General features: G+C 42.2%; 7 protein-coding genes across 21 annotated transcripts in view; 3 read left to right on the forward strand and 4 right to left on the reverse strand.

Annotated features, from left to right (window-relative positions):
- Positions 1-9,299: 9,299 nt before the first annotated feature.
- Positions 9,300-27,258, forward strand: LOC134102638 (uncharacterized). Its single transcript, XM_062556812.1, has 18 exons — positions 9,300-9,347; positions 9,684-9,718; positions 11,250-11,342; positions 12,239-12,313; positions 12,795-12,886; positions 12,993-13,051; positions 14,721-14,846; positions 18,390-18,448; positions 18,633-18,727; positions 19,167-19,228; positions 19,759-19,796; positions 20,115-20,207; positions 20,404-20,478; positions 21,192-21,283; positions 21,399-21,457; positions 22,017-22,142; positions 26,542-26,581; positions 27,018-27,258. Exons 4-18 carry the CDS (start codon positions 12,248-12,250, stop codon positions 27,052-27,054), a joined length of 1,119 nt encoding a protein of 372 aa, XP_062412796.1. The 5' UTR covers positions 9,300-9,347; positions 9,684-9,718; positions 11,250-11,342; positions 12,239-12,247; the 3' UTR covers positions 27,055-27,258.
- Positions 27,259-30,021: 2,763 nt separating this feature from the next.
- Positions 30,022-35,485, reverse strand: LOC134101908 (torsin-1A-interacting protein 2-like). 2 transcript variants are annotated; one of them, XM_062555789.1, is made up of 9 exons: positions 35,321-35,485; positions 34,589-34,714; positions 34,262-34,417; positions 33,546-33,698; positions 33,216-33,356; positions 33,007-33,102; positions 32,827-32,883; positions 32,258-32,676; positions 30,022-31,431 (listed from the first exon to the last, which is right to left on the reverse strand). In XM_062555789.1, exons 1-9 carry the CDS (start codon positions 35,391-35,393, stop codon positions 31,042-31,044), a joined length of 1,611 nt encoding a protein of 536 aa, XP_062411773.1. In that variant the 5' UTR covers positions 35,394-35,485; the 3' UTR covers positions 30,022-31,041. The 2 variants fall into 2 exon arrangements, with proteins under 2 accessions (XP_062411773.1, XP_062411772.1); XM_062555788.1 differs by having other exon boundaries at positions 33,210-33,356.
- Positions 35,486-35,721: 236 nt separating this feature from the next.
- LOC134101909 (torsin-1A-interacting protein 2-like) lies at positions 35,722-41,616 on the reverse strand. Of its 12 annotated transcripts, none has more exons than XM_062555792.1 (14): positions 41,412-41,546; positions 40,870-40,938; positions 39,550-39,636; positions 39,276-39,431; positions 39,051-39,182; positions 38,680-38,802; positions 38,413-38,553; positions 38,188-38,319; positions 37,817-37,939; positions 37,550-37,693; positions 37,328-37,426; positions 37,102-37,224; positions 36,598-36,974; positions 35,722-36,495 (listed from the first exon to the last, which is right to left on the reverse strand). In XM_062555792.1, exons 2-14 carry the CDS (start codon positions 40,892-40,894, stop codon positions 36,106-36,108), a joined length of 2,052 nt encoding a protein of 683 aa, XP_062411776.1. In that variant the 5' UTR covers positions 40,895-40,938; positions 41,412-41,546; the 3' UTR covers positions 35,722-36,105. The 12 variants fall into 12 exon arrangements, with proteins under 12 accessions (XP_062411776.1, XP_062411777.1, XP_062411778.1 ...); XM_062555793.1 differs by having other exon boundaries at positions 37,550-37,690; positions 38,413-38,556; XM_062555794.1 differs by having other exon boundaries at positions 37,328-37,423; positions 38,413-38,556.
- A 1,126-nt stretch (positions 41,617-42,742) lies between these two features.
- tab3 (TGF-beta activated kinase 1 (MAP3K7) binding protein 3) lies at positions 42,743-50,694 on the forward strand. 3 transcript variants are annotated; one of them, XM_062555860.1, is made up of 8 exons: positions 42,743-42,906; positions 44,447-44,618; positions 44,826-45,999; positions 46,443-46,603; positions 47,110-47,203; positions 47,605-47,688; positions 49,544-49,731; positions 49,773-50,694. In XM_062555860.1, the coding sequence occupies exons 2-7, from the start codon at positions 44,517-44,519 to the stop codon at positions 49,687-49,689; spliced, it is 1,761 nt and encodes a 586-aa protein (XP_062411844.1). In that variant the 5' UTR covers positions 42,743-42,906; positions 44,447-44,516; the 3' UTR covers positions 49,690-49,731; positions 49,773-50,694. The 3 variants fall into 3 exon arrangements, with proteins under 3 accessions (XP_062411844.1, XP_062411842.1, XP_062411843.1); XM_062555858.1 differs by having other exon boundaries at positions 49,544-50,694; XM_062555859.1 differs by lacking the exon at positions 42,743-42,906 and adding an exon at positions 42,921-43,062 and having other exon boundaries at positions 49,544-50,694.
- A 225-nt stretch (positions 50,695-50,919) lies between these two features.
- On the reverse strand, positions 50,920-57,562 carry tmem47 (transmembrane protein 47). Its single transcript, XM_062556256.1, has 3 exons — positions 57,076-57,562; positions 53,175-53,315; positions 50,920-52,827 (listed from the first exon to the last, which is right to left on the reverse strand). Exons 1-3 carry the CDS (start codon positions 57,299-57,301, stop codon positions 52,649-52,651), a joined length of 546 nt encoding a protein of 181 aa, XP_062412240.1. The 5' UTR covers positions 57,302-57,562; the 3' UTR covers positions 50,920-52,648.
- Positions 57,563-60,444: 2,882 nt separating this feature from the next.
- On the forward strand, positions 60,445-65,614 carry prrg1 (proline rich Gla (G-carboxyglutamic acid) 1). Its single transcript, XM_062555943.1, has 4 exons — positions 60,445-60,520; positions 61,216-61,250; positions 61,802-61,962; positions 62,327-65,614. The coding sequence occupies exons 2-4, from the start codon at positions 61,241-61,243 to the stop codon at positions 62,777-62,779; spliced, it is 624 nt and encodes a 207-aa protein (XP_062411927.1). The 5' UTR covers positions 60,445-60,520; positions 61,216-61,240; the 3' UTR covers positions 62,780-65,614.
- Positions 65,615-65,911: 297 nt separating this feature from the next.
- The window catches only part of cpox (coproporphyrinogen oxidase), a 3,870-nt gene continuing 804 nt past the window's right edge, over positions 65,912-68,977 (reverse strand). The window contains exons 2-7 of the mRNA XM_062556510.1: positions 68,673-68,816; positions 68,471-68,581; positions 68,239-68,380; positions 67,224-67,442; positions 67,000-67,104; positions 65,912-66,688 (exon numbers count right to left, since the gene is read on the reverse strand). Coding sequence (XP_062412494.1) covers positions 66,604-66,688; positions 67,000-67,104; positions 67,224-67,442; positions 68,239-68,380; positions 68,471-68,581; positions 68,673-68,816 — 806 coding nt within the window. The 3' untranslated portion in view covers positions 65,912-66,603. The remainder of the gene's footprint in view (positions 66,689-66,999; positions 67,105-67,223; positions 67,443-68,238; positions 68,381-68,470; positions 68,582-68,672; positions 68,817-68,977) is intronic.

Consider the following 68,977-nt stretch of genomic DNA (forward strand, 5'->3'; position numbering starts at 1 on the left):
TGATCTGATTGGAGGTGTATCTGTGGGTGCGCACAGGCTCGTTACGGCCTTTCTTAGAGGTGCTTTTCGTCTTCGTCCGCCTAGCCATCTGAAGTGTCCACAATGGGATCTGCTCCTTGTCTTGAATGCCCTATGCGAAGCTCCCTTTGAGCCGCTGGAAACATGTGACATTAAATGGCTATCGTATAAAACTGCCTTTTTGTTGCCCATAACCACTGCAAAACGGGTCGGTGAAATTCATGCCCTGTCGGTTAGCCCTCAGTGCATGCACTGGGGCCCTGAGGGCAGTTCTGTGACCTTGTGGCCTAATCCTGCCTTCCTTCCTAAAGTTATGTCGCCTGTTTGTGAATAGGCCTTTTTCTTCATTCGTGCCTTGCAGCGATATGTATCTGTTACTTCGCCCTGGCGGTTCTCTGATCAACTGTTTATTTGCTTTGATGGGAGAAGCCGTGGTGCAGCTGTTTCCAAGCAAAGGCTCTCCCATTGGATCACGGAGACCATTTCTGTTGCGCATCAGCGTCGGGGACAGGCTGCTCCTGCGCCCCTTAAAGGGCGCTCTACTCGTGCTGTGGCTACATCCTGGGCAGCGTTGGGTGGTGCTCCCTTGTCTGACACCTGTTCAGCTGCTACATGGTCTTCTTCTAGTACGTTTACTAGGTTCTATTGTCTGAATGTGGCGTCACCCCCACTGACGAATATGGCTGTGCTTCGTGCTGCTTTTCCTCATTGTGTATTTTGTACATTTGCGATTTGTTAGCACACGATTGTTTTATCTGTGTTACTGTACTGTTCTCTCTGTGGATTATTGTATGTTGTGTACTTCCACACTGGTAGCTACAGTAATTTCCCGCATATAAGCCGCAGGACAGCGTTTTATGCAAGTTAAACGAAACAAAACCATATTAACACCATATTAACTGCCCCCCCTGTATTAAACCTCATAGCTGAAGAAATTTTGCTAAATCAATGTGTAAGCCGCGGCTAATAGTCGGGAAATTACGGTACTGTTTTAGCTCTAAGCTAACAGGCTAGCGAACGTTAACGTTCGGTTAACTTCAGCCTGCAGTCTCTCAGGGGTATTGTTTTCCTCTCTCGATTCGCTTCCTTTTGAAGCTTTAGATATTCACTTTAGATATTCACTTTTATTAGTCAATAAATACTGTCTTGTTTGTTTACTATAATGCTGGGTGTATTTGGCAATTTATTTATGCAACCACCATAATGAACACCTGTTTTGCCATTTCATATATTTTATTCTGTAAGTTACATTCATACACAAGCTTTAAGGTATATACAGTATATATATATATATATATATATATACTGTATATATATATATATACTGTATATATATATATATACACACACACACAATATATAATGTATACACACACACACACACACACCATATGAATTACACTTAAAACCTACTTTAACGTATTGGTTAAAATAAGTCTCCTCTCTTTCTTGTTTCCTCAGGCATACAAGATTTGGTCACTTTTCTCCCTGTGTACAGTCATCATTGCCTTAGTTTTCTTCCTGCTGCATAACCTTGTATGTATACTTTTCATCATAACAGCCTTGATTTTGCTTTCTAACTCTAGATTTTGGGTGATAGAGACTTAAAACTTCATTATAATATTCTATCCTTCGGAGACAAGAAATATCATTAATTCTCTTTCGGGACACCTATGAGATAGATTTGGTAGTTTCATCACCTCTACACTGTAAAAAAGAAAAAGTCAGGGCAGTCCAATGTATCAATTCATATTACGTTACCATCTCAGTAATCAACTTTTTCTAATTGAATCAAGTAAGATAAAGGAAAAGATTTTTTGTCACGTTTGCTAAACCACGAAGCATTACATTAAACAAACTCAAGCTTTTCTTTCACAAGAATGTTATTACGTTGAACTGACATATTTTGCCACAACAATGAATTCATCCAACAAAATCATGTTAGTTCAATGTGAAGCACCCAAGTACTGAACCAGTAAGGCAAATGAACACATGAGATGCCTTGGTGTCACCATTACATTGTGTTCCCATGAGCCTTTGCCAGAACACTGAGATAATCATGCAGCTAACAGTGTTGGCACATTTTATCACATGAGTTTCTTCAGGAGGACTAAAGAGACCAGTAGAATTTGGAGTCGAGTTTTATCTTAAATTATGGTTTGAGATAAACCATGCTACATGTATGTTCCCACCACGAATGTGTTAACATTGATGTTGCAATACTAAGTACATCTGAATGCCAAATTTCCATGCTGTCTGTATGACACAGTGACACTGAAATTTCATAAAGACTTCATATTAGCTTTACTTGACCAATTCCATAGAAATTACTTGATCAAATTGGGTTGTCACAGCATGAATCAGTCATTCATGTGCAACCGCTGTACATGATAAAATCAAGTAAATCCAGCTATTCATTTTTTTTTTTGAAAACTGACAACCATACACTGAAAAAAAATAATGGCTTAATTTACTTAATTTCATCAGTTGCACATGAATGAAATGTAGGTCTGAAACCGATTCATGCTGTGATAACCCAATGTGATCAAGTGATTTCAGTGAAATTGATAAAGTGAAGTAGCCTATTTATGTAATTTCAGCATCATTTTGTTATACAAGCATACAATGGAAAGTAGACATTCAGATGTACGTATTGTAACATCAATGTTAAAAGGCCACTTTGAATATGGTGGGTCACAGAGTATTCGTTGAATTTGGAAACATACTTAGCATAGTCCTCTTTAAGAAACTCATGTGAATACTTTCGGTATAAAAACAGGAGTTTGTTTAATTTCATGTTTTGTGGTTTAGTAAATGTGACAAACCGTCTTTCCCTTACCCCCTAGTATACACTTACCTCACTTGATTCAATTAGAAAAATGGATTACTCAATCAGAATGACTATTTGAACATGTTGAGGTTGTGTTTCATTCAAAACTAGACTGTTTTAAGTAATTGTAACCTGATATGGTTTGATAAATTGGACGCCCCTGACTTTTCTTTTTTGCAATGCAATAGAATGACAATTGAACTAGCATGCAGGATTTTTCTTCTTTCTGATTGAAGGACTGATCTGATTCATATTACATTTGGCTATGGTTTAAACAAAGGTGCAGTCAATACAAGATTATGTGTTTTATAATTAAAAGCAGGGGGGTAAACAGTGGTAATGCGGGTGTCTGCCACCCTGGAGATAGCATAACAATGTTATGTTGAACATAACTTTTCTCATCTCCTCAGGACACGTCCAAATTTGAAAGAAAGGTTATTGACTCCAAGAGCTAAAAAAGAGTATATAAATACAGTAGAGTATGTATACTATGTTTTAAACGACAGCCAAAAACAATTATCCAATTAACTTTTTCAATTGGATCTGAACTTCGCGGTTGTAAATACTTGGACAAAGCATCAGAAGAGGGGGTTGAGTACAGTAATTTCCCACATATGAGCACCATTGTGAATAAGCCGCAGGACAGTGTTTTATGCAAGTTAAAAGAAACAAAACCATATTAACACCATATTAACTGCCCCCCTGTATTAACCTCATAGCGGAAGAAATTTTGCAAAATCAATGTATAAGTAGGAAGGTTTACCAGTCTGGTGTATCTGATGTGGAATGACTCATTAAAAAGTACTGGTATCTATGGTGTGTGTGTATGTGTGTGTGTGTGTGTGTGTGTGTGTGTGTGTGTGTGTGTGTGTGTGTGTGTGTGTGTGTGTGTGTGTGTGTGTGTGTGTGTGTGTGTGTGTGTGTGTGTGTGTGTGTGTGTGTGTGTGTGTGTGTGTGTGTGTCTGTGTGTGTGTGTGTCTGTGTAGACCACCGTATCTGCTCTTACAGGTGTTGCAATGATTTTGAGTCTCATTCAAGCAATCATTGCATTTCTCCTTTGTGGTCCGAGCCATGAACTGTGAGTATCAGTGAACTGATTCGAGTTTCAGCTCATCAGCAGTAACACTTACAAACTCAAGTATGTGAGAGAGGTGGAAGTTGAATGTTGTGCTCTTGCGGTTTTCAGGAGGAACATCATGATGTGGGTCCTCAGGACTCTGGCCGCCTTACGGGTCATTTTCACAGGTAAACAGTATCCTGACAGAGGTTGTTTAACATTACTGTGGTCATAGTGACCCGTTCTAGGGTGAGCCAAAAAGATCAAGTGAGTGACCTGTTGTAGAATTTAAGGTAAAAAAGAACAACTCATCAAACAGAGTAAGAAGTTCAAGCTGCTGCTCAGTGCAGTCTAAATAGACTGGCCTTAGAGAGAGAGAGAGACAGAGACAGAGAGAGAGACAGAGACAGAGAGAGAGAGAGAGAGAGAGAGAGAGAGGTTAGTCGGAATCCCTTACGAAAATTCATTATGATTTCCTATGGTTTTTAAACAGTAACCATGGATTTACTATAGTAAATCATGGTGATTCTTTACCTGTAGCTGATTAGTTAAAGTGTGCATCTGTTCTCACCTCGGGGCTCAATTAGCTTGGCAGGCTCAGCAGGAGATGGATCATGTTGCCAATATGACTTTTGGTTTTGGATTATGCTTTGTTTTTGGATTAACCATTGCCAAATTTAATAAAACTGAACTGCCGAGAAACCAAGGCTTTGATGCTCCTGCCTCTCTAAAGCTCCTGCCATGCTGAAATGCACACACGTCACAGTTAGGGCCTACTTCTAATTATTGTATTGCATTGTAGCTGTTCTTTTCTGTGTGTTTTGGTTTACGTTATGTGTTGAGGAAAGCTGTAGTTAGCACAATTGAAAGCACTAGACAAGTTGAAAGCATAAGTATTCTGTGGCACCGTAAGAGACAGTAGGGAGAACATGTATTTGATACCATGCTGAAGTTGCCTAAAAAGAGGAATATAAATCATCATTTGACAATTGATCTTAATGCCTTAATTAAAAAACATTGTAAAAATGAAACCGCTAAGGACACCAATTTTCTTTGTGATTGAAAAATGTTTGGTAAATAAATAAATGTTCTTCCTTAAATGCTAGGGGGAAGGAAGTTTTTAGCCTGTTAGCCTGTTTGATGCTCATTGAGTCCCCTTTTATAAGTCCTATAGGACAAAAAAATATTTTACCCCCAGTGCAATTCGCTTGCTCAATTTGCACAACTTGCTCTGTTGCACATAATGTTTGATAGGCGTTTGTGACTTGTGTTCTTTGTGTATTTTTGTTTCTTGTGTCCTTTTGTGTATTTTTGTGTTATTTATGCATACCTGTCTGCAAGACAAGTTTCCCTGAGGGGACAATAAAGTAAACCTGAACCTGAACCCTGAGCTCAATGCAAATCAAACCGGCTAATAGGCCTACTGGAAAAAGCACCATGCCAATCTATGGTCAAGGGTGTGTGATGATGATATGGGGCTATTTTAATTCCAAAGGCCAAGGGAACTTTATCAGGATGCATAATATCCTGGATCCATAAAATAGCTGGCCTTTACAAATAAAAAGATATAGAAAATCCTCCTGCTCCTATGGGAATTTAACATAGGGGTCAAAAACTTCCTTCCCCCTAGCATTTAAGGAAGAACATTTATTTATTTACAATGCATTCTACAATCACAAAGAAAATTGGTGTTCTTAGCGGTTTGATTGTATTAATTTATTTAATTAAGGCATTAAGATCAATTGTGAAATGATGATTTTATATTGAGATCCAGATTTAGATTTAATTTAGATTTAGATGTTCATTACCAAGGTAAAAAAAACACAACGAAAAAGTGTTTCCCTGGGATGTTGTCCGGGCCAGCCGCTTTCCGTGGGTTAACCCTGGTCAGGGCTCTCCTGGTATCGGCTGAGCTGATGACCACAGCTGGCTGACTGGAGGGAGGGAGGGAGGGTCCAGTCTCTCTTGTTGTCGCCTCCCCTGGTGCTTCAAACCGGGCAAAGAACTCATGGAGCCTGTCTGGAAGAGAAGCCTCACTGTCCTCGATCCCCTGCCTAGTCTTGTACTGAGTCAGTTGTTGAATCCCCTTCCACATTTGCCTGGTGTAGCCCGTGCTACAGAGGTTTTCCTGGATTTTTCCTGCATAGCTCCTTTTTGCTGCTTCCCCCCTGGTGAGCACTGATCTAGCTGAACAGAGGGCAGCCTTGTCCCCTGCTCTAAACGCTGCATCCCGGGCCTTTAGCAGCTGGCGCACCTCAGCAGTCATCCAAGGTTTTTGGTTGTTGCGTACTAGAGGTCTTTAATGCAGTAACATCCTCACCGTATCTGCATACTCCTCAATGTTTATATTTGTCTTCCAGTTCGTACGACTAAATCAGTCCTGAAGTACTAAGGCAGCTCCGTCTGGCCACACCCTGGTCTGGGACTTAGTTGCCTTGGCCCTAATCAGCATGGGCTTGTATGCTGGGACCAGCAGTATGTATTTATAGTCTGACAGACCAAGATGGGGCTGAGGGATGGCCTTATATGCCTTAGCTGCGACTGCGTTTGAATAGGCTAAGTCCAGAATATTTTCTCCTCTTGTCTTAAAGTCCACGTATTGCTTGAAACTTTGGAACATTGTCTTCAAACTAGTGTAATTGAAGTTCCCCGCTACCAAAACGAAGCTGTCTGGGTGTTTTGTCAACAGCCCACTGATGGCATCATGTAGGGGGCGGAGTGCTTCATTTGTATTTGCGTTGGGGTTAGGAGCTACATAGACATCGGCCGGCTACTATTACATTACTAAATTCCCTCGGCAAGTGAAAGGGACGGCAGGACACAATTAAAAATTCCACCAGCTCAGAGCTGGACCCTAACACAGCATTCACACACCAGTCTTTGTTAACGTAAATACATAGCCCCCCGCCTCTGCTTTTGCTGGAACCCACTGCGTATCTGTCCGCTCTGGAGAGTGTTGCTCCTTTATATTCCTCTGTTTTAGGCAACGATTATTTGAAAAAACATGGTTATTTACCATGGTTAATTTTCGTAAGGGATAGTGTTGATAAGAAAGTCTGAGTAGTACCTATACATATTTTGTTTCATTTTGTTCATCAAGTTGAGAACAATATTGGCTGGATATACTGTAGTTTATCATTAGCAGGCTCTATTTGCAGGTATTTTTAAAGCATGGCCTTCCTTATTGTGATAAAGGTTTGTGTCTAACTCTCAGGTCTAGCTGATCATGATGAGCAAGTGTGTTTCCTCTTGTCTTAATACTTTACCCCTATAAAGGTTTCCTGTGTGTGAAGACATGTTTTAGAAATGAATTCGATTTGACATTAAAATGGCTTTCACCATTCATATTATAATATTTTCCAACAAATTCTGTCTGTTTAAAATCCTCTTCTTCTCTGTCCCCATTTGAATTTGCAGTTGCAGGCATATTTCTATTCCAGGTGTCTGAGCAGGGTGCTTCCAAATATATTCAGTATATGATGGCAGGCTCTGTGGTGTGGACCTGTTTGGTGTTCATATATATTAGTAAGTATCATAAGTCTGTGCAGGTAAAGCATTGTATCAACATAATATAAACAAACTCAAAAATAATATTCCATAATAGTCCATGCCCTGACCACACTGAGAGCCCTATTGTACATCCAACGCCAAGTGCGACGCAAGACTTACCTTCTTATCTTACATCCAATTCAGTGATTATTTTTCTTTGCCATGCACTCCACGTTAGTTGAACATTGAGCCCACAGGTGTGTCAATTAAGAAAATAGGTGTGGTCAGGCACATGATTCAAAAAGCACTATCCTACACCAGAGATGTTTGATAAAGAGATAAACATTTTGTTTGAGCAGGAGAGTGAATATGCACACAGGCACGCAACTAGGCTAATTGTTGTTTTCTGTTACTCGGCTATCTATCAAGACTCATCATCATGGATATAACCCGTTTTTTTAAACAACGAAAACAGAAGGGATGGAGGCAGAAAAGTTAGAGGAGTTATTTCAGATTGGCAAGAACAAGGAATGCAATTGGTGTCCTTGTCAGAACGTTAGGCTAGCATTACAGCTGTTAAAAGCCATATGTGAACGGTGCACTACTGTAGAACAAAACTAAAGGTAACTTTAGCCTTTTATAGGGCTGTATAAAGTTGTCCAAATGAGTAGGTCCATGTTAGGTGTTGTTGTTGTTGTTGTTGTTGGGGGAGGGGAGTTAGGCGTGCAGGTTTCCAGCCTGAGCTGCAGGGCAAAATCCAAATCGCTGGCAGATCAGGCAGGGTTCACCCAACCACCATAGCATTTATTCCTGCAGGTGCCCCTGGGTCCTAACTTCAAACTTGATTTATTTGTCCAGTGTCCGAAAGAGTGTTTCATTGGTATCACACACAATGATAATAGAATAGTATGCATCATATTTACAAATTATATTTTATTCAGATTAAAGTTTATGTTTGACGTGATGGACACGCCTGTTTTGGAGTCTGAAACTACGAGCCATTTTGTTCCATTGGCAAATGCCTTTATGAGTCATCTTGGTAACTAGACAATCTTTGCCTCTAAAAATCATTACGTCACCAAGAAAAACTTAAGTGAAAGGTGCGTACAGTATCAAGCACAGCTGAAAATGCACGAGATGTAAGGCCTTAACAACAAGTCCCAAATAATTTGTCTGCAGGATAAATGTCCTTGCCATTTTTATTCAGTCATTTGAACATTATTGGGGTAAGTGTTGCTTTTTTCAGGGTATGTTTTCAATTGTAACCCCTTATCAGTCAATAGTGTTATTGCCTATAACACGATGAGGTTAGCTACATTTTGCCTTTGACTTCAAATAATAGGCGAATGCAGATGCATGCAAATATTTTAGGCATAAAAACATTGCATCTACTTATTGTGGACACACATGTGACAAAACGAGTTGTTATGTTCATTTTTCAAGTCTGAGTCCATTTTTTGTGTTTGTGTGTTCAGACTGGAAAGATTGGAGTGACAAAATCTACCGTTTTCTCCCAGTGATTTGCCATACGCTGATCAACATAATCATGATCGCTGGGCTTATTTCAAAATTTTTCAGGTGAGTTGATTGGTTGGTGTTGGGAGTTTCCACACTCTGGCTGTCTGCTTCACCACTGTCCTCGTTTTAATCATTTATTGTGAGTTTCTTGTTCCCACAAACATGTATTTCGAGAATGTTTAGAGAATGCTATCTCAATAATCCTCAGTTCTTCAAGTTGATCAATACCACCACAATTTTCGTCTGATTTCATTACAAGGGAAAACTTCATAGATGGTGTAACATCACAATTCTACTTTTTCATAATATTCACCTTTAAAATGCTATTTATCCCTTTAAATCATTTCAGTGTATTCTACACTATGTATTCTAGGCTTTGTAGCAGACCCCAAAACCCCACAGCACAACCCTCAATTTCATCGACATCTGCAAATGGTACGATTAATCAAATACAATTTTCAGTGACACATCATATCCATCATAGTGAGGATGGTTTGAACTTCCTTATAATTTTATGATAGGTTGTGAAATAACATTAAAGGAATTGAATTATATCTGAAAAGGATGTCTCGTTTAGGAGAAGCGCATATAACTTATGAAATGTGTGTGCTCAGTTTAATTAATTAGTTAAGTAATTAGTTATTAATGAATTAGTTGGCATAGTTGATTTCTATACCAAAATAACAAATGCCCACTCATGTGAATAATTAATCTGTTTTCCATTGCACCACAATGTCCATCAGTGAACTAATCTCCATATTTCCTCTCTAGATTCAACCACATCCAAGTTACCTCAATTCCAACAGGTATTTGAATCCAACTGTTTCAACAAAAATCTCTCATCGAGTAGATATGAAATGCCAGTAACATCCACTGCACTTGTGTGAGAATCTCCCTTTTCTTACACTGTAAAACCTGGGAAGTTAGCTTAACTCAAATTAGATTTTTAATTATTTGAGCATTGTAAAGCCCGGGAATCTAATTTAGCTCAAATTATTCAAGGAAACTGGACGCCTTGAACCATTTGAGTTTGGTACTACAGTAGGTGGAAATAAGTCATTCAACTGAGTTATTAGCACACATTATGTATTGTATTTTGGGTTGAGATAACTTAATTAACTAATTTCAGCTTGAGTGAAATATTTGTTTAAGTCATCATGACAAGTAAGAATTGTGTACACAAGAAAGAATGTGTAAACCAATGAGTAAAATGTACTTAAATTTGAGGGCTGCTTCTAATTAAGGAGAACCCCATTTGAAACTTCCAAAGTTCTCTTTCACTTGGCTTAATGCAAAATTGATTGCTTTCTCAATTTTACTTTGGCCTAGACACTTGAAAGTTTACAAAAATTGGGTATCAGTGTGATTGAGCCTTCTATTGTGTTTCGGTATTGGGGGAGATACGGACGCATTATGCTTATTATGTTTATACTGAGTTACTGTATTGCCCCATAATAAGGAAGGATATGAACTTCAGGAGTAAGAATTTTGAATTTTTGGGGGCCAAGCAGCGAAGCAACCCATAGTGATTCTACGTTTTCTTATTATTACACAGCTCTGATTGGTCGATTGCAACCGTACAGTAAAAAGTTCGGACATTTGGCACACTTATTCTACTCAGAGCTCTAAGCACTTTCACCAACTTACAGACTCCAAACCTCAAACCTCCAGCGCCATCAACTGGTCAAGATTCATACATTTTTTAACAATAAAAATGGGTGGCAAAGCTGCCACACAGGAAGTGAACCTTTATCTCAGCAAAGCTTTCACGTATCAAGACCAAACTTAGTACATGTGCTCAGAACCCAATTAAGAGAAGCCTCAATAAATTTGGCAAATTTTGACCGCTATGTGAACACACATGCACCCACATGCGCACGCACACACCAACATAATTCCTTTCCTTCATTCAGGACAATGTGCATCATTAATACGAGACTCATGTGAGATTGAGCACCTATGGTGGTCGTGGGGGGGTTCCCTTTGCACACACCCACTCTCCCATTCCAAAGCTGGGCCCCCCATTGCTGCTTGCAGCTATATTTTAGATTTGGATCTCTATGATATGATTACTGCAGAATGATGGGAATTGTGTAACACATTTAAATTCATCATGGCAGTACTGGCCATCATGACATATCAGTTACATCTGACATGATCAGTATGAATGATCTATGAGTGCAACCTCAAGGCCAAGTGTGGATAGTCATCTGCTTGATGATGTGTGAAGTGTGTAAGCAATAGGCAAAAACTGTATTATATTTTTGAGGTTGCTTTGCCTTTAAAACACCTCTGCATGCTCTGCTTTACCTGTGATGCTTTGTTTGGTTTATCCAGGTTGCTGCTGTAGCTTTGCTGATTTCACACTTCTTCCATCTTGAGGGGGCACTTTTCCTTTTGGGTTACAAAAGGGAGTTAATCAGTCACTTGGTAGGTTGTCAAACTCTTTTCTTATACAGTATATATATATATATAGATGTCTATTTACCAGATGGAGGCCACTTAAAGGAGAATTCCGGTGTGATATTGACTTAAAGTGTGTTGAAATATGATACCGAGTGTGAGCGATTGTCTCAGAGCTGATCTCGACCTGTCAGCTGTTCTCCGAAACCCGGCGGTAGCTCAGCAATAGTAAACCAGGTTTTCAACGTTTGTGCCTCGGGCATCGGCGTGCCGTGCAAATAAATCACTGTTTTACACCATTAATGAGGCTCAAAGTAGCTCCACACTTTATTGGTAGACTTTCGAAAGTTTAGCGGTAGCAGCCATCTTGAATCTAGTCACGTGACTGATTCGTGACTGGTTCACGTAATCGCTATGTCTATGCGTGCACTAGTCATGAATCAGTCACGTGACTAAATTCAAGATGGCTGCGACCGGTAAACTTTCGAAAGTGACTGCCTGAATAAACAGTCATGTAAGTAAACAACCAGTGCTTTTTCAAAGTTCTCGATGTCTCGTTTTAAATGTCAGGGCCCTCAGAAGTCTACCAATAAAGTGTGGAGCTACTTTGAGCCTCATAAATCGTGTAAAACAGTGATTTATTTGCATGGATAAGCCGATGCCCGAGGCACAAACGTTGAAAACCTGGTTTACTATTGCTGAGCTACCGCCGGGTTTCGGAGAACAGCTGACAGGTCGAGATCAGCTCTGAGACAATCGCTCACACTCGGTATCATATTTCAACACACTTTAAGTCAATATCACACCGGAATTCTCCTTTAAAACCTACTTAACCGTATTGGTTAAAAGAAAAAGTCTTGATTTAAGTTCCAGATAATGTGCAGACATTTGGATTCAGTCTCCTCTCTTTTTTGTCTCCTCAGGCATACAAGATGTTGTCACTTTTCTCCCTGTGTGCAGTCATCATTGCGTTAGTTTTCTTCCTTCTGTATAACCATGTATGTATACTTTTCATCATAACAGCCTTGTATTTGCTTTCTAACACTAGGTTTTGAGTGATATACAGTAGACTTAAAACTACATTATAATATTCTATCCTTCAGAGACAAGAAATACTATTTTATCGGGACACCTATGAGATACAGTCATGGCTGAAATTATTGGCAATTGATTTTAATGGCTTAAAATTGATTTTAATGGCTTAAGTAATAAAATGAGGAAAAATCCAACCTTTTTCTTCAATTTTTCTTTTGCTTACCGTTTTATGAAACTTGGCAGCCCTGGTATACAGCTCAACTAGGTCTGAACTTTGTGGTTGTAAATACTTGGACAAAGCATTTACTAATTCACAATATCAGAAGAGAGGGTTGAGTAGGAAGGTTTACCAATCTTGCGTATATGTAGTATCTGAATTAGATGTGTAATGACCCATTACACACACTAAAAAGTACTTCTGTGTCTGTGTGTGTGTCTGTGTAGACCACTGTATCTGCTCTTACAGGTGTTGCGATGATTTTGAGTTTCATTCAAACAATCGCTGCATTCCTCCTTTGCGGCCCGAGCCATGAACTGTGAGTATCAGTGAACTGATTCGATTTTCAGCTCATCAGCAGTAACACTTACAAACTCAATGATGTGAGAGGTGGAAGTTGAATGTTGTGCTCTTGTGGTTTTCAGGAGGGACATCATGATGTGGGTCCTCAGGACTCTGGCCACCTTACAGGCAACTTTCACAGGTAAACAATATCCTGACAGAGGTTGATTACTGTGGTCATAGTGACCCGTTCTAGGGTGAGCCAAAAAGAATGTGAAGTGAATAAACTCTAGAATGGGTCAAAGTAAAAAAGAACAAGTTATCAAAAAGAGCAAGTGGCAAAGAAGTTCAGGCTGCTGCTCTGACTGCACCCCCTCCATTTATAATCTTTGACATCCTTGGCCGCGTTTCCCAAACACGTTAAGAAGCTCTTAACGCCAAGATCTTCTTTGGAGCGCTCTTTAGAACGCTGTGAAAGAAAAACGTGTTTCCCACAGTCGCTCTTAGCTTAAGAAGATCTTTCACTAAGAAGGAAACGTAAGATTGAGCTGACCCACTCTTAACAGCCTTCTTAGCGATCAAATGCTCAGTGATCATAGCCTGCCGCTAGGGGCACCTAGATTTCTAGGCTTTAGTGATCAAGCTGCGTCAGGGAAATGTATCCTCCACTTTTTTAAACAATAAAACAATTTTCAATGTTGCAATGCACTCGTGGCTGTGGACCACTGGTGCAAGAAACATAGACTTAAAAAAATAATATTGAATTACACGTTTAAGTTTTCAACACATCTGCATATGAGTTTATAATACTTCACATACAAAAAACATCAACAACCCTGTGGTATTCCACGGATATCAAGGAAACAGATGTAATTGAACTAAGAACCTAATCCAATGAGGCTTCACCTGCTACAGTGGCCTACTCTAGGCGTTGCCAAAGTCCGCGATGTAAAAGTCCGGTTTACATTAATGCATATGTGCACCCCACTCGCAGGCCACATGGGCTGGAGGGTTACATCTTCTCGGATATTAATAAAGTAGACTAGCCTACATCACATGCCTACTACCACACTATCTATAAGAGAGATGGGATGCGTCTTGCATGAGTTAATATATGAATGGCCTGAGCTAATAAAAAATAGACCTGCTATATTGATAATCACCCTGTTTTATCAGTTAGTTTGAGTTTTTTGGCAGACCGCACAGCCCAGGCTGCAGAAGTGCTGCAAGGGCGCAGCAAATTATCTTCAAAAACAATATATTTAAGCTCACGATATTCACACCAGCCCAAAACGTTTACGGCCCACCGGTATTCCTCCCGAATCTCCCGATTAGCCACCCGGGCCTGCACACACACACACACACACACACACACACACACACAAACAAACACACACGCACACACGATACATGCGTAGCCTAATTGCACCTGTAGGGGGAACACGGGGCGCTGTGTATGACTTGTGCGCTTTTAAAGGGGTGGGTGATCGATTTGCCTGGCATCGATTGATTCCGTTTCAGCACCACCGTGGTGAACAGCTCTCGTTAAGAGCTTCTTCAGAAGCTTCTTTGGCTTGATCTTAAGATTCTCCTAAGAAGGCAGTTAAGAACGCGTTTGGGAAACACCCGTATCTTAGCGCTCCTTCTTAGCGATTCCTTCTTTGGAGCCTTCTTAAGTCCTTAAGAAAGATCGCGTTTGGGAAACGCGGCCCTTGTCTGAATACTGTACTCCTACAAAGGTTTCCTGTGTGAAGATACGTTTTCGAATGAATGGGTTAGATTTGACATTAAAATGGCTTTCAACATTCATATTATCATGTTTTCTGTCTCTTGAAAACCCTGTTCTTCTCTTCCCCCATTTTTATTTGCAGTTGCAGGCATATTTGTATTCCAGGCGTTTGAGTATGGTGGTTGCACATGTTTTCAGTATATGATGGCAGTCTCTACAGTGTGGATCTTGGTGTTCTGTGGGATTTGTGTGATGTTAAATTGTATCTGTAAGTATCATAAGCCTACAGGTAAAGCATTGTATCAACATAGACATTGAACAAACACACACATGCCTAGACAACACACAGTGCAAACACACATTCAGGTGCATCTCAAAGAATTTGAATATTGGGGAAAAGTCCATTGCCCTGACCACACTGAGGACCCGACGTCAAGCATGATGCAGGGCTTGTTCTTACCAACACCCAATTCAGTGATTCATTTTTTTGCCATACACTCCACTTCATTTGAACATTGCGCCCACAGGTGTGTCAATTAAGAAAATAGGTGTGGTCAGGTGCATGATCCAAAAATCGCTATCTTACACCTTCTAAAAATCATTACACCACTGACCAAGAAAAACCTGGTCTAAAGCAAAAGGTGCATATAAAGCACAGCTGAAGATGGTCACGGTCACGACATGTAAGCAGCCCTTAGCAACAAGTCTCAAACTTGTCTGCAGGATAAATACCCTTACAATTTGTATTCAGTCATTCAAACGTTATTGGGGTAAATGTTGTTTTCGATTGTAACTCTTTGTCAATCAAGCGAAAGTAAATAACTGTGTAGAACTGTTTTCTGGTTGCCTATGTGTTCACCACAGTGAAGTTAGTTGCATTTTGCCTGTGAATTCAAATAATAGGCGAGTGCAGATGCATGTAAGGCTGTGTTTAGACTACAGATCGGATATGCTCAATTCCGATTTTGTGCTCATATCCGATTTTTTTGATTGCATGTTTACATCTACTTTCGCCAGTGACCCAAATCCGATCATGTGTGTTTACATTGGCCAGACACTTGAAATGGCCCGCATGCGCATGGGCTAAAAGTTTCTTGTAGGGGAGAACCAGCAAATCATATTTTTTTTTTATTTTTTCAGTTCAAGCTAGCTTTACTCAAAGACGATAGACTTGAGAGCAGTGAAACTTGACCAGAACAGCGTCATACATCTCTACTCCATGAAAGTTGAAACAGAATGTAACAAATATGTTGCAGTTTGTTAATTACTTCAGTGACATAGGCTACTTGTTCCAACCTACGCAGCCATAAAAAAGTGCGGTAGGTAGTTGTAACAGTATAGCGTCATGGTTGTAACAGTGCTAAAATCGTGAATCCTATAACATATTTTAACACAAAACACTACTGGCTTACACAATTAACATCTGTTTTCATATATAATCAACAAAAAAGGTCCAAATGTATGACCCAGGCGCGTAGGAACCGGGGGGGGGGGGGGGGGGGGATTCGGGACACCCGCAATGTTGGACCCCCCTCCGAAAAAAAACCGCTGCAAAGTAGGCTACAGACGTTGTTGATTTCTTATAGGCTCAATTATATCCTCCTGAGTTACGGCCCCATAACTATAGCTATCAGTGCGCATCGGAGGTCTTTCACATTGTGTTTTAAGAATGTTTCCCGAAACGAAGCCCGTCTCAATAATGCAGCATGGAGCACTTCCTCACCTTGAGTGCCTAAAGCTGCTGAAGGCTATCTCGCAGTCCATATCTTTAATAGGCCTATACTGCCTTCTTTCATTCTTTTCGAAAAAGTTAAGAGGATAGCCTACTGTGGGCGAATACAGTAGCCTAGTCTACGATAGCCTAAATAAGTTTTGGTCTTTGGTCTTACAGACGGCTGTCGGTTTTTTAATGTAGTCACTTGCAAAATCGGACGTGCAAATAGATTTAATATAGCAAGTCCACACTTTGTTCATCCTATATTATATGCTTTTAAAATAATAAATATGTAACAATTTGCCTCTTATTATAATCAAGAGTAGGCCTACACACTGTCACGACGCACATAGGTTACAGGCGGATATGAGCAACCGCATTGAAGGCCTCGGTTGACTTAAGATAAACGGGCAGAATGATTACAAACTACGTCAAATATACAACAATCTAACAAATGAATAAACACAAATGAATTATGAATATATTCCTATAGGCCTACACACTGTAATGTGTCACAAATTAAGCAATGAGTTCGTGGCCACCTAGCGCGCAATTTACGCGCTGAGGTGAAGGCTACTAAAGCTTCGTAAAGCACAAACAAACAAAGTTCAGTGTCCATAAGTCCAAACAATAAGCATAAGTTGTGTGCGTTTTCAGGGAAGAAATGTGTTCTGAATATGTGCAGATGTTCAGTTCCAAAAATAGGTGATCAAAGAAGAAGACTGAAATACATATCTTCAAACCGGCATCTTACAGAGCACCATTAAAACGTCAACAATAGGTTTTTGTGTCTTGTGTGACTTATAATTCGCCCCCTTTATTTATTAATATAAAAATTGTTGCGCGCGCGACACACCACATTCTTGTCCCCCCCAATGCTAACTACGTTCCTACGCGCCTGGTTAAAGCTAGTTGTATGAGTGATTAGCCATTGCAGACCATACGGTATTATGCTAGCTCACAATAACCTTTAAATAGGCTTATTTTGGTCATATCGACTTAATAAAACCTGTTAATATAGTCGATGAACTGCTTATTTCTTACATGTCTGAAGCAATTGGTCCAACACCTATTTAAGTTGCTGTGTTAACTTTCTTTGGGTGTGATCGCGGCACATAAAAATAATCCATAACTCGCAATCATAATTGCTCGTGCATGCGCTATAAAATCAGTTCATTTTGCCAGAGACCGGTGTTACAACTAACTCTATTACTGTCTATGCAATAACCCGCACAGGTCTAGGTCATGTTTTTTATTTTCATTTAATTGCATTTGCTGTGACTATACAAATCAAATGGCACTCATGTTAACTTGAAACAGATCGAGGGACTGACGAAATGAATGACATGTGATTGAAGTCTACACATTCAAATTTCACGAAGCAAAGTTAAACAAACAGAACTGCAGTTGCAGTTTTAAAAATAGGCTAATAGCCTACAAATCGCGATGCTTGAATTTGGCACTTTTTTGCTTAATATCTCTGGTTGTAGGCTATTTGCAGTAGACCATTCATATTTGGATGGCTATAGGCCTACGATTGTATTTAATTAGGTAGGCTACAAATGTTTTATTCTCAATACATGGTCTACGGAAACGTAATAGTCTATCAAAGTATCAATAGGGCAACTTTTAACACGCTCCGCCAGCGCGCCCACTTGGAATTGTAACCTAACGTCACCAGGCGCAAAATTGTCACAGATGAATGACGTGTGGGACGCATTGCACTGGAATATCCGATTTGTCTGTTTAGACTGTAGACACATGCACACAAATCCGATCCATATCTGATTTAAAACCACATACGAAAGGGGCCTGTATCCGATCTGAGGAGATCGGAATTCATGTGTTTTTTTTCTGTTTACACTGTCGTGGCACAGATCGGATGCGTGCCACATGAGAGCAAAAAATCGGATCTGGGTCACTTCAAACTTGCAGTCTAAACGCAGCCTAAGTGTCTTGGGCATAAAAACATTGCATCTCGTTAGTGTGGGGACACACGGTAGCACACATAACACACATTTAGCACATGTGCAGCAGACATGCAAATACAAGTTATTATACAATTATTCAAGTCTAAGTCAATCATTGTGTTTTCAGACTGGAATTCAAATAGAAGAAGGGAAAGAGACTCAGCAACATCATTTTGGGCCGTAGGGGTAAGATGGTGTTTTGTGAATGAGAATGAATGAGAAAAATGGGCTCAGTACAATTTGCCTAACTGTATTGTCACTGTAAAACTATTAAGACTTATGATTGTGAATTCAAAAATGACTGTTGACACAGATTTTGAGAGCACATGATGAGTAATTGTATTTAATTTTTTTGTTTTGATTTTTGTAGAATTTGAGTGCCAGAATCTACACTTTGTTTCCAGTGATCTGCCATACCCTTATCAATATCACCTTGATCGCTGAGTTCATTTCAACATTTTTCTTGTGAGTTGATTGTTTTGGTGTTGCCACAGCCTGGCTGTCTACTTCACCACTGTACTCTTCAATTCTGCAAGTTGATTAATACCACCACAATTTTAAAACTTCATAGATTGTGTAACATGCCAATTCTTTTTTGTATGATAACATTTACCTTAAAATGCCATTTATCTAAATAAATAATTTCAGTGTTTACAGGACAGCTACACCTGGCGTGTAACTGAAGCGATCCATTTGTGACGTGTATGCTGCAGCAGTTAATTATCACTATAATCAATTGAAGTAGCTACACCAGACACGACAGTGGGGCGTACGTTCGAAAAAAAATAGACCGGTCTTCTAAAATGTGTTTTATGCATTGCGAATGGAGCGCTTCAGTTACGCGCCTGGTGCAGCTTCCCTGTAAATGTGCTGGTGTTTACAACAATGACAATATGCATTCTAGGCTTTGTGGCAGAACCCAAAACCCAACAACAGATCCCTCAATTTCATCAACGTTTGCAAATGGTACGATTAATCAAATACAATTGTCAGGGATTTGAAAGAAATATTTAGAAGTTCAGTGAGAGTGAGAGAAAGGTTGTTATTTTATAGTCAGTGGTTAAATGTCAAAGATACAGATGACATGTAATCTGTTTCCTCAAGATAGCAAGGCTCAAACTAATGTTCCTTGAAGAATCTTTTTAGAAAAGACCCATCATATCTACCATAGTGAGGATGGTTTGATTTTCCTTATAATTTTATGAGAGGTTGTGAAATAATATTAAAGGAGGTAATTGAATTATGTCTAAAAAGGATGTCTTAGTTAGGAGTTTTTAACAGCATAGCATGAAGTTATTTTAAGCATACAGTATATAAAATATAAAATATGTGTGCTTAGTTTAATTAATTAGTTAAGTGATTAGTGATTAATGAATTAGTAATCTTAGTTAATTGTTATACAAAATAACAATGCCCACCCATGTTAATGATTAATCTGTCCTCCCAGCAGTGCACAATAGTCCATCAGTGAACTAATCTCCTAATTTCCTCTCTAGATTCAACCACATTCAAGGTACCTCATAAATTCCAACAGGTATTTGAATCAACAGTTTCAACAACAATCTCTCATCGAGTAAATATGAAATGCCAGTAACATCCACTGGACTTGTGTGAGAATCTCCCTTTGCTTTCGTACAGGAGACTCTATCAGTTAAATAATACAAATGTCAGACATTGGTGGCCATATGATAGCTTTAGTTTGTGCACAAGACGCTATGGACTGACTTCACAGTTTGCCGTTATTCAAATTATGCTAAATATTCCAATATGATAAAATATTTTTGATGTTGTGTCTTTAAAAGATCTCTACATGCTCTGATTTACCTATGATGCTTTGTTTGGTTTATTCCAGGTTGCTGCTGTAGCTTTGCCTATTTCACACTTCCTCCATGCTGAGGGGGCACTTTTCCTGTTGGGTTACAAAAGGGATTTGATAAGTCACTTGGTAGGTCAAACCCTTTACTTAAAGTTATTTTTTCATTTTATTTTCATTTTAGAAGTTATTTTTGGTAAATAGCTTTGACAAATATTTAAAAACCTACTTGGTTATTGGTTAAAAGAAAAAGTTAAACATCTTGATTTAAGTTCCAGATAATGCGCAGACATTTGGATTCAGTCTCCTCTCTTTTTTGTCTCCTCAGGCATACAAGATGTTGTCACTTTTCTCCCTGTGTGCAGTCATCATTGCATTAGTTTTCTTCCTTCTGTGTAACCATGTATGTATATTTTTCATCATAACAGCCTTGTATTTGCTTTCTGACACTCTGGCTAGGTTTTGGGCGATATAGACTTGAACTAGTATGCAGGCTTTTTTCTTCATTACCTCCACTAAGGAGATTATGTTTTCATCGGGGTTTGTTTGTTTGTTCGTTTGTCTGTCTGTCTGTCTGTCTGTCTGTCTGTCTGTCTGTCTGTCTGTCTGTCCGTCTGTCTGTAGCCTACTGATCTGATTCAGATTCATTGTGCTAGTGTTGTAAATACATGACTATTGCCCATACATCAGTTGTAACCTGCATATAAGCATGACCTTTGAGGTGTCTGGGGTAAACAGCATATAATGCAGTAGTCTGCCACCCTGTCGATAGCATAACAATGTTAAGTTAGACACAACTTTTCTCATGTACTGTCTCCTCAGGACACGTCCAAATTTGAAAGAAAGTTTATTGACTCCAAGAGCTAAAATGGAGTATGTAAATACAGTACACAGTACATGGAGTATGTATACTTAAACAACAGCCTAAAACAATTACCCAATGAACTTTTCATCAAGTAGCTCTGAACTCCCCATTTGTTAATACTTGGACAAACTAATACTTGGACATTACTAATTCACAATATCAGAAGAGGGGTTGAGTAAGGTTGTATTTGATGTGGAATGACCCATTAAAAAGTACTGTGTGTGTGTGTCTGTGTGTCTGTGTCTGTCTAGACAACTGCATCTGCCCTTACAGGTGTTGCGATGATTTTGAGTCTCATTCAAACAATCGCTGCATTCCTCCTTTGTGGTCCGAGCCATGAACTGTAAGTATCAGTGAACTGATTCGAATTTCAGCTCATCAGCATTCAGCAATAACACTTACAAACTCAAGGATGTGAGAGAGGTGGAAGTTGAATGTTGTGCTCTTGTGGTTTTCAGGAGGGACATCATGATGTGGGTCCTCAGGACTCTGGCCGCCTTACAGGCAACTTTCACAGGTAAACAATATCATTATGTTCATACACACGCACATTACTATGTTCATAAAAGAATAAGTGAGTGACCCATTCTAGAGTTTAGTACGGTGGCCGAGAAGGGCCAAATGCGCTCAGTTAGAGAAAGCAGTTTCAAATACAAAATGATGCGAATGAACAAAAGTACAAACAGAGAAACGTGGTACAAAAAACACACTGCAAGAAACAAAGGCAAATGCATCTTCATGAAATGCGCTGCAGACATAGCCTAGAAATCTAGGCACATTTTTTTTAATTGTAATTGTACAATTAACCCTTTCATGCACGCATTATGAAAAAAAATGTCACGCTGCTCGCTGGAAACTGATTGACTTATATGAATCATAGAAAACCTGTATGTAAACAGCGTTATCGGGAAACCAGGCCATGGTCTTGGACTTGACAAAGACTGTCTTCATTACAGCCCTGATAGAAATTAATCCGATTTTACATGAAAATGGCTTTCACCATAATATTATAATATTTTCCAACAAATTTGTGTATTTAAAATCCTCTTCTTCTCTCCCCCTATTTTTATTTGCAGTTGCAGGCATATGTGTATTCCAGGTGTTTGAGTATGGTGGTTGCACATGTTTTGAGTCTATGCTGACAAGCTCTATGGTGTGTACCTTGGTGTTCTGTGGATTCTGGGTGGTGTTAACACATATTGGTAAGTATCATAAGACTGCAGGTCAAGCAATACATAATGCAAACACACACATGCCCAGAGAACACACAATTAATACACAGGTGCATCTAAAAAAAATTGAATATCAGGGAAAAGTCCATTGCCCGGACCACAATCAGTTTTGCTAGGTCACGTGAGCAAAAATAAGCAACAGGTCTCTGAAATAAGCCCTAAAGAAGCGACCCAAGTAGCATCCCCTCCCCGAACCCCTGACGTTACATTTCTGGGGCTGTGGCATGAAAATACAGTTACACGAGTAGTCACACGACCAAGTATGGTGAGACAAAATAAAACGTGGTGCATTTCTAAGCAGGTAAGAGGGATAACTATATTGTGTGGCGGAATAACATTGGGAGCACTTAGACTCCCAACTAGCGCAGTAATATCCTCACTCCAAAGTGAAACTGAAAGTGCAAGAGTGAGGATATTACTGCGCCACACAATATAGTTATCCCTCTTACCTGCTTAGAAATGCACCTGGTTTTATTTTGTCTCACCATACTTGGTCGTGTGACTACTAGTGTAACTGTATTTTAATAGGGAAAACATGGAAGTGTTTGGTTGCTTCTAACTTCATCTCTGTTTGGATCCTAATGAATGCATTGGGCTAGCTAAGTGCTATCATCATAGCGCCGCGCAACAGAGCCAGTGAGTGCACGCATTGGTATGGTACCAACTCGTCTTAGTTAAGGGAATAACATAATTTAGTTTAATATGAAAAAACGGTGAAGTGTCCCCTTAACAAGGGATTAACAGGACTAACGATTGGAGACAGGTGAGGGGCGGAGACAACAACAAAACAGGAGCACATCGAGAAGACACAAGAGATGCAGACATGATAGAAAAAACACTAGACGGAAAACAAGACAAGACAGGATTCTTACACTTACCTTCTTATCTTACACCCAATTCAGTGATTTATTTTTTGCCATGCACTCCACTTCAGTTGAACATTGAGCTCACAGGTGTGTCAATTAAGAAAATAAGTGTGGTCAGGCATATGATTCAAAAATCACTATCCTACACCCTCTAAAAATCATTATAGGCTACCACTGACCAAGAAAAACATGATCTGAAGTGAAAGGTGCGTAGGCTATCAAGCACAGCTGAAGACGCATGAGATGTAAGCAGCCTTTAGGAACAGGTCCTAAATAACTTGTCTGCAAGATAAATGTCCTTAGCATTTTTATTCGGTCATTTGAACATTATTGGCAGCCTGTTTTCAGACTGTTTTCAATTCAAACCCCTTCTCAGTCAATAGTGAAAGTAAATAACTGTGTAGAACTTGTTACAAGCCTGGCTCAAAGCACGCAACAGAGGAGGGAAAGGCCACACGCGGAGTAGCGATATATATATTAGATTTATTAAATGAATAGAACTTAACAGAATAGCTTAAGTAAAGTCAGTAGTGGAGTAGGTTTTAGTAAAGGATGGTTGAGTTGAATCCTTGTGTTGCATACATTGTGCTTACTGACAAAATGAGCTGTTTGATGTTGTAAATGCTGTTACAGGGAATGACAGATGTCACTCACTCATATTAGTTTAAAGGATGTTACGCCCCCAAAACACACCCATGACTGATGGATGAATAAACATAAAAACAACCCTGGCACCTGACCTCTGATCATTGCATACATTACATTACATTTGGCTGATGCTTTTTAACCAAAGCGACTTACAACATGGTAAAAACATTTAAAGCTTTTAAGAGCAATTCTGACAACAATAAAAAAAAAAAACACAATACGTGCAATGTGAAATGTTCTCTGAAGAACTGGGTTTTCAGTCATTTTTTGAAGATGGCGAGGGATGTCCCTACTCCAGTAGGAACAGGTACTGCGTTCCACCAATGAGGGACGACAGATGAGAAAAGTTTGGATTGGCCTGAGCGTGCTGGTGGAAGAGCTAGACGTCGTTCAGCTGAGGAGCGCAGCAGTCGTGTGGTAGCATATGCCTGTATGAGGGCATTCAGATAGGTGGGGGCAGAGCCGGAGAGTACTTTCTAGGCAAGCATTAGAGTCTTGAATTTGATGCAGGCGGCCAACAGTAGACAGCTTGATGAGCAATGGGGTGACATGCGCCCTTTTGGGTTGGTTGTAGACCAAGCGTGCTGCTGCATTCTGGATCATTTTAAGGGGTTTCACTGTATTTTGATCACAAAACAACGGCGTTAAAGAAATGTGGGCTGGACACACCTTAAACCTTGCATCTCTGACCAGCTGTTTCAGATTGCTAAACAGCTCTGAGAGAATAAAGGCTCAGAAAACCATTGCTGCTGTTTTGACTTATATAGTTGATTAGATCTCTTCTCAGGTCAACATTTCAGTGTTGTAAAGTCTGTATTCTAATATTTAGCTGTAACATGAGTTGTGAAATCATAATCATCAAGATTAGAATAATCAAGATTAAAACAAAACATGACATATTTCAATTTCTATGTAATAAATCTAGTCAATATAAAAGTTTCACTTTGTGAATTAAGTGATGGACCAACATGAACTTTTCCAAGATAATCTAATCCTATTTTTTTATTATTATTATTATTATTTTTTTTTTGATGCACCTGAACTGTATGGCACACATGCAAATAGCAGTTATTAGGGCCCGAGCACCGAGGTGCGGCCACTGAAAGTGGCTGCACCGTAGGTGCAAGGCCCTATTGTCAGTGGCCGCACCTCGGTGCTCGGGCCCTATTGTTTTTGCTCAGATTATTATTATTATAGTGGAATTCTTACGCTCCATGTTTGGCCTTTTTTCACCAACGTGGCATGCTTTCAAACTCTTGAAATTTGGCAGCTACGTGTGGAATTGGTAACGCTACTCAGAACCAGAACTCTGGCTTAGGGTGTGGCTCAAGGACAGTATAGCGCCACCTAGCGCATTGTCTGTTGTGGTTGACACATACATACACGACAATGAACTAAATTTGGTAGACTTGTGTGTTGTACTAATCTGAACAACTTTTACATTGAAACTACATAGTGAATCTTAAAAGAATTTGAGTTATGATTATGATTATGAATTTTGCACATCACGTATTTTGAAACACTTCTCCTAGACGGTTTATCGAAATCATGTCATACAAGCACTAAAATGATCTTGAGGGGTTGCCCGAGAGGAATTACGACCAGATTTTTGAATTTTTGAAGTATATTGAAATGGCGAAGGTTTGAATTATGGCGTTTTATTAAGAAACAGGAAGTTGGTGTTATAGGCAGAAAAAAGGTTATGAATTGGATGTAATTTGGCAGCTACATGTGGAATTGCTTCTGATGGTCAGAGACAGAGCTCTGGCCTAAGGTGTGGCTTTGGGACTCTATAGCGCCACCTAGCAGCATGTTATCTGTTGTGGTTGACACAAACATTCACGAAAATGAACCAAATTTGGTGGACTTGTGTGTTATTGCTATTACTAGTCAGAGACAGAGCTTTGGCCTAGGGTGTGGCTTAGGAACTGTATAGCGCCACCTAGTACATTGTCTGTTGTGGTTGACACATACATTGATGAAAATGAACCAAATTTGGTGTGCTTGTGTGTTATTGCTATCGCTAGTCAGAGACAGAGCTCTGGCCTAAGGTGTGGCTTCGGGACTCTATAGCGCCACCTAGCAGCATGTTATCTGTTGTGGTTGACACAAACATTCACGAAAATGAACCAAATTTGGTGGACTTGTGTGTTATTGCTATGGCTAGTCAGAGACAGAGCTTTGGCCTAGGGTGTGGCGTAGGGACTCTATAGCGCCACCTAGCGCATTGTCTGTTGTGGTTGACACATACATTGACGAACAATGAACCACATTTGGTGGGCTTGTGTGTTATAGCTATTGCAAGTCAGAGACAGAGCTCTGGCCTAGGGTGTGGCTTAAGGACTCTATAGCGCCACCTAGCACATTGTCTGTTGTGGTTGACACATACATTCGCGAAAATTAACCAAATTTGGCGGAATTGTGTGTTATTGCTATCGCAAGTCAGAGACAGAGCTCTGGCCTAAGGACTCTATAGCACCACCTAGCGCATTGTCTGTTGTGGTTGACACACACATTTACGAAAATGAACCAAATTTGGTGGGCTTGTGCGTTATTGCTATCGATTGTCAGATTTAGAGCTCTGGCCTAGAGTGTGGCTTAGGGACTCTATAGTGCCACCTAGCGTGTTGTCTGTTGTGGTTGACACATACATTCAGGAAAATTGACCAAATTTGGTGGGCATGTGTGTTGCTCAAGCACATGCCCACCAACACGCACATGTTGCTTTGTTAGATTCCGAAATGTCACAGGTCTCCGCACCGCAGGTGCTCGGGCCCGCCATCGCCGCTTGCGGCTATATTTATGTTTGTCATTTTGCGTGTCTAATAAAGCTTTTTGTGTGTTTGTGTATTTAGAAATGACTTCCCGAAAAAGACCAATTTGTGTTTCACACAGGTAAGATGGTGTTGTATTCAATGAATGAAAAAAATACTGACCACAAACTCTGTCAGTGGCCACACTATAAAAGATAGCCACACATATTAGAATTAGAAGTTGACACAATGTATCAATGTATGGTGCTGTTCCAGTTCAATCAAAGGCACATTGTAATGATGGGAGAGCAGTGAGCCCACCCAAACTTGAACACAGGTCTCCAGGGTATTATACATGTATACCTGCAGCTAGACTGCAGTGCCAAAGAGACAGGCTGTTTAGTACCGTAATATGGTGTTAATATGGTTTTGTTTCTTTTAACTTCCATGAAACACTGTCCTGCGGCCTATACACAATGCGGCTTATGCAGGAAATTACTGTAGTACCTTTTTTGAAGCAAAAAAAAAAAAACATAATTCCCTTTTTTGTTTGTTTGGTTTTGTTTTAATTCTTGCAGATTGTGGGTGACAGAATCTTCTAGATGGTCCCGATGATCTGCAATGTCCTGATCAGTGTAATCTTAATTGCTGTGCTCATTTCAACCATTTTGCCATAGTTGAGTTGATTGTTTTAGTTAACATGTATTTAGACTACCAGAGCTATGTTCTGACCTAAATCCTCTCAATGATCAGAGCTTCCACATTTCATTGCGAGAGCAATCACTAGAAAATAAGACATTACATTTCTTTATGCTTCCTTTCTACTTAAATATGAAAAAGGTCATTTTGTATAGAATTATATTTTATTGTTTTTGTACTGTATATATGTATTCATTATTTTAAAACCCATGTTTATAAAATACAATGTTCATTCAAGGGACAAACCCATAGGTATGACCACAATAGACTCCAGAACGTACTGTACGTCAACAGCGCCGCCATATTGCTAACGGGAACAAATGACTTGGAGGCCAATGGAGAAACAGGTGTCTCTGATTGGAAATCAGACAGGTGTCTCATTACATCAAATATTGGCTTGTCACTGAATAAGCAATACAAGAAGATAAATATATTTTTTAAATAGAACGTGTACTATTTTATTGTCATTGTGTGTGATGCCAATGATACACTCATTCGGACATGGGACATAATTAAACTGGAGTTAGAACCTAGCTACTTCCGGACTCCTAACAGATACAGGAAATTATCGTCTCACTTTTTAAACATATTCCTCCAAATAGAACATAATAGGCAATGCGGTATCTACTGTATTTTCAACATACAGTATTTATGGACAAAACCTATGGATGGACATGTACAAAGCCATGGCTGAGGACCCTCATTACCCTCATTATCTCTCATACACAAACAAGTAGTGCTAGAGTATGAGCCAGCGTGACATCTCACACCGGCTTCCCAGACATGGATTAAGCAGAGTCCTAGATTTAATGGTTATTCTCAATAAATATGACCAGCCTAGGCTGGGTGAACCCTGCCTGAACTTCCAGCGAATTTATGGTGATAGCCAGATTATGACCAGCCCTCACCAATGGGAAACTGGCCTCTAATGTCTAATTTAGGATTAGCAATTAAGTGGATACTGTGTGATCTGATATAAACCTGCCACACTGATTGGATTTTCCAGAATAAAGTACAAAGTACAAAAAAAGATTAAATAGTGACTCAACTTATTGGTCCTAGAAGGAAGCAATGTGGGTCATACCTATGAAAATGGTGTGGATATAGATATGAGCAAAAAGGAAGACAACACTACATTCCTTCAGTATCTATCTGGACTGGACTCATAAAACATGTAGACAGTTGTGGACTTTACACCCATTCCAAGGAAACGTTAAGTGGATCATAAGATATACCGCTGACATAAACAAGCCATTTGTCAGATGTCATAGGCTAAAGGGAGGGAAATTGTGTTACAGACCAGACTAACCGTGCCTTTCCAACTTGAACGTGCTCAGAGCTTTTGATTTTCTCCCCCATGAAATTCAGAGGTTGTTGTTATACATGTCCTATTACTGCACAATGCATTAAAACATTTAAATGAAGTGGTTTGAAATGGTATTTGATATTATTATTTATAATTAAATAAACAATAATATATTTCTATTAAATTCAATTCAGTTCTGCAAGATAGTGATGTAGCAACAGTGGAAGACTAAATCAGTCACTTGCCATTAAGCTCTGACAGGCCCATTTAAGAGAACCAATCCGAGCTATTTCTGTTGAAACTAAAAATCTAAAATTAAAGCTGCACTTTATGGTGAAGGATGCTAGAATGCAAACCCAGGTTTTTGGACTCGTAGTCCTGCATACTCCAGATGATACTACAAATCTTATCTGGTTGCCAGGGCAGTCAGAAACTCAGAATACATCGAACTGCTCACATACTGACTGAATGATCACATGCATGGTCATCTGACAGTGAGTCAAGATGCTGGCATTCTCAATCAGGAATTAAGGTGGTAGTGTTTCACTGTACAGCTTTCAAAGTAGCAGCATCACAAAGTGAATGCCATAAAATAGTAGGGACTTTCCTTAAGCACGTCAATTCATAGTTACTCAATCACAATCATAAGTCACCTTCAAGATAGTTTCACATAGATCTCAGTTTCTCGAGGTCACAGAGTATTGTTGGCACGAAATAAACGTTGGTTTATTACCTAGTTTGGTAATAATTGGTTTTACCAAAGTAGGTCAAAAACAACTGTTTTCTGGGGGGTTTTCCCCGTTCCAACAGTAGGCCATTCGGTGACTTTGAGAAAATGAGCTCAACGTGAAAATTAGCCAGATTTCCTCTTTCAATACGAGGATAAGTCATAAAGATAATGTTTTGGTTTCAAGGGTGTGTCCAACCCTCTCTGTGGTGTGTGTGTGTGTGTGTGTGTGTGTGTGTGTGTGTGAATCAGCCTTCTGTGGTCTTTGCTGCCTCCAGCTGGGAATTAAAGCTGGTGGAGCAGCCGATTGGTGTTGCCATCAATGCACTAAAGCAAATGATTGAATGACTACATTTAGCTGACTGAAACTAATGTAGCTGATTAAGAGCTAAAGATGTCTATTTTGTAAACACTGGTCACAGAACCATCTCCTGTTATGGGGGTTGATATAACAATAATCTATTTTACAACATCTGTCTGTTATTGCCATATCTCTCGAACCATTTGTCAGACTGATTTCAAACTTGGCAGGTATTCTGCTACGGGCACAGTGAACCATGTGCAGTGCCAAGACTGACGTTGCTTGGATAAGCAATACAAAATATACATAAATATGAAATATATCGGTAAAATATATTGGCCTTCTCCGCTCTAAGCCACTCCCTCTCTCCCAGCACTGAAGCAGGGCACAGTGCGGGTCAAGATGCAAGATAGTTATCATGTCAACAGAGAAACTCCCTGACTGCTGTTTACTTATTTATAAGCTGATATATTACAGTATAATATTCAGTATTCATTATTGAATGCTTAGCTGGATCGTTAACGGTGTACATTCACTGCCAGAGAAACATTTTACAAATATACAGTATTTTTTTAATGAACAAACTCAATGGCATTAACAAAGTAAATCTTTCACAAAACGCAGCCTAAATTCTTCCAAAACATCTGGCCTTTTGACCTTCTAAAAACAAGGATGAATCAGTGCAGGAGAAGGGAATTGGAAGAGTGGAGATTCACTGGAATGGTAGAGCTAGAAAACGGCACAACAATTTTCAATGAACTGAGCATGAACTTATGAGTATAACTACTCTGATCTGAGGACTACAATAAGGAATGAAATCAATAAATGGATTATGAAAATGTATTGTTTCAGAACATTATGTATAGTCCCTTACAAAAGTGATGTCATGAACAAGAAACATACAAGCATGAAGTAATTTCAAAACACAAACACAACACAGAGAGACAAAAATATTTGTTGTTCATTAAGGTCCATAAACAATTTATGAAATAAAAACCTTTGGGTCTGATTTTAAAACACAAGGTCCTTTATCCACAGTCATCAAGATCAGAAAATATTTCCTTTCAATGCTTTACGCATCCTTAAAACTGTCAGCCAAAACAAAAAGTCAGCCACCAGCCCTTTCTGAGAGCATGCGCTAACTGCATGGGAGGTCCGTGTTTTTGCAGTCTGATCTTCACATAGTCCGGCACTGCATCCGTCACAAATACAAAATCTTGTATCATGGCTTCATAGCTCATATACTTAAATCGGTGATGAGACAAACCAGCAAACCCACATTTTAGCTGGGACCCTAAACACCCGAGCATTAGGTACCAAAAGCTCAGTGTAGTATCCACTTTCATCAATCAGAGATCATTCCTGGACACTCCTGCAAATTATCTTCATCAAACACGCATTAAAAAACACACACACACACACACGCACACACACATACACACACACACACACACACACACACATACGGGGGTAGCTGTGGACCAGATCTTGTATGGGGTAACTCCAGTGCAAGTAGCTTCCTGAGCACATTTCGACTGTGATTCTTCATTTCGCTTTCCTCTGGTTCGCTCAGTTCCTGTCACAGCCGCCTTCCTCGATGTGCTCCTCCGAGTTCACAGGCAGGACGAGGTGGGAGATGCGGCTCCACAGCCCGCTCAGCTTGTTCACGTCCATTTTGTCGAAGGTGTCGGGCTGGTCGGGTACCAAGAACCTCTCGTGGATGTGGCTGTGCACCATCTCCTCCACCTCTTGGAGGCTGGCCTTGGGATCCACGGCGTCCTCAGGCAGGAGCACAGTGAAGGCCAGGAGAGGATCCTTGTAGGCGGCGTTCTCGTGGTCGCAGTAGCGGTAGAAGATGAGCGTGGAGCTCGGCGGCAGCTCTTCCAGACGGTGGATGACGGCGGCCGGCTTGTCGCCCTCAAAGGCTTTTTTCAGCTGGTTGTCCAGGTCCAGCTTCACCTGGTGCAGTATCGGATGAAGAAGAAGAAATGAATTTATAAATACATGAGTGAACAAAGAGGGAAACAGACAAACACAGCACCAAACAAACACACAAACACCAGAGACCAGACTACGTTCAAAATGTATTACATAGTTGGCCAGGCACTGGAAAGAACAAAGCATAACTGCTGACTGACCATAACCTAGACCATAACTAGATGTACCGCCGCAAAAATAAATCTCTGTTGTCCATTTGTTTCCATCTCCTACAACATCCCTTACTCTTGCAATTTTTTTGTGTGTAATTGTACATGTGTGTTTGCTTCTGTGTGCATGTGTTTGCTTGTGAGTGTGTGTGTGGTGTATGTAACGTGTGTGTTTGTGTGTACATTTCAACTTCATCCGGCAACCCTTCACTCAACACCACCATCTGCAGGTCAATTTGTGTACAGTCACTAAATGTACACATAAATTCATTGTATGCCGCTTCGCTTGAGTCATAACTAATCACTTTACGATTAGCGATTACGATTAGTTATGCCTTCTTTAACTCGCTCATGCTCATGATCCAGTGATGATCTAGCTAAACACTGCACCAGTTATTTCACTGCCAGACATTACATTATATTTGGCTGACGCTTTTACGCTTTTTAAACAAAGTGACTTACAACATGGTAAAAAATCATTTTTAAGCTTTTAAGAGCAATTCTAACAATACATTTTATAACAATAAACAAAAAACACAATAAGTGCCTCAATGAGTGCAATTGTCTGTAGGATAAGCAAGACTAGTTGTAAGAAGTGCTATGAGAGGTGTTCTCCTCTCATGCCTATGCTTCCTCACCTGACTGCCGTCCTTGTCAGCCAGACTCGCTCCGTCCAGCTCCAGCACAGAGCCATTAGTCGCAGAGGAGAAGGCCGACGCGAGGCCTGCGGCCAGGCATCTCAGCGTCCTCTCGGCCCCACGGCCCCCGGTCAGGATCAGGCTGACCGGCTCAGAGGGTTGGGCCGTCTGCAGGTGGCGCTGAAGGTGTATGCCGCTGCGCCTCCAGAACTCGTTCCGCTGGCTCCGAAACTGCTGCTGCAGCGCCGTCATGTGGCTGGAGAAGACGTCCAGCGAGGGGTCGGGGGAAGCGGGTTGTGATGGCGCTCGTTTGATGAGGGTTGACCACGGAACCCTCTGGTAGCCCAGCACGGCTACCGAGAGGGAGACGCAGAGGAGGAAAAGCCACAGGATGACCGTACAGATACGACTTGCAGCACCTGCACAGAGGGGAAAAAATAGAGAAAAAAACTTCATGTCTAGGAAAGTCTATTCACAAAGTGTAAATACATATTAATGTGTTCTGTGCATGCATGTGGATGTAACTTTTTTTGTGTTAGCGCCTGCAAATGAGAAAACAAATACTGTACCTTTACTTGGAGCCTTGGCTTGGCTTGGTTTACCTTTAGGCAACACTCTTGTCAATGCTTTAAGCACACAAACACAAACACACACAATTTACAATTCATTCACTGGTAGATTTCCTTCGACAAAAAACAAAAACAACGATAAGTCCAGTGTGATTGGTTAAAATCAGAAATCTGCTTTACCTGCTTTTTTCTCCAGTTTCGCATTTTGGACAATGTTGTTTGAAGTCTGGTTGTGACTCATACCTCGTCGACTACTTCTTGCAAAGTCAACATGATCTAATGGACAAGACAACAGGGTTCACATGAGACATCGTAAAGCTTCATACTCTGACCTTTTCATGGTAGGCATTCATACAGAACTCCAGAACTATGTGATTGGATACCTGGGACTGGGAGCCCGTCCTGCAGCTTGCGGTGATACTGCTGGATGTCTTGCTGGATGCTTTGCGCCGTTTGACCTTCAGTCCTGCTGTCTGTCTTGGGTCTGGTGGGGATGTGTAGAGAAGCACCAGAGCCTCTTTTTGAAGACCCTGACATTTGTACAAACACACAACACAGCATGATGAAGTTCCACTCCATAACTTAGTAATGAAACTATATGACCTTTATACTCCACCAACTGCCAAATTGGTAATGACAAAAGTTTGCCAATACGGAAGTGCAGTTGACAATGTTGTGGCCACTTTTGTTCATTTTAGAAGCGTGCAGTGCGGCCTCACCTGTGCTGTGTTTGGTGGGCTCGATGTTCAAGTTTGTCGGGTGAATGGACCTGCGACTCCTCAGGGTCACTGCGGCCTCCGGTGGCTCCAACTGAAACACCCCCTCTGTGCTTTGGGGTACACTCTTCAGCGGGATCAGTCGGACCGATGATTCTGGATATGTGTCATGAATTGAACGAATGACAGATCTCACACTACCTCATGCCACACATGCCCTTTCTCAGGCTAGGTTTTTGTCTGTACGACATCCTATAGTATTTACATTAGATTAAATAGGAATTGACGGGATCCGTACATTTTCAGTATGCACAGGCTGTACACACGCATGCGAGGGTGTCGTTTCTGCATACAACAATGCACTGCATCTAAACAAGAGTTTAAATTCACGGGCATGCTCTATTGATCACCGAAAACGACTATACTTAATCTATAAACTCACCACCATGTATGTTACTATCTGACCGATGTATTTATGTCTTACTCATAGCGTACAGTATAAAGAATAGCAGAGGCAGACTGAAACAAGGTAGCCCAGATAACAATAGAACTGTAAAGGAGATCATCTACACTTCAACTCACTATAAATGAATTTATTGAGGTTAATCATTCTGAATGACTGCGCAGAGCAATAAAGCTAGGAAAATGACGCAAGTATACTATACTGTTTCAGACAGGATGTCTAAGACTAAGTGGATGACTTCTTTCAGGTGTCTCACCCCTTATGAGATCATGCTGCAGCGCCCCTGAACTGGTCTCTTTATCCTTATCAGAATCCGGCTCATCTCCATCCTCTTTCACTTCCATGTCATCTTCATTGTCAGTAGCATCTTCCTCCTCTGCCGACTGCAGGCTTCGCCTTTTCTTAAGTGGCTCTGTGTAATTTCAGCATCCAACGAGTGGATTAAATATTTTCCCCATTACAAATGCATTTACAAGTTTTAATTATTATTGTGCACTTAATCCACCTATTATGATGAGTATGCTTTAGGGTATTTCCTCCAATATGGCATTTCATCTGGTAATGTTAAATTCAAGCAACCTACCATCATCATCAGTGCTCGGTAGTCTATCTCGGATCTCGGATCCATTGACCGCAGCACCACTTGGCGGTACAGCATCTCTCCGCGTTCTCTTCAAAGGCTCTCTTGGTCTCAAGACAATACCAGAATCTAAGCAGGGCAACAGCGTCAACAGAATTAGTGTCTATGTGTGCTAACGTTGGCTAGCTGGGATTTTTCCGCCAAAACTAATAAGGAAAGTGAAACTACCCCGATGCTCGACAATAGCTAAAGTTGATGAATGAGTAATGCTGTTCGGATAAGATGGTTGGGATTTGTCTAGAACTCTTCCTGATTTAATGGTGAAACCTTTATAATTAACAAAACATACGTCAACGACAGTTTACATGCCTAACTCATGATGAGTACATGCTGTAGATGAAAAATAATAAATATATGCTAGAAGCTAGCTAACGCTGCTTCCGTTACTTATAGCAAGTCCACATTTCAGGAAGCAGACTGAAACTACTCAAATCAACTTACTCTTCTGAAGCTGAAGTTGAAACGAACAAGTGCGAAGTGTGCTATAATAGACAACCAACGTCTCAGTCAACATAATATTTTGTCACGTGTTAGCCATGTCCGCTAACATTACTAACGTGTGCTGAACCAACTAAACGTTGATGCAAACGTTGAAGTTCATTCTTAGCCATGGCTATGATTTAAAAAAAAAAAAAAAACGTCAGATATAATCATTTATTTAATTGAATAACCAACCTTTTGTCGACTGTCTTGTCACTCTCCTGCTCGGTGGATCAGTGTTGGTTTTATCTGAATCTCCAGCTTCCATCTTCACCCGATTTAGTTAATATCGCGGTTACACATGCATATCAAACTTTTCGGACTCCATCGACGTTAGCTCTGTTAGCATGACAAGGTGTAGTTTCCTTACGGACTGCTTTCTTTGAACACCACTCTCTTCCGGTATTTTGACAGGACCAAAGCCATCGATGGCTTTGGACAGGACTTTCATGAGATCTCTGACAAGACTTTTATATGTATATACAGTATGATTTATTTATTTATTTTATTTATTTACTTACACTCTATTGTTTTCATTCTTTTGCACGGTTCATTAGAAAAATATATATTGTATAACAACATGATCCTTTGGAACTCTGAGGCTTGTCTAAAAATATAACAGGAACCACACAAAAATGACCTTTTTATTTTATTTTTTAATTTAAAGGCACATTTGAAGTAATCAAATAACATTTTATCAAAACTCATAAGAACACCCTTCAAAAAATCTTAACACACTTGTGGAATGCTTTCATTCGCTTTCACGTTGCTCTTCAATCACTTCCAAAGTGTTAAGTGTCTCTTTCTTTATCGCGACAAAAGTGCAAGTTAAGTTATAAGGACTCATCCCTCACTAAATCAGGAAAGACGCAGGACAAATCTGAAAAAGGACTAACATGCCCTCTCCTTTACTCAGACTTAATTCTTTCTCTTTTATTCTGTAATTATTCTGGTGAGTCCATGATCCTCCAGTGTCTTTCTCACTCCCAGTCACAGCCCCCTTTCTCCATGTGCTCCTCCACATTCACAGGCAGTATGAGGTGGGATATGCGGCTCCACAGCCCACTCAGCTTGTCCACGTCCATTCTGTCAAAAGTGTCCGGCTGATCTGAGGTCAGGTACTTGTCGTGGAGGTGGCTGTGCGCCATCTCTTCCACTTGGCTGATGCTGAACTCGGGATCCACGGCGTCCTGCGGCAGGAGCACGGTGAAGGCCAGGAGAGGATCCTTGTAGGCGGCGTTCTCGTGGTCGCAGTAGCGGTAGAAGATGAGCGTGGAGCTCGGCGGCAGCTCTTCCAGACGGTGGATGACGGCAGCCGGCTTGTCGCCCTCAAAGGCGTCTTTCAGCTGGTTGTCCAGGTCCAGCTTCACCTAAGGGAGATATAATTAAAATAGGGAAATGTGTGATTTCAGCTGTCGGCTGCTGATCTTGACCATTGCACGTCATGCCAGTCTGTTGCCCAGATTACTCACCTGGTCGTGGTCCATGTTGGCCAGACTGCTACCGTCCACCTGAAGCACAGATCCATTGAGGGACGAGGAGAAGGCTTTAGCCAGATGTGCAGCCAGGCACTTCAGGGTCCTTTCTGCCTTTCGGCCCCCCACCAAGATCAGGCTGACAGGCTCGCTGGGCTTGGCGGACTTCAGGTGGCGCTGGAGGTGTATACGGCTGCGCCTCCACAGCTCTGACCGCTGATTGCGGAAGCTCCGTTCAACCTTCGCCATCTCCTCCCGGAACACTTCTACTTTGTCCAGGTTTGGCTTTTCTGGCTCAGGAGCGGGCCAAAGACATGGAACAAACACAGCGAACACCAGGAGTAACACTGCTCCTATAGCCAGCCCCACCGGTACTGGGAAGGGTAAAAAAAAATACAAAAAGAGAAAAGAGGGAAGTGAATAACTGAGTTCAATGTGTGACGACCGCGAATGTTAAATAGATTTATACAAGTTGTGAATTGGATAAATAGAAGTTCTTACAGTGTTGTGTTGATTGTTGATTGTTGAGTGTTGGAGGAGCTCTCTGTTCGGTCTCTTCCACTTCTGTTGTCTGTGTTATTCCTTCGTGTTCCTTAGGCTTTTTGCTTCTCGATCCGGTATCACCTATAAGTGTAGTCAGTAGTTAGTATTGAACATTTATGCAAGAGCAGTTGCAAGAGGAAGGGGGAAATGTGGCACATGTGATTGCTTAGACTTGTCTTCATACCAGTGTCACATCCTGCTGTTGGTGCTGCTTCTGCAGGAGGGGTCTCTGTTTTGGTTTTTGTTTTGTCTGATGCATCTTCACTTTGAATTTCTGCATCTGCTGGTTATAGGAGAGAATACAGCCATAAGGTCACATATTGAACAAACAATTGTTACAGGAAACAAACTAATCTAAGGTCTCCCTTATCATAGTTCAGCACAGCTGTGTCTGCATGCTTTCTACCTTCTGTTGCAAGTCCTTCTTGATCACCTGAGTCTGGTCTTAAAGCAGCCACATTGGCTCCTGCCGTGTTTGCTTCATCTCCTCCTTCTCCTGCTTTATTTTCTTCAGCTCTGTCTGACTCTGTCTGTCTCAGGTCCTCTGCTGCTGAAGGAAGGAAGTGGGAGAGTGGGAAAGAGTATTGTTATCTGATTTGTAATTGTATGAAAACTGTGCAAGCTGTTTCGTGTCTGCTAATCCAACCTGTAGTCACCAATCAGGAGCTCTTACCTGATGGTGTTGATTTCACTGCCGTGGAGGATCGATGATCTTGTGATTCCTTTTCGGTGCTCTCTCCATCCTCTCCAGCACTTGTCTGCTGCTCATTGGTGTTCGGCGCCTTTCCATCCAGGACTTAAGGAAATGAGAGAAAGAAGCCAGCAAGTCACCAACAGATCGCTGTTCTAAAAGGCAAGAAGTGAAATTGCTTTGAACCTCTCTACTTTCTAATTTTCCCCTGCTCAAGTCTTTGTCTAATAAAGTGTCTGCATTTATTCATCAGCTTCACACATCAATAAACAACACACAATTGTTTCCAGTTAACTAATTCACACTCACACACCCAAACACACACATACTGTAGCTATTGGAATGGCTTTTACCTACGACCATGTCACCTCCTGCTCCTTGTCCAGCAGACACTGAATGGGTCTCTTCTCCATCTTCACGCACAGTTTCTGCACCTACCGTTTCCGGTAGAGAAGTCAGAAATGTGGCTGTAAGGTCATGTAAAGCTATGAGAGAAATGGAAGGGGGAAAAAATGTTTCAGCTATTCAAAGGTCTCCCTTACCATCGTTCTGCAAAGCTGTGTCTGCATGCTTTCCACCTTCTGTTGCAAGTCCTTCTTGATCACCTGAGTCTGGTCTTAAAGCAGCCACATCGGCTCCTGCCGTGTTTGCTTCATCTCCTCCTTCTCCTGCTTTATTTTCTTCAGCTCTGTCTGACTCTGTCTGTCTCAGGTCCTCTGCTGCTGAAGGAAGGAAGTGGGAGAGTGGGAAAGAGTATTGTTATCTGATTTGTAATTGTATGAAAACTGTGCAAGCTGTTTCGTGTCTGCTAATCCAACCTGTAGTCACCAATCAGGAGCTCTTACCTGATGGTGTTGATTTCACTGCCGTGGAGGATCGATGATCTTGTGATTCCTTTTCGGTGCTCTCTCCATCCTCTCCAGCACTTGTCTGCTGCTCATTGGTGTTCGGCGCCTTTCCATCCAGGACTTAAGGAAATGAGAGAAAGAAGCCAGCAAGTCACCAACAGATCGCTGTTCTAAAAGGCAAGAAGTGAAATTGCTTTGAACCTCTCTACTTTCTAATTTTCCCCTGCTCAAGTCTTTGTCTAATAAAGTGTCTGCATTTATTCATCAGCTTCACACATCAATAAACAACACACAATTGTTTCCAGTTAACTAATTCACACTCACACACCCAAACACACACATACTGTAGCTATTGGAATGGCTTTTACCTACGACCATGTCACCTCCTGCTCCTTGTCCAGCAGACACTGAATGGGTCTCTTCTCCATCTTCACGCACAGTTTCTGCACCTACCGTTTCCGGTAGAGAAGTCAGAAATGTGGCTGTAAGGTCATGTAAAGCTATGAGAGAAATGGAAGGGGGAAAAAATGTTTCAGCTATTCAAAGGTCTCCCTTACCATCATTCTGCAAAGCTGTGTCTGCATGCTTTCCACCTTCTGTTGCAAGTCCTTCTTGATCACCTGAGTCTGGTCTTAAAGCAACCACATCGGCTCCTGCCGTGTTTGCTTCATCTCCTCCTTCTCCTGCTTTATTTTCTTCAGCTCTGTCTGACTCCATCTGTCTCAGGTCCTCTGCTGCTGAATCCACATCTGAGTGTGAGGAAGTGGGAGAGTGGGAAAGAGTATTGTTATCTGATTTGCATGAAAACTGTGCAAGCTGTTCCGTGTCTGCTAATCCAACCTGTAGTCACCAATCAGGGGCTCTTACCTGATGGTGTTGATTTCACTTCCGTGGAGGATCGATGATCTTGTGATTCCTTTTCGGTGCTCTCTCCATCTTTTCCTGCATCCAGGCCTTAAGGAAATAAAAGAAAGAAGTCAGCAAGTCACCAACAGATCGCTGTTCTAAAAGGCAAGAAGTGAAAGAGCTTTGAATTTCTCTACCTTCTAATTTTTCCCCACTCAAGTTTTGGCCTAATACAGTGAATTTATTTCATCAGCTTCAAACATCAATAAACAACACAAGATTGTTTCTAAGTAACTAATACCTACTGTAAACTGCTAACTATACCTGTTAGTAAAACATGCTGTTAGAACTAAACATGGTGAGGCAGCTTTTAGCTGCTAAGCGACTCAGCTCTGAAACCAACTTTCGGATGACATTAAAAAGGCCCCGACTGCAGCCAGTTTTAAATCTAGACTTAAGAACAAATTGTTCTCAGATGCTCTCTGGTAACTGCACTGAGTTCTGTATCTATCTTTTAATTATTCCAACTTGTGTCATGTTTTCTTTTTAATTATTGTTTATTTTTAAACGATTTTACCTTGATTTATGCTTTCTTTTTCTTTTTACTCTTTGACTGTTGCCCATCTATGCTTTTAACGGCTATTACTGTTTGGTTTTGTTCATGTAAAGCACATTGAATGACCTCTGTGTATGAAATGCGCTACTGAAATAAACTTGACATGACTTGACTAATAAACGCTAACACTGTTGGACTATAGTCCTGAGTTCTTTTCACAATGGGAATAAGGGTAATTCTGTGTCAAATCAGACAAAATTCAGGAAAACAGTCGCCACATCAGCTCAAAATGTGTCTATGTGGCCCCAGCCGTGGCGCAACTGGCTGGGGCACCTGCACCGCACGCCGGCGACCCGGGTTCGATTCCCGCCCCGTGGTCCTTTCCGGATCCCACCCCCGCTCTCTCTCCCATTCACTTCCTGTCTATCTCCACTGTCACTGTCAATAAAGGCATAAAATGGCCAAAAAAATATACTTAAAAAAAAAAAAAAAAAATGTGTCTATGTAATGTTTAGCTCCTACAACAAAGACTTGTTCAATTCCAATATTTTCTATGCCCTTGGCTTGTAAAAAATATTTTTATGCCTGTTATTCCTAAAAAGTTCAAAGTTTATTGTCGTGTACTCATAAAATGAATTTATAAGTAATGAAATTCCTTGAATCTGAACTTGGACCCCTGTGTGTGTCAAGAAGAACTTGCCAATGACATAGCACAAATATTAGGCCTATCTGAAATAATCAAGAATCAAGTCACACTTGTAAGTAAGAAAATAGATGTAGCCTACCTTCAACAGAGTGACTGGAGTCCATCTCTTTGAGAAAAAAGGTCAACCATCCAAGATATCAACTGTTACCTGAAAATAAGGAAAACTCACAGGTAAAAAGATACGATCACGATTCCAAAGTACAGCACTACAAGACAACTGTATTTCTGGTCCCGCCAGCCAACTGAACAACACACAACAGCTGGTCAAAGATCATATTAGACCAATTTGGTTTGACACCAACTCCGGGGCGTATATTCAGCTTGACATCGGCAACTTTTGCCATCAGTACCGTTTTAAGCCATGTTGCAATTGTAAACATTAATGGCATGCATAGCTATTTATTTGATGAAGATCAGAGACAGATTACTTTGTTACGTGTTGCTTAAATTCAAGTATTGTTACAGCGGACATTGTGATATTAATTTGACATCTCCACATCTGTAAACCGTATGCTCACACAATTCCTGTAGTTATCGAAGAAAGAAAGCAAACATTGCGTTACCACTAACATCGCTAGCTAACGTGGTTAGCTATAATCTTAGTCGGACGTCCGTTCTTACCAATATGTGCCAAGAAAAGGCACACTGTTGTCCTCAGTGTTGAGCTCACAGTAAAAAAAACCATAGAAAGGACTTAAGTTGTGGATTTATGACCTATGATTACAACTTATTTGCCGTTACGACCAACAAAACGAAACCAAAACACTCACCAATGTCGAGTGTCTCTCCGGTTTGGACTGCATTTTCGGCAGGAACTATACTTCCGAATGTGTTGTAGTAAGGGACGTAAATCGTGTATGCACACTCTGATATCAGCAATTTCCGGCTTTGACTTCCGTCAGTGAACGTTTTGCGGTTTTGTGCTTAGTATGTGCTTAAACGTAGCTGACTTATGCCAGCAACCATTCACTTTGATAATGAATATAGTTTTGGAACAAGATATAGCAAGTATAACAAAAATGGCTTAAGCAATGTGAAGAAAGAGACTGCTCAAATGTATTGTCATCTAATACCAAGAGTAATTACATTCAAAAGCATACCTTAATGATTGGCCTACATCACAATTTGTAAAGGAACGGAATTTAAAAAGAGAAACACAATTTATCAGATGCATTAGAAGGATGCAAATACAAGATTATTCGACGGCCGCTTTTTTTCTTCTTGGCCAGTAGATGGCGGCATGGCAATGCACTTCGTGCCTTATTTGGGTGTAAGCGAGCAATGAAATGGCGTCATCTGGCGGCCGTGTAGTGCAATAGCGCCATGAAATATTTATTTCAACAGGAAATCATCTTGCGTATCGACCCCGTCTTTTTTCAGCTCAGAAATGAAAACCTTTTGTTTATTACATCTAGGTTGGACTATAACGCAATTATTTCTATTTTGGTTTAACACACTCTAACACAATAGGCCTCATTCAAATAGAATTGACAGGGCGTTTACCTATGTTAATTAAGAACAATTGGCACACCCTGTCAACTCAAGAAGACATGGCATTCAGCATGACACAAACAAAATTGCCAACAGGTTGTTTTATTTCATTACTAATACTACTGCTAATGCTACTAATGCCAATGCCTTTTTTTACGGTTTATTTTCTAATATATATTTTTTTCTTTTTTATTATTTGTTTATTACAACTACTACCTCTCTTCTTTGTATATTTCTTATGTGAGAATGTTGTATTCTGTAAATTATTGTTTTTATTTAGTTATTTTTCATATTTAATCATTTGTAAAGTAAAGCACTGTGGGATGCTTAATCTTGATCGATTTCATGCGGCTGTGGTTTCTTTTATTATCGCGGTTTTGCGGGACTTTTATTTTGAACTGTTAGCTAACTTTTAGCTGCATTTGCTAAGCCCTTTCTACGTCTGCGCAGGTTATCGCGGTAGACGACGACGTTGGCCTACAGTTCCTGGAACCCACGTAACAACACACTCTTTGGACATATCGAGGTCTTCGCCAATTTTCTTGGCTTTGTTAACGCAATTGTCGTGTTTGGTGACAACTTAAAGAATATTTAGCGGCCCATGGACACAGAGGGTCAGTCCATGGTAAGTTCCAGCTGTTAAGAAAATTAGCTGGCTAGTTTGCTGCAACAGTAAAGTTAGCTAACAGCATCCTCTTAGGCTAACGTTAGCTAAATGCCTCTGTAGCTAATTAGCTGCATTTAACGAAGTTGCTAACGTTGGATGTCCAGCTGTCACCAGGCAAGTTCCTTTTGTGTGGATTGAGGATGAGTCTTTTTGCATTGTTGTTGCACAAATGAGAAGCCTGTGGTCAAAGTCTAATTGGCCATTTAATGATGTCAATATGTCAACTCTGGGCGTTAATGCTAGTTCGCTGATTTTCCGTTTCTAATGTTGGAAGTAATGCTAACCTTATCACACAGCAAACTGTTAACATTAGACTTTGGTCTCAGGCATGTGATCATGAAGGTGTCTTATTCGGTGTAACATTGATGGTTACATATATTGTACTGCAACTACTTAAAGACACAAGTAGTCGACATGATGAAATGCTGCCCCTTAATGTTGTAGGATAACGTTAGCTCGCTAACGCCAGGCATCCATTTACTAGCCAGTATGCTAATTTTAGCCTGCGTACAATCTGTTGTTGTGGCCATAATCAAAAGCCGTAGCTAGCTGGCGTTTGTGTTACCACTGTCACACTAATATGATTGTGGATGCGGCAATCATTGTCATGAATTGCTTTTATTTGAAATGAGTTGTACGCCCAGCTTCATGTGGCTTCCGTTTAGTTCTTTCCGCTGTGGTCTGTTTTGTTTGACAGACATGACTTGTGTGATAAGGTTGTTGCAGGTAACGTTAACGTTAGCTAGCTGATGTAAGTTACATGCAACTTCAACTGAATCGAGCCTTATGCTTACAGCATGCCGCTATTAACTTTAATCAATAGTCTTAGCTGTGCATATTTGATCATTGTGCTGAACGCTCCCTCGTTCTGATCGAAAACCAGAACAGTGTCTACGTAGCCTATAGTCACGTAGTGATGCTCTTAACGACATTCTTGCAATGTGGCTAATCAGGATGCAACCATGGCTAACTAATGTTAGCCAGACAGGCAGAAAGATAATGCATGCAGATAGTATGTAACAAAAAAAACGTTTGTTTTCTGATATTCCACGTGTTTCGTCTGAAATTGTGTAAGATGTGTGATGATTTTATGCGAAGGTAGAAGTTGGCTTGAAGCAATGTTATTGAATGGTTAAATGTCAAGACGCCAGGTTTCCGATTTCATTCGGTTGCTTGGCACAACGAAATGTCCAAACAAACATACGGCGAGGGGATGGCAGAGCCTAACTATGGCACACGAACGTAGATGTGACCTAGCAAATGTTATCCTGTGATTATGTTGATACCATTTATATATTTATATATAACTCTGTTTTCTTCCATGTTTACCGTTGCGGTGCTGCTGCTGCAGCACTGCTGCAAAGCTGCGAGGCCCAAATGCTGTATTTTTCAGTATCGATTGAAAACGGTTGTAGTCATGTTGACAGAACCTTTGTGTTACAATTAAAGGGCGGTCCGTCGAATGTCAGTATCAAGCAAGCCTGTACTTTCTCCGCAGGGGATGAGAGGTGAACGACAGGTGCAGCGCTCCCGATTGTGGGCTCAGTGACTTACTCCCTGTGCTCACGATGGCGCAGGGAGGCCCGCAGTTAGACTATCACATCCTGCAGGACCTCAAGCAGCGCTTTCCGGAGATCCCAGAGGGAGTAGTGTCCCAGTACCTTCTGCAGGTGGATGCAAACAACTATCATCTCATATCTCTAACTTTTAACAGTGCCATGCTAACGTGAAATGATGTGCCATTATTGTACATTTTTATGTCTGCAGTAGTTTATTGCAGCTCCACTGTTTGTCACTTCTAAAAGCAGTCACAACTTCACAGGAAGGTCCTCCTATTGTTTTGAAGCTTCTGTTTCAATCGTTGTCTTCTGTTTCAGAACAATAACAACCTGGATATATGCTGCCACCTGCTGGCTCAGGAAAGCAACCGATACCTTTATGAAGAATATCATAGTCCTCCTGATGAGGTGCGTCTGAACAGGAACCATATGCTGCATATCAGCCTTGGCCCCTCTGAGGGCAACAAGACCAACAGCCCGGGCCGCCACCTGGTGCACAGCACTAGCGACAGCCACATTGAGCCTCCGAGAGGTGGGTTCCCTGAGCCCCTCTCGGCCCCTGCCATGGCCCCCTCGCCTGGGTACAACCCCTTCTTCATGAGTGATCAAGGACGCTCGGCCAGTACCCCCACACCCCCTCCCATGCAGGGCATGTCCCCGACTTACACCCCCATCCCCCGATACACCATGAACCCGATCACGGTCACCCTCTCCCAAAACCTGCCTAACGCTCCTCAGGCCTTGCAGATCCCCCCCTCTTACAACAGCAACAACAGCGCTCTCTTTATCCGTCCCTCCCCCTCACAGAGCCCACAGCCCGCACCCTGGCCCTCATCTGCCGGGTCTGCCGTTTACCAGCCCAACCCGTACCAGCCCCCCTCTTACCCCTCCCACCCCTCCCACCCTTCCCCCTATAGCTCCCCCCAACATCAGGTCCCCCAGACGTCGCATGCATTCTTGCCCATCAGCCCCCCGAACCTGCAGAACATGCCCTACCAGCAGGCCTACAGACCCTACCTCTCCTCCAAGAGCTCCCTGAAGAACCAGATCGAGATCACACTGGAAGGGCCGCGGCCGCGCAGCAACTCCCCAGTCCACAACCCCCAGGGCCCGTACTACATGGCCACCAGCCCGTCGCCCAGCTCGCCGTCACGGGCCATCAGCATGACCGGCCCCGTGGGCACCACCTTCCACCACGGAGTGTACCTCCACCAGGGCCCGCCGCGGCCCCGGCCCACCTCCTCCCCGCAGCCCGCCAGCTCGGCCTACAGCTTCAAGATCAAAGTGTCCTCGGGGCAGCCTCATCACAGGCCCGCCGGGTCCCCGCCGGTGGAGGCCGAGCCGCTGCTCAACATCGTGGACCAGGGCGAGCGCCACGGCGCCCCTCCGCCCATCCTGCCCATCTCGGCCGGGCCGGGCAGCTTTGCCCACATCGCCAACCGCATGCCACGACGCTCAAGCTCTGGCTCTGATGACTATGCATACACACAGGGTATGAATCATGATGTAGTTGGGTGTGCCTGTGATTGCGCGCATGTTTTTGTTTTCTACCAAAGTCATTTTATGTATATACCAGAACAGAGATTTAAAAAAATGATGGACTACATGAGAGGAAAAAGGTTAATTACTGACAATTATCTGCTAAACAAGAGTTAAGAGAAATGACTACATGAAGAAGAATATCATAAGAGATCACTATTAGAGCAACTTTTTGAACGATAGAAATGTTAAGAATCCATAGAATTTTAGGCATTCTAGCAATGAGAGGCATGACTTACCTGTCAGTGTGCACACATACCATTACAGTTACAGTCTGTCTTTATAGTCATCGGTAGCAGTGTGGATGGCCCTAACGTGTCCATTGACGTCGACACCCCACATAAAAATGTGACACCCTGTGCTTTAACATGGTGGCGTCTCTCTCCCTCCTTTTAGCTCTGCTGCTGCACCAGAGGGCCCGAATGGAGCGGCTGTTGAAGGAACTGTGCAAAGAACAGCAGAAGCTGGAGGGGCTGAAGGCTGAAGTCAACGACATGGAGTATGATGCTTTGCAGAGACGCTTCAGGAGGGTCAACAGCACCAGCCTCATCCCCAGGGTAAGTGCATGTCTGCAGGGCATTTTGACGGTGTGGTGATGTGTGGAAATCCATCTTTTTGGCAGGACGTTCAACTGACTGTCTTTCCTTGTCATAATAATCAATATGAGACAACCCATTTTGACAGACCTCTTAATACTGTTCAGGTTATATGGCACCTGTAAGAGATATACTTTCAAGAAAATAAATAATACCCAAAAGCTGGTCAAAGATGACAGTGAAAATTTAACAGCAGCATCCACATGTTAATTTTAACCTCAAAACAATTGTCTGTTATTTTGTATCATTGAGGTTTGAAGAGTGTTAACTTGATGCCTTTGCCTCGCAGAATCTCTGAGACTTAGAATAAAAAAAAATATTCTGATGCATCAAGGCATCTGACAATTTATCAAAGCAACAGTAGTGTTTGGCTTATATGAGTGCTTGTTATTTAATCCTATTTTCGTGATTTTTTTCTTTTGGCATTTTCTCAAAGAAGCATGTGTGTGTATGTGTGTGTTGAACAGCCTGAAGAGATGACCAGACTGCGTACCTTAAACAGACAGCTCCAGATTGACATTGATTGCACCTTGAAGGAGACAGACCTGCTGCAGTCTAGAGGTACTGAATGTGCCAGGCCCATTCAAGCACACATTTGTCCCAAGGTCGTCCACTTCTTGAGAAACATCAGATCTTGTAAAATGGTAGTCTGTTTCAGTAGTGTAAACTGTTCCGAGAGGTCCTTGAAAGCCTTGAAAGCCTTGAAAACCTCTTTTAATTGTTTTCTGTAAAGGCTGTTAGTTCTCATCACAAAAATGTTCAGTGTTGTAACAGCAGTGAACCTTGATGTGTGTCTCAAAGTATGCTGAGTTGGGTACTTGATTTTGAGGGATTTGGGGCCTGGAAAGGATTTTGATAAGTCTTTTGATAAGGTGTGAGAACTCTGCGTATACCCAGCAGTTTTGACAGGGTGTTTTGTAGTATTTTGGTTAAGCTGTAACACTCTACTCTGTTTTTCACAGGGAAGTTTGATCCGAAAGCCAAGAATAACTTCTATGACAACATTCAGCCTGGTCCGGTGGTACCACCAAAACCCTCTAAAAAAGGTTAGCCCCCCACCTCAGTGTGAACAGTAGGATGGTCCTTATTTTTCAACTTCTGAAGGTTCATGCTCTCACCCCACCGATATGTTTGAATAAATAAAAAAAGAAGTTGGGCAAAAATGTAACTATCAATCAATATTTAGAGGTTTCTCAAGACCTTTGAAGTTTAACACATTCGACCAGTAGGAAAAATATGGGTGAGGGAAGTGGTTGAGAACTGCTTTCCCATCCACATCCATGACTGAAGTGCAAGTGAGCAAGGCACCTGACCCTGAGCGCCGCTGTATCAAGGCAGCTCACTGCTCCGGGTTAGTGTGTACTTCACCTCACTGTGTATTCGCTGTGTGTGTTCAAATCCTTAAGGTAGAGAGTTATATTCTGTGAAATGTATTGTTAACGATCTGCAGGATGAACCTTGGAGGGTTTTTTTTCCCCAAAACTACATAAAGAGTTCGAAAGAGCATTGTTAACTCTGAACTGGCTACTACGATGGACAAGTTTTCTGATTGAAATATTCAAAGGCCTTGAGCAACCTCTAGATATTGTCGGAACATTTAAAACTTTTGCACAGTGTGTTTTGTTTTTATTTATATCCTAACACATTTAGCGGGTGAGAGTGGAACATTAAAAAAATGACCACCCTAGTAAACAGTCTCTTTTCCCTACTTTGCTTTTTTCCATTTTTGATGGCCATACACTGTAAAAATGCTACAATATTAAGTAACTACATGAAGTCTACATTTATGATGATGCACAAGCCTTAGCTTATTACACTTGTTCCTTTTGTCATAAATACCTGAGTAGTTATCAAGAGGACACAAACACAGAGTTGGGCAAGAGTGTACTCATTTCTGTTCTGGCACTGGCAAGTCCAGACTTTTATCATTGTTGCACTACTACTGCAAATCCCTCTCGGACTGTGGAGCACATGACCATGTAGATGATTTCTGTTACGCAATAGGCCTTCAGCATGACTTGGTGTTTTTGTGCAGAGTTGGGTTCATTGACCTGCACTGCGATTGTGTAGGGTCGTCTACCCTTCTTTTTATGGAAACTTAAGTATTCAAAACACCAGAAGATATCTTTTTAGTGTGAAACTTTTCTTGCGTAGACATTGAATAATTTTTCAGGTTGTCTCTCACTATCATCATACCCTTACAAAGACAATAGCAGAAATGTCAGTACGAAAGTTTACATTAGAGGAGAATAGAGAAAGGGTCATTGCCAGTGCCAAGGTTATTTCTTGAGCCCACTCCCCCTGTCTCTCTCCCACTCATTTCCTGTATTCACTTTACTGACAAGACAGTAAACAAACTTAACTTGGGATCTGTGGTGGAAGTGGATACACCCGTACCAAATCTCAGGTCTACAGTAATTTCCCGCATATAAGCCGCATTGTGTATAAGCCGCAGGACAGTGTTTTATGCAAGTTAAAAAGAAACCAGACCATATTAACACCATATTAACTGATCCCTTGTATTAACCTCATAAGAAATTTGGCAAAATCAATGTATAAGCCGCGGCTAATAGTCGGGAAATTACGGTAAGTGCCCATTGGGACTACAGTTTACTTCTGACCCCATCTCCCTCTCCCACTTGCTTACTGTAAAAAGCCCCAACATACCAATTCTTTGGGAAATTAGCTTATCTGCCTAGTTAGCCTATAGCTAAAAGGGAGCTACCGGCTAACGGTGTCAGACTGCGTATTCTGTATCTAACTCAATGACAAAAATACCAATTTCCCACAAAGTTGTGTTCCTTTAAGCTAATATATAAACGTAACTGTATTTTGGAGTGTATATAGAGTGTGCAGCCATGGACTTCTAATGTTTGTCTGACCGTGCTTGTGCTTCCCCAGACGAGGAGCGTCCCTCCCGACCCCCACCGCTCGCCCAGAGGGACGAGGACTTCGAGGGAGCCCAGTGGAACTGTGACAGCTGCACTTTCCTCAACCACCCAGCGCTCAACCGATGCGAGCAGTGCGAGATGCCGCGCTACACCTGAGCCTGCCGTGGCAGCGCCACGCGGTGTCGCGCCACAGCACGCCCTGCCACACGCCCTTCCCGTGCCCCCCTGTCCTCGCCCCTCCTGCCACACGCCCTTCCCGTGCCCCCCTGCCCTCGCCCCTCCTGCCTGGCGTGCGATCCGTTGATAAAAAAGATCAATACGATGAGACTGCCTCCGCTCCCAAAGCCGTTCCAGCCCTAACTAATTGTCAGTCTCATCGTGCTACTTTTCTGGGGGTCACACCTATTGTTATTCAGAGACATGAGACCCCTCCGCCTGTCCCTTTTTGTCTCCCCATTCCTAAGTTCCTCTTTGAAGCCCAGCAATAACTGAGCCCCCCCCCCCCTCCCTTCCCCTGAGGAAGAGCCACTCTATCGAAACCACCCACCCACCTCTTGGAGGAGCTTCCTGCACTTACCTGTGATCTCTATTGGAGGAGGACGAGGATGATGCTTTAAAGAGAAGGGTGGGAGACTGTGTCCATGTAAAAAAAAAAAACGAGTGAAAGAAAAAGACAGAGAAAAAGGCAGAAAGGGAGTGATTGACCGTGGATCTGATCTACTGAGCGGGGTTTACAAATGGGCCTTTGGAAGCCTTTTGAAGCGAAAGAGGCGTGGTTTACCGATCTAGCATTCCATGCAGAATGAGACTGTCGTGTTTACACATATGAAGCCCCAAACCAGAGTTAGTGCGGGGCAGCTCTCCTCTAAAAGAGTGGGGTGATGATGATGATGATGATGATGATGATATTATTTTAACAAACAGCAGGGGTCTGAAAGATATATTATGTAGACTTTACACTGTATTCGCTCTCAGCAGAAGAGAGCTCCTCTCATTGAATGAAGAACACTAAGAGACTTGCGTATAAGATATATACCTGGTACTTTTATGCATACTATGCCACACTGTATTCTGTGTTAAAAGATGTTGATTTCCTGTGCAAATGCCTCAACTTGCTGTACGTAATAGAAAATAAAGGAGCTGATTCTATGTGACACCTGATGCAGTACCTTTTGCAGTCTTCAGTCAGGACTTTGGAAGGTTCTGGATGACATCTTGTTTTTTTCTGTCTCTTTTTCTTGTGTGCAGCCTCTCTTCCCTCCAATCTCCTCCTCCTTCCTTGGTTCCTTTTCATTTAGCCATCTCTGTGTTACTTCCTTTACACCTGTGAAGCACCCCCCCCCCTTTCCGCTCCCCACCCAGTGATGAGGAAAGGCATTCAGTCTGTTCACCTGTTTATTGTGTTAGTATCGAAACCAGTGCCAGACGTCACAACTGCACACACAGAGCAGAAAAGGCCTCTAGCCAAATATACACGCACACACATACACCCACACACACACTCAACAGTTTAGCTATCTCTCTTGCATACTTACATACACATGCACTCAAGTCAACAAGGCTAACAAACGCTTATCTAAATTCTGATCGTCTTCATCTACAGTACCTGTATCGATATTCATGAAAAGTATACCTTTTTTTGATAGGTCAGAAACTAGTCTATTACCAAGGCTTGGCTATAAACAACAAGATCTCTGCTCTACATTGCTAAATCCTATTTTTCTATGAAGAACCCCTCTTTCTTTTTTAAAAGGACTAAAATAGGGCATGATCTTGAGTCAGAGAGTTGAAACACAAGTGTCAGTGGAGCAAGCCACTGCTAGCCAGACAAAACTTCACAATGCTCAACAACGGTCATTCAGGCTAGCCGCAGCACTTCAATGACACTGTTTCTGACTATTATGCTACCATACTGCCAGACACTTGATTGTGTCGTACACAGCTAGAGTTCCTCACCCTCCACTACTGTGAAGAGTGGCAGCGATGGACTAGTCTCTTTTAGTTTCTGTTCCACAAACTGATAGGATGTGCCAGGGGAATGGGCATTTTTAGCATGACAGGAATGTAAACAACTATATCAGTGATCTGATAACTAGCTGTAACTGTAAACACATCAGAATGTGTGTGTGTGTGTGTGTGTGTTTGTTTCTGTGTGTGATATAGAGTGAGGGTTATCTGACGTGTTTCAATAAAAAGGTTCAATAATGCGTTTTGCACCATCAGTCTCGAGGTCCCTCCTCTCAAACTCCACTCCACATCATCAGGTATAAACACAGTGGGGGGCCCGTCTCCGTCTGATCTACACTCTCCTGTCACTCATTTGCTCAATTCTCTGACTATGGAGAGAGAAGCTCTGCTAGAACATCTTCTATCCTAAGTTTACACGTTGTGATGGCACAACAACAATTAACCATTGGTAACCTGCTACAGTACTGTAATGTACAGTCCCATTTGGAACCCACTTTTATGGTCATGTCTATCTGTATGATACCACTCTCTATGAAGCAACATCCTGTATCCACAGAATTGTAATGCGATATCTTCCTTTGATTGTGTACTCTGTTACAGAAGTTCAATACATTCTAAGTCCATTTGGCAACATATCAGAAAGAGATGGATCATTGTGTGCAAGAATTTCGAATGATTTATGGCTGATCTGAAAATTGAACAGAGAAAAAATGTTTCAAAGTGAAATGAAAGAAGAAAAATGATAGGCCGATTTGGTTTGATAGCTGTGTGGAATGATACGTTTTAATTGAATGATAGATTTAGAGAATGATAATGACTTAATAGAATGATGATATGAGTACAAGATAGAATGAAGAAGATGATTGGAACTGTCAAATGGGAGACTGGAAAATACACTCTCACTTCCTCATCGAAGTCCACACATTAGTGAAGTCTGCACCTTTCTGCGCATTCTGTGTGTGATCCTGTGCGTGTCTTTGTGTGTGTCTTTACGTGTGCAGGTGCGTGCATATGTGTTCAGAAGGAAATCAGCATCAGTTCAGCAAAGAGGGGGAGAAAACTAACAGTTCAGTGCATGAGCTGCTATTGTCACAGACAGTGGAGAACACCGGGGGTGTGCTGAAGGCATTCGAGTCGTCGAGCAAGATTAGTAGTAGTCTTCATAGTTCTTAGGATTCAGGCAGTACAGGATGGCCCCTCCGAAGGAGAAGATGGTGGCGCCCCAGGCGAGGCCGTAGCCCCAGTTGAACTCGTGGTATATTCTCAAGCTGATGGTCTCAATGAACTTGATGGGGTACAGGACCAAGCTGCACGCCTGAAAGACCACTGTGAACACACAGAATTACAAAAAACTCAGACCAATGTGAGAACTCCCACAATCTCATCCTACTGTGGAAGGATCTTCTGCTGAGACTAAATCTAAAAATCTACAAAAAGCATCTCTAAACACAGTAACTGCAATGTGTGGCAGCTGTATCGGTGCTTTGAAGGGGTGGAAACGGTGATGCATTTCCTGTTTCCTGGGATGTCAGTAGATCTATTGTTTTATTAGGCCTCCATGGGATCTCTAAGGCTGCCATCTGGCTGCTAGAAAAGTTATGTTCTTACAGGAAAACAGATCTGAGTGAGCGAGTGTGTGTGTGTGTGTGTGTGTGTGTGCGTGAGTGAAGTACCTGCAGCAAACAGCATCACAGCAACAGGTCTGTAGAACCGCCTCCTTGATCCAATACAAACTGACACCAGAGCCACCAAGAAGGAGAGAAGAATGAGAGCTGCTCCGCCAAGCAACAAGGCCAGGGTGGCGATCTGCCAGTCTAAACGAGACAAGGCCAGGGGGGGAACACAACAAGACACAGAGAGAAAGAGGGAGTCAATGAGAGAAATAGAGTTGCACTGTTTCAGTCTGTGCCCACTGTTTGGTACCTACTCAACCTCCCAAGAGTCTGTCCTAGTCAGTCACGCAAGCGCGCCAGGAAGTGGCAGGACTAGGCAGACGCGGGGTGGAATCCGCAGGAGAGTGGAGGAAAGCCGCCCACTCAGGCTTGAGGTAAGTGCCGACTTTGTGTGGATTAGGAACCTGAGTTGTGGGTTGACAAAGATAAAAGAGAGAAGAGGATTTGTCGACTTATTAGATAACGAACGAGAGGCTGCGCAGCATCCATGAACACCTGCCGTAAGATGGCACAACTAACCTCCCCACACACACACACGCGCGCGCGCACACACACACACACACACACACACACACACACACGAACACATCCATAGAGCTATTCACTTGCTGTCTCGGCCAGGCCTCGCTGAATGTCCTCAGCTTGTAATGGATGCCCCATTTCCTGGCTGATGTCAAAGACCTCCCCCCGCTGTCTCTGCATTTCATTCAGAAGCACTCTGAAACACTCAACCGGAGAGTAGCAACCTGAAATAGCACTGAATCCTCCAAGGAGTGCTGACGGAGAGAGAAGAGGAGGGGTGACGGGGGTGGGGGGTGGAGGGTATCGGGGGGGGGGGGGGGGGGTGGAGGAGAGGAGAGAGACAGCTCACACTGTACCTAACAACACGAAGGAATGGCGAGGACTCCCACTGTACCATGTGTGTAGGGATGGGATAAAAAAAGGAACAAAAAAAATAATCAATGGGCATAATGTGCAGTGTGCAGTTTCGCTGGATCATAATGTCAGATCACCGCAAGTGCCGGTGTTGACTTTCTGGGTGTGGAAAGGACGACCCGAGATGTGGGAAAAGACATGCAGAAAAATAAGCAGACAAAAAGAAAGGAGCGCACCGTTTAACAAAAAAAAAAGTCCCCCTTGCACACTAATGTAAATAGTGGTTTTGGAGGGTGAGACCAGAGGGAAGGTGCTTGGTATCCGGCTCTGATTATTTATGTAGATTTGCGGTTGAGAAGCTCCCCACAGCACAGGGAAAAGACAGAAACAGAGAGTCGGGAACAGGCTCAGCGATGATGCACAGAGCCTCGGCGAAAATGTGCCTGTTTCAGCAACAGGCTCCCGCTCTCCCATGCGGCTCCATTCTCCCCCCCCCCCCCCCCCCCGCCCCCTGCCCGGCTCCCCGAACATAAACAAGACTTCATTTCCAAATAAGGCTTAAGATTTAGGGGTAAAAATGGAGCTGTCATTGCTGGAAGCCAGAGGGGAAATGGGAGTAGAGGGAGAAAGGGGGGAAAAAGACAGAAGAAAAAACAACGGAGACATCATTCCTTAAAGCTTTTCACCCTCGTAACGAGAGGTCCCCGGAGAATGACCCTGGCCCTCTCTCTCAACCTCACAGGCCCCGCTCCATCTGAACCAGAAGAGGGATGACTTCACCCCTACAGACTGATGCAGCTCTGCCTCGAAGCCTGAGGTTTCATGGAGCCTTCCGCACACCATGTTTATCTAGCCACCCCCCCCCCTTCCCCCCTACAGTGTTTGCAGATGGAAGTGTGGATAAGAGATTAAATCTAAACTTTAATTACTATAATCTATTTTCTTACAGGAGCCGCTCATTTTTTAAACGCCCTCCGGCCACTCAGTATCAGAGTCAATCAAGGGGACAGGCCAGCAGAGAGAAGGAGCGAGGGAGTAAATAAGCAAGAGACAGAGGGAGAGAACGAGAGATGAGTGATTATAAGAAAGACAGAAAGGCAGAGAGAGAAAGAGAAAGAGAAAGAGAATGTAGGGTGAGTGACTGGGGTGAGTGAGTGAAGTAAAAGAAGAAAACATATCTGGAGAAAGAGAGTGAGACTGAGCAGAGCAGAGAGAGAGGGGGGGGGGGAGTCGATGTCACAGAGTGGCGGCGACGCGATCGAATTCCATCACAAAGACATGTTCCCTCCACATTCCTCCCCTCTCCCCCAGACCCAGGGAGGGAGGCAGGGAGTATGGGTCACCCACTCGACTCGCCATGGCCCATTCGCACACTCTCCACATTTGACCCTGCTCTCTCTCTCTCTCTCTCACACTGGGCCGCAATCCGCACAAAGAGCGTCTTACAGAGCCTCTCCACATTCCTGCCTCTCTGCAGACTCACTCTCACATGAAGCTTTCCCAACCTCTTGGCCCCTGCTGCTCTATTTTCGTCTGTTTACGCATGTATGTGTGTGGGTGTGCGTGCGTGCGTGTGTCGGTGTAAGAGTGAGAGAGAGAGTGTGTGACAGAGTGTGAGAGAGAAGCCATATGTGTGTGTGTGTGTGTGTGTGTGTGCGTCTGTGTAGTGAGAGAGAGAGTGTGTGACAGTGTGAGAGAAAGAGAGAGAGGCCGTGTGAGTGTGTGTGTGTGTGTGTGTGTGTGTGTGTGTGTGTGCGTGCGTCTGTGTGTGTGTGTGTGTGTTGATATGCTATGGATCTTGTTTACCTGTTAGGGTATTCCACAGTTTCACCACGAGACCAAGTTTAAACATGCACTGACTGCATTACCAACGCAAACAGGACTCTGCCAATCAGTCTATGTCAGATCATTCTAAAGTTAATTGAATTTGTTTAATGCATAGTGCATGACACAGGAAATACTGAATATCTGCAGACTGATTGCAGCCGGGTTTCGAATCAATACTGAGCTGACCAAAGTGAAAGAAAGGGCTGTTTTGCTTAGGCATCTCTTCTGGAATGCTTACAAGGGTAAATGGTCCACTTTACAAGAAGTCAATCCTGCTCTTAGTCAGTTTATGCCAGGGCAAGGGAAGTGGAACAAAGATTTTACATGAATCATGATGGTCACCAGCCCATGAACTCGAGTAGTCAGTAAAGGCAAACTAGTAATTGCTCAACAACAAAATGAGGTGCAAGGCAGTTTGTTTCCACACAACCTCCACAGCAAATGTGAAGCGAGCAAGCGAGGAAGTCTCTCTGTCTGTGGGAAATTGCATTTGGAGAATGCGCCACTTGTTTCCGTGGTAACTAATCTCCCGACATTAAGGCATCTTGGGAGTTCGATTCTCAAAGTTAACCCCGCTACTTGGCCGGAGAGGGAAGTTCAACAAAGGCGCATTTTACTGGGCAACAAAAGCAGAATGAAACCCCAGCTGGATCACCGTTCGCAGTACAAAATTCCCACATCATTCGCAAGACAGCTCCACCAGGCAACTTTTGTATGGCAAGACGGAGGCTACTTATTCCAAGTGCTCTTGTCGAGATTCATAGGATTTGTGAACTCTAGAAGTTAATCTAGTGAACTCGATTAAATTAGCCAACATATTTGTTTTTCGGGAACAATAGTGTAGGATACTAAATAAACGTTTAGCTTAGAATAGGGAGCCTCTTTCTCAGAACAGAGTAGGCTACAGGGTAAACAGGACAAAAGAAAAACAATGGTTCGCCCCTTTGGTGCGTTTAAAAATATGGAGAGAAAAGCAGTGACTGGTGGGGATGCACCAGTCATTAGACAGCGCTGGGCCCCTTTGTCATCGTGGAATTCATATGCATATCAATAGCGTACGGATGCAGATCACTATCAAAGCAACAACGTAAATATTACTTTTTCTTTATCAGAAAATCGACATTATATCAACAAACGATGCGCCATATGGGATTGTGGCTATCTCCGTTCGAGTATAGCTACAAGTAACGGGTCTCACCCGTCTCCAATGTGGTGCTGCACTGCCAGGTTTCCGAGGTAACAGGCTTCCAGCACGACTCCCAAAGAGACAGGTAATACTGATCATCCGCGGTCACCCACGCTGGGCTCAACACAGCCCCGACGTCCAGGCACAACGCGAGGAAGATGCACACCAAGCCCACCAACTTCAGGGGCGTCAACGCCGACCCGCGCACTTCCTCCGTTCCACTCACTGACGAGGCCATGACGGCAGGCTCGCTCGGTTGTGCCCGAACGATGATCAGCAGGGCTGTGTTATTCTTCTCAGTGTACAGACACTTTATCTCTCTGCAAACCAATCCGTTAGATTGCTGATGTTTGAAGATGGGTAGCCGCGGCGCGTCGGGGACGCTGCTGCAGCCTACCGTACCGCTTCTGCTGATGCGACTGCACTGCACATTACTGAAAAATCACTGTTGCACCTGCAGGGTCCTAGTGCCTAGAACTCCCATGAGCTTTCCATCTGTCTTTGAGAGGTACAAGACCTCGCCTCCGTCTACTCTCTCTCCTCTCTGTCTCTCTCTCTCTCTCTCTCTCTCTCTCTCTCTCTCTCTGGTCATGTCCTGCCCCTCTGCTTTTGCCATTTGCCAGACACCAAGGGGTGGACAGTGACTGAGTACATTTACTTGATTTTTGTACTTAAGTATGCTTATTGAGTATCTGTACTTGATTTGAGAATTATTATTTTTTTGAAACTTGTGACTTTTACTCCACTCCATTTGAAAGACAACTACTGTTTTGACTCCAATACATTTGGAATATGAGTACGGTATGCCTACTTTGAATGCAATAATGTGATGGATAGACCATCTTGAAGTTTATTTTTTCCAACAGTTCAAATTGAACTTGGCTGTGCGGTAATGGTGACAGCAGATTCTTCATCAGAACACCCCCCCTAGCCTGGGAGGACCCAGACGAACCAGTTAGCAATTGAGATTTGAGAATCAGTCAGTGTTAACCAGGATATCCTGATCACTATTCTGCAAGTAAAGGAATTCTGCTTTGTCCACCTCTGCCAGACACACACGTTGATATCATTGCTGATTAGCTGATGATATACCCTTGCAGTATTGTGTGGGAAAATGCATGTTACATGTCGCTGCAGAAAAATATGAAACCAATCACACAGACATTTTCCATTATGTGCAAGAGGCTCTAAATGAGAATGAAGGCAAAACTGACTAAATTCTTTAATGTGGGATGACATGATACCCTGTGTGTGGGTGTGTGTGTGTATGTGTGTGTGTGTGTGTGTGTGTGTGTGTGTGTGTGTGTGTGTGTGTGTGTGTGTGTGTGTGTGTGTGTGTGTGTGTGTGTGTGTGTGTGTGTGTGTGTGTGTGTGTGTGTGTGTGATCATTGTAGTTCAGCCTTATTGCATAGTTATTGCATTTGAAAATAAATCACTTCAAACTTGGATTTCAATTGAAAGCTATACTTGAGTAGCATGCTCAGTATAACAGTGCTTTATGAAGAGACCATCAAACAGCTGCACTGGGCTCCCTGAGAGCCCCTTGAGCTTGCTGGGTCCCCCATCAATCCAAAACATTAATAGACTTCTTCACTTAAACTGTGATTTGAAATATGAGCTAGGCTGAGTTGCTCATTATGTCATTCTTCAATTAATTCTTATTGGGTTGGCGCTTTTTAATTATATTTCATTGTTGTGTGCGCTCTCTATGGGCCCCCTTGCAGTGTATTTTCTTTTTTTTTTTTTTCAGGATATCTAAATTGTGGAGCACAGGCCAGGGAAACAAATAATCACATCAAAGTTAAATCAAAATTATATTGGAGTGTACATTTTCTCTAAACCAAAAGAAATCCAAAAAGGTCTGCATACTCATATGGCAATAATGTTGGTTAGGATAGCACATTTGAACATGAATTTTAAAAACATAGATATTTGGGATTTATTGCTACTTTGTAACTATCCCAGTTCGAGATGTTATCTGACCTTTTGAGCCTGGGCAGAAATGTGATGATGGCAAAAACAGACTAAGAAGCCTCGCCTGTGGCAAGATTAAGAATGCATCTGAAATCTAACAGACTGGAGCAGTCGACTCTCCACTGATTCCAGCGCCAGAGGCCATTGGTTTTTTTTATGTTTGCTTTTTTTTTTATTTTGCACACATCTCAACAAAAGAGCAAAGCTAACAACTGTGCTGATTTTCTCAGTATATTTGGGTCAGCAATTAAAGAAGAAGAAAGTGTTCATGTGGGAGTATATTCTGCTTATTTATTTGTGAGAGAGGGTGTGTGTGTTTGTGTGTGTGTCCAAAGGGGATGTGCATGTTTGTCTTTGAGTGTACTTGTTTGCAGCTGTGTTTTTAGTAATTATGGATTGTGTTTGTATTTTGTGTATGAGCATTTGTGAGTGTGTGTCAGACAGATGGAAAAAGAGAGAGAACAGGAAGGGAGAGAGAGAGATTGAATGACTACTTGGTGCTTTGATGTGCACAAAGTGTGTGTTTCAGCAGCACTAGGTCAAACATGCCTTGTGGCAAAGTTCTTTAGCTGCATCACCAATAATTACCGATTCTAATCGTTGCACATCCCGGGAGGAAACCTGCCTCCCACACAGAGACACAGTGCAGAATTTGAAATGCAGATGACACACAGGGGTCTACCGTACACCGCTGGATATCTATTCATCTCCAGAAATTATCTTAATCTTGCCGGAGGTTAAGTGGGTCTCATCCATCTGAGTGAATAATATCACTACACACCAGTTCAACAGCTCTTAGTTCTCCCTTATCACAAGCCTGGATAAGCCTCTACTGGTGTGTAATGTGAACACAAGATGGAGACAATGTCTAACTGAAATTGTGGCAAATTCAATCATGAAGAATTACTAATTTGTTATAATTAGTGTTAAAATTAGCAAGATATATCTTTAATATCTGAGATGAAATAGGTTGATATCCACTATGTAACCTATGTGCTGCAATGTGTCAAATGAAGACATAGGCCTACAAGCTAGAGCAATTGGTGAAAACAGGCCAGAACTCTCCTGCGATTCCCAGAAGACTAATAATTACCATGAACAGTCAGTCAATAAATAAATAAATAAATAATGACAACCATTGACCAATGAGATATTTGACATCGTCTGCAATGAATGAATGTAATGGCACAAGAAATAGCTTATGTTAATAATAGGCCACATAAAATGAAGAATTTCCGACTAATCATAACAAATGATACGTTCAAACCTCTCAGCACAGCCAATAAATTCCAAAGAGTCGAGGCTAACTTATGTCGAATCGAGGAAACATGTAGTTAACAATGTAACAACATTTCAGCACTCTTGACTTTTGATCATCCTCTTTGGAACGCTGGCCAGGGGCTGGGGTAATCCTTCATTGCGCGTGCGCACAGCCATCTTCTTACTGGGTGAACAAAACTGGACACACTCGTAGACGACGCAGGTAAGCAAAGTTGTCATAATATATTTGGCATCTTTCTTTGATTTTGATGAATGGTTTCAAATATCTTCATCCTCTTTGTCCGTCGCTGAAAACAACATGAATGTGAAATACTATCAGGTAAAAATGGCAGAGTGCGACGGTTCCTTCATAGCAATAGCTCTACCAGCTAACTGTTATTAACGGCGAGTAGCCCAAATCTCAGTGTGACATCCATCAGTAAAGCCTAGCGGAATTGCTATGATGCTAGCTTGATAGCTAGGTGTTTGACAATACAGTGTTTTGTTTTGTTGTTTTGGTTTGGTCAACGGCAACAGGTAGCTTCGGTATTGTTTGCCTTAGTGGCAACTGATCATAGAGACCGTTGCAAATGTACTGTGCCAGCCTGGACTATCTGTTTTTAGTCGTTTCAATCTTGGTACTAGCCACCGTGAACCAACCCAACCCAACCCAACCCACAGTGAAATAGGTTAAGCTAAACGTTTATCGTAAACGTTTGCGTACATGTGAAATTCATCACACTGGGTTCAGAAATTCGTCATCGATGAATTTGGACAAACACTCCGACTAATAGTCTATTGTGTGTTATATGAAGCCTAGCCCGCGTTATTTCTGTCGTGTGGCAGTCAAACCATGTAGCCCACTGGTGACCTGAAATAGCGTAACTCTGTGCTGTCCCTCTTGTTTGCTTTTTTTAGAGTCTGTCCATTTCCAGCAGGAATCATGGGAACAGGTACGTATGTGTTTAAGCTGGTTTATTTCGTAACCTGAAACACAACAGAAACAACATATTTTATTTTAATCTGCATTTATCAGCGCATATTATATCAAACATATATAGGCTATAATCTTTATGTATTTTTTTAAATTTTAATTAGCCTATGTGATCTTTTTTGTCATTGAGTCTATGGTTATTACATCCAATTGACAGGCGTCAGATATAACAGGAATGTGTAGCCTATTTGTATTCATTGTTTCTTTCATGAAATTCTCTCCTTTGTGGCAAATTTTTTAATGTGTGTGTATGTATGTCCATCGCTCGGTTCTGTGTCTAATCTGAAATTCCTGAAGTGATTAGAATCACAATACTGAGCTTGTCCTAAACCTCCCGTCTTCCCTCAGTGTAGTCAAACACAGGGGCTGTCTGTCTCTTTGCCTTGGATGGTGGTGCTGAGACAGTGAAGGGCCCGTTTGAATGGGGCTTTTGTTGTTTTTAGCAGGAATGCTGGTTTGGTGGGCTGCTCTTTGTCACAGTCCCCCTCTGGGTTTTTTTTGCACCCTTAGTGTTCCTGCAACAGAGTACGGCTCACTCCGTGCTGAGGAGGTTGCGGCGGGCCAACTACCTCCTGGAGGAGGTGAAGCAGGGCAACATCCAGAGGGAGTGCCGAGAGGAGGTTTGCAACTATGAGGAGGCACGTGAGGCCTTTGAGAACGACGAGAAAACGGTGAGTAAGACTTAGCTGCACAGAAGCGTAGTGGTGGAAGCAGACATGTCCATTCAGAGCTGTGCAAAACAGCGGGAGGGAATGTGCTGTCTGGCTTGAGGAATTTCCTGGCACCAGAAATGGCCTGTTATCAAGAGGAAGTGCAACTCACTCCCTGTGAATTCTCCATAGAGAAAACAAGACCTAGTTGCCGGAAATGGCTAAAAACACAGTGTCTGGGGCTGACGGCAGCAGGCCTTGTTTGTGTTATCAGCGCATTTGTATCAGTACATTTGATGCATAAACATGGTATTGCGCGTCTGTGATATGTGTGGCGACTGGCGAGTGCTCATGGGTTGTGCCTGTTGTTTTGTTGGGTCAACAGAGGCGATTCTGGGAGGAGTATGTGCGCGAGAACAACCCCAACAAGGGCCTGGAGTCGATGGTGGGCAGCGCCCAGTCGCTGTACCTCATCCTGCCACTGCTGCTGGTGCTGCTGCTCATCATGGCCGTGACCATCACCGTGTGGCGCTGCCACTCGCGCAAGCGCTCGCAGCGGAGTCCGTCGGCCGGGCGCTCGCACCGCGAGCCCACGCTCTCCGTGGTGTCCATGGACCAGTGGGGGCCCGAGTTCCACTCGGACATGAGCCCGCGCTCCGACATGAGCGCGCGCAGCTACCACGCCGGGTCCGGACGCACGAGCGCCGGGGATCCGCCGCCCTCCTACGACGAGGCGGTGGGCCAGGCCGACGTGCACATCGAGACGGAGCCGCCGCCGCAGTACGACGACATCGTCAACAACAGCTCGTCCAACATGATCATCGGACAGGGGAAGTAGGAGCAGTAGCATCACCATCACAGCGTCTGTCATAACCAGAGCTTTCCTCACCAGCCAACCCCCCCCCCCCCATCCCCCCTCTTCATAGGAACTCATCCCTTTCCCTCATACATATAACCACTCTTTGTCAAACGCTTCCACGCCTGGAGACAACCATGGGGAGCTGTTGGCTCAAATGTGGGGGCGGGAACCATTGCACGGTTAGTTGAGTGTGAGATTTAAATGAAAATTAACGATGCATCCCAACAAGGCGGAGCTCAAACTACAAGTGTCCAACAAACAAGATGCTGCAGTGGCACTGCTGTGTGATTGAGGGGCCATAAATGCAAAGTCAGGCTGGCGCATTGATAGATTTGTCGGGACCCGATTTTGCCACCATATGCCACCCATAATTTCAACCAAAGGTTTTCTCCAAGCGTGTTACAAATTGACTATCATTATATGTGTCATCGTTGCAGTCCAGGGTGACCGAGGAGATTCAGTCAGGAAAATGCAGTAAAGGACTTTGATCGTATGTCTGACTGATTTGACCATTCCCTAGATTTGAAATCAGCAGTCTGTGGGTGGTTGAGTGAGTAACTCCCTTTTACACTAATCTCTGAAGCACTAACAAAACCAGATGGCACTGCACACCTGGAGTGTGCCTTGCTAGTGCCGGGTGAACCTAACCAACAATATCAGTGAAGACACTGATTTAGAAGTCACTTTTTACCCCACTGTGTGTGTGTGTGTGTGTGTGTTTACTTGCTTGTGTGCATGCATGTATGTGTGTATGCTTAAAGCATAATAGGAATTGATCACCTTGACTTCAGACAGCTTGGTGGTCAAACAAAAACAAACGTTTGATTGTACATTTACCATCCATCTTTTCTAAAACTAAGAGAAACTAAAATAGTTGGAGTGAGTAGTTGAAGGGAATTGTGCAACTAAATCTAAGAATAGACTGATTGGAAATGATTCTGCTTTGCACTGATTGTCTTCACAAGCTCTTTGAAACAAGCGAGAGCTCAAAGTGAGAGCTTTTGCCATGCAGTGGTGTAGTTTTGATAATGGCTGCACTGTCCTTTACATTCAGAATATGTTTTTGATGTGGATAATAGAGGATCAGTGTGTATAGTAGATGCTCAGAGTTAATATCTAAATATTTACTGAGAAGTATTAAAGGAATTGTTACCAAGATTTCCATACAGGGACCATCTTGTTCTCATGCCAGAGGGGTTGGATAATATGCCTGCGTTACACTGGAGATGGGTCCTTGTGTTTGAACAGTATTGCTTCCTCATTGTTATGTAACCTGTATATTTCAGACATTTTCAGAGTTGCCTTTCTTGTAACCTTGTTGTTCCTTCTATCGAGTTACTATCCATCGGTGTCTATTGAGATATAACCTTGACTCGTAGAAATCTTTTCCTGTTACAATCGATTGTACTCAAATCTGTCCATGACGTGTCAAAATGTTTGGTGTGCCAGTCCTCCTATAGTTGTTGTTTGCCAAGATGAACGTTGTCTTTTGTTTAATGCTTATCACTTGGATCACTTGAGTGGCACAATGAGTGGCAACATTTGAACTCTCAACTTGGTCATAGTTTATCACGAGGTCTCATCTAGGAGGACTGAGCAGCCAAGACCTATTACTGTGAGATGACTCCGATAGTTGTCAAACTATTGGAAGTGTCATAGTTGCAGTGATAGGAGTGTTCAGGAAAAAATACCTTCCAATTTTGAAGGTTGTTATGATGAACTGTTATGAAGGAACAAATGTGTGTGTATGTGTTTGAACATGTAATCATATTGTACATGATTTAAACTTATGTTGTGGGTAGTTAGCGTGTGAAAAAGCACTTTTTAAAAGAGCTTGCAGGGCTCCTTATATTGGACATACTGTCCACTCTGGCTGAGTGTCCAAGTCTCCGTTAGTTCAGCTGAAAACCTCATGAATGACATCACCTACCTTGTTGTCCAGAATCAGATATATTCTCAGATATATGCAATAACACAATAACAAACACTAACTCAGAGAATAACTCTAAGTATGCCAAATCAACACCTGCTCAGCTGAAAAACTGTTCTAAAGTTAAAATAGATTTTCTTGTGATAGTGGGACGTCATGTGGGCTGAAGTTGAAGTTTCAGGTTCAGAAAGTAATAATCTCGTTTTTAACTGTCAACAGTCTAAAACTGCTAATAGGAGCTGTCATTTAAAACTATGCACATGCATATTGGTATGCAAGGATTCCATGCAAGGCTTTACTGACATACTTGGAATCACACTGTGATTTGTTAGGTATGCATTCTGGACGAAACACAAGTATATGTTCTAAAAGATGGACAGCAGTGTAGTGAAACATGATCTCCCTACTTGTGCACACGGAACTGAAACATAGCCATACTCTCTGAACTTGAGTAACCGCATCTCTGAACACTAGGCCATAGCTATGGACTGTAGAGTCACAGAGTTCTCTCTGCTCAGAACATTCCCTCATTCACTACATAGTGCACTCCACCACTATAATTATTCACTATGTAGTGAATGAGTGGATGTTCGGAACAGGTTGTGATAGTGGCCAAGTCTGGCTCTCATCTGTTCCAGAGTTGGCTCCTATGAACGCTGCCATTTTAAATTTTTAGCTTGAGCCGTGAGCTGTTATGGTGTGACTAACCTGCTCATCAGGTGGGCTAGCCATTTTGGGTGTATAGTATGACAACCCTTTATACCAATTGTTTTGCTATGCCTTATTTGAGCAATAATATAAATTTGTGTATAAAAATGTTTGACATTCTTTTTGGAGATGAAACAAGCTTGAGTTGTGTTTGTAATAAAAGTTTTTCAAAGTGATGCGGTGTGTCTTTTGTGCTCTTGTTTCTTTTATGTTTTGCTCACATTGATTTTTTTTTTTACTAAAAAAAAAGACTTGCATCATAGCAGCTGACCACATTTCTATTAAATACAATTACGCAATTTACCATGAATCCTTTGAATCTATTGAAGCTGTGTCCTATCTAAATGTGCGGCTCACAAGACTAACACAGTGTATAATTAGGTGTTGACTCAAGAATGTGTGAATGTAGTTGTTTTCACCAACCTCCTTCCAAGGGAACTTTTGAAACTTAAGAAACCAACACCACAATGAAATAAAATAATCCAAGCTTATTTTATGAAAAGTATTTTTCCAGTGACATAATTTAAAAAAATGTTAACCTTGAAAAAGTTAACCTTTTTCCAGCATTTCTGCTGAGCAAACAACACTTACAATTTACACAAACCCAGAGACAATAGGATCCAGTCCTTTGTGTCTTCCCAATCGTACGATTCCTGAAATAACTCTTTGAATCAACAATAACAAAGCACAAAGTCCTCCATAAATCATCACCGCATCAAATTAAACACAATAGGTAACAGGAAGCCACAGCATAGGTACGTATATTTGAAGCAGCGAACATGTATGTAAACACACAACCAATCACACAAGGGCACAAAGAAATTAGCAAAGCAGGGTGTATGCTAGAGGCACAAGACTTTGTAAGCTTTGGAAAGGAAACCACCCCTCACAGCAATTAAGGGCAGAGCTCCAAGTTCATCCTCAGGCAGCAACAAGTTTGTAGTGAGTCAACAGAGCAAGAGTCAAAGAGAGTGAAAATCAGTGCAGCCTGTTCCAGTAAAGCTTCCTCTTTGCGGACGTGACTTTAGTGTGATGAGTCATGCAAGGATCACTGAGGAGAAGTGAAAATCAAGTACAAGAGGAAGCAAACGTTTCTCTCCCGCTCCCGCTCCCCCTCCCTCCCCCTGTCCCTGTGATATGAAGACGCCCTTGGGGTTACAGGGTTTCAGATCCAGTCCTTGGGCTCGCGAAGGACCTCCATCAGTTCGGCCTCCTTAGTGCCTTTGGCAGGCTCGTGCATGTACTCCCACCTGACAGGAAGAGCACGCAATTAGGACAGACAAGTACTGGTGGATGGAAGTATCACGATTCACATGCTGTAAAAAAAACAGGGCTACAAAATATTTAGAAATAACAGAATATCTGTAATGTACAGTATGTTTACTTAGCACTGCTTTGAATAGCACAAAGTTAAAAGTTTTCCCTATTTACAGAATACACCACATACTAACAATACTAGCAATACAATACAATATAGTATATGATACATTTATACACATACTACTACTACTCGGTAACTGCTTCCTTGGTGGAATAATGCAAGTTATCTAAACTGCTATACCTGGCAGTGAGAGGTAAAGACATGAGAATACTCTCGATTCTGGAGCCAGGAGTGGCCAGTCCAAACTTTGTCCCTCTGTCATACACCAGGTTGAACTCCACATACCTACGGCAAACACAAGATATGCATATTTGGGACTTAAACAAATACAAAGAGGCGACCTCCATTTTTGCCTGAGTCATAGACCTGTCCAAGCCATGCTGACGGCCATGTTGCTGACATACCTGCCCCGTCTGAGTTGTTGCCAGGCCTTCTCCTCAGGACTAAAGGGGTCATTTACGTGTTTGCGTACGATGGGCAGGTAGCATGGCACCACAGACCGGGCACAGGTCTTCACAAACGCAAACACCTCATCCTGGTTCGGAGAATCCAGGTCATCAAAGAAGATCCCCCCGATCCCTCGCCGCTCATTCCGATGGTTGATGAAAAAGTAGCGGTCACACCTGCAGCACAAGGCAGAAAAGCAATACGGTCAATGTGATGGCTTCAAGCCAAGATCAAGGATATCCTGTATATTATCTTTGAGGTGCAAAACTAAACATAACCAAAAATGGCACTGGCACTGCAGCTTATATAACTAATAATTTATGTTAGCATACTGTACCATTGCAAATATTTATAAATGAAACCAGATCAGTCTGTTGACCTTCCACAGCATGAGTCACATTGTTTATGAATGACTGCATGTGTATAGTTTGACTGTTTCTGTAAAGCCAGCAAGTGGTGAGATGCCTTAATTGCATTAAATAATGCCCTTTTTTTCTCCCATTGTTGCAGACTGAAAAGATGCTCTTCTTAGAAGAAGGTATGGATGTTTACTGTTTTAAAACATATTTAGGATTCAATTTCTTGTGCATCTAATACTTATGTTACTCACGTGCAAGTCTGTATACTGGCAATGGCATTTGTGTACACAAAAATACACGCAAATATTGCTAAAATCATGACTATAATCTCTGACATTTCTCTTTGTTTCTTGCACTACAGCTAGAGTCCTTGACTAGAATAGTTTTCATGGGATAAATAGTCATAATTTTCTTAGTTTCGTGTACCAGCAAAAAAATATCATTGCCATTAACAAGTTAGGTTAATTCATACAATCCAGGTCTACTCATAACTCCGCTAGACTTGATCGCTAATTTTTTCCATAACTCCACAGGTTTAAGAACTGACATCTTGGTTTTCTTACACAGACACACATTTTTTGAGCCAGGATGATAGTGACTGGTAACTCCGTACCACTTTTTGAAGTCGGAGTAATATTGAGGGTGGTGCTTGTCACAGGCCTCCTTGAGAGTGCTGTGGAAGTGAACGGCATCCTCCTGGTTAAGGTACGTGGGGGTCAAATCAGTCCCTCCACCGAACCACCATTGTTTTGTGCCTGTAAAGACAGACAAAGGAGTTGGAAGAGAATCATAAAGGCATCCTCATCTTCAAGTAAAGACATCAAATGGAATCCCCAAATACTCACCATCGGCTTCCTCAATCTCAAAGTATCTGTAGTTGAAGTGCACTGTGGGAATGTGGGGGTTCTTTGGGTGAATAACAGAGCTCACACCCATGGCACAAAACGGCAGCTTCCCTGTGACAACATGATAACAAAGTGACAGTTAGTCCACAGCCCTGAAAGGGACAAGCGCCCTCCCTCTTCACCCTCACCAGATAAGACTCACCATCTTTTGCCTTCAGCACTTTCCCGCGGCTTCGCATCTGCTTGGCAGCCGCCTCAGGGAGGTTCCCGTAGACCACAGATACATTCACACCAGCCTTCTCAAACACCTTGCTGTCCTGTAGAACACAGCTGATGCCACCGCCACCTGATGAACATACAAGAGAAACATTTTTCAAGATCATGCCAAAGACACAATATTCAAAGACACAGACACGTGTCTTTAGAAGTACTTTTATAACCTAAGCTGCTGCATGCCACTGTGTCACTGTGAATGTGTTTTGTCAACAATATCTTCAATAACATACA

Source organism: Sardina pilchardus, chromosome 15 (genome assembly GCF_963854185.1).
Source record: "Sardina pilchardus chromosome 15, fSarPil1.1, whole genome shotgun sequence".
NCBI classification, from domain to species: Eukaryota; Metazoa; Chordata; class Actinopteri; order Clupeiformes; family Clupeidae; genus Sardina; species Sardina pilchardus.

Bases quoted from the DNA above. Each gene is read 5' to 3' on its own strand.
- LOC134102638 (XM_062556812.1), top strand. From the start codon at position 12,248: ATGTTGTCACTTTTCTCCCTGTGTGCAGTCATCATTGCGTTAGTTTTC. The intron at 13,052-14,720 runs GTAAACAATATC...TTTTATTTGCAG, and splicing joins CTTACAGGCAACTTTCACAG to TTGCAGGCATATTTGTATTC. The intron at 21,284-21,398 runs GTAAGTATCAGT...TGTGGTTTTCAG, and splicing joins TGTGGTCCGAGCCATGAACT to GAGGGACATCATGATGTGGG.
- LOC134101908 (XM_062555788.1), bottom strand. From the start codon at position 35,393: ATGGAAGCTGGAGATTCAGATAAAACCAACACTGATCCACCGAGCAGG. The intron at 34,418-34,588 runs GTAGGTTGCTTG...GAAATTACACAG, and splicing joins ACCGAGCACTGATGATGATG to AGCCACTTAAGAAAAGGCGA. The intron at 33,357-33,545 runs GTGAGGCCGCAC...TACAAATGTCAG, and splicing joins GCCCACCAAACACAGCACAG to GGTCTTCAAAAAGAGGCTCT.
- LOC134101909 (XM_062555790.1), bottom strand. From the start codon at position 40,894: ATGGACTCCAGTCACTCTGTTGAAG. The intron at 39,183-39,275 runs GTGGAAAGCATG...TTTCTCTCATAG, and splicing joins AGAAGGACTTGCAACAGAAG to CTTTACATGACCTTACAGCC. The intron at 37,427-37,549 runs GTAGAAAGCATG...TCCTATAACCAG, and splicing joins AGAAGGACTTGCAACAGAAG to CAGATGCAGAAATTCAAAGT.
- tab3 (XM_062555858.1), top strand. From the start codon at position 44,517: ATGGCGCAGGGAGGCCCGCAGTTAGACTATCACATCCTGCAGGACCTC. The intron at 46,000-46,442 runs GTATGAATCATG...CCCTCCTTTTAG, and splicing joins TGACTATGCATACACACAGG to CTCTGCTGCTGCACCAGAGG. The intron at 46,604-47,109 runs GTAAGTGCATGT...TGTGTTGAACAG, and splicing joins GCACCAGCCTCATCCCCAGG to CCTGAAGAGATGACCAGACT.
- tmem47 (XM_062556256.1), bottom strand. From the start codon at position 57,301: ATGGCCTCGTCAGTGAGTGGAACGGAGGAAGTGCGCGGGTCGGCGTTG. The intron at 53,316-57,075 runs GTGAGACCCGTT...TGTCTCGTTTAG, and splicing joins CAGCACCACATTGGAGACGG to ACTGGCAGATCGCCACCCTG. The intron at 52,828-53,174 runs GTACTTCACTCA...GTGTGTTCACAG, and splicing joins TGTGATGCTGTTTGCTGCAG to TGGTCTTTCAGGCGTGCAGC.
- prrg1 (XM_062555943.1), top strand. The intron at 61,963-62,326 runs GTGAGTAAGACT...TTGGGTCAACAG, and splicing joins TTGAGAACGACGAGAAAACG to AGGCGATTCTGGGAGGAGTA.